The sequence below is a fragment of the Scardinius erythrophthalmus genome, assembly GCF_964197995.2.
Source record: "Scardinius erythrophthalmus genome assembly, chromosome: 10".
Taxonomy (NCBI): domain Eukaryota; kingdom Metazoa; phylum Chordata; class Actinopteri; order Cypriniformes; family Leuciscidae; genus Scardinius; species Scardinius erythrophthalmus.
In genome coordinates this window covers 41357937-41430025 of record NC_138230.1, presented here as the reverse complement: position 1 = coordinate 41430025, position 72089 = coordinate 41357937, and the positions used below count along the sequence as shown (strand labels likewise).

The 72089-nt window shown below is 40.4% G+C and overlaps 2 protein-coding genes across 4 annotated transcripts in view; both read right to left on the bottom strand.

Moving 5' to 3' along the window:
- tinagl1 (tubulointerstitial nephritis antigen-like 1) overlaps positions 1-589 on the bottom strand; it is a 52029-nt gene extending 51440 nt beyond the window's left edge. The window contains exon 1 of one of the 2 annotated variants that reach the window (XM_081377120.1): positions 442-589. The gene's annotated coding sequence lies outside the window, so the exon portion shown is untranslated. The remainder of the gene's footprint in view (positions 1-441) is intronic. The other variant, XM_081377121.1, reaches the window with a different exon arrangement.
- A 27352-nt stretch (positions 590-27941) lies between these two features.
- Positions 27942-68352, bottom strand: gatad2b (GATA zinc finger domain containing 2B). 2 transcript variants are annotated; one of them, XM_081375953.1, is made up of 11 exons: positions 68176-68352; positions 41455-41805; positions 39876-40005; positions 39633-39764; positions 36250-36378; positions 35722-35892; positions 34108-34462; positions 32972-33174; positions 31739-31849; positions 31334-31535; positions 27942-30696 (listed from the first exon to the last, which is right to left on the bottom strand). In XM_081375953.1, exons 2-11 carry the CDS (start codon positions 41802-41804, stop codon positions 30560-30562), a joined length of 1920 nt encoding a protein of 639 aa, XP_081232079.1. In that variant the 5' UTR covers position 41805; positions 68176-68352; the 3' UTR covers positions 27942-30559. The 2 variants fall into 2 exon arrangements, with proteins under 2 accessions (XP_081232079.1, XP_081232078.1); XM_081375952.1 differs by having other exon boundaries at positions 28182-30696; positions 36244-36378.
- Positions 68353-72089: the final 3737 nt, after the last annotated feature.

The window sequence follows — 72089 nt, the reverse complement described above, 5'->3', positions numbered from 1 at the left end:
CCATCGAAATAAATTGTTAGCATTATTAAGCAAAAATATATGGTTTTGTACATCAAAAATTATTATTTTGTGGCTTTGCAATGTAAAGATCATATTAAAGTAATAAAGGATATAAACATTCAACATATATTTTTTATAATTATAGGTTAGGCTTTCAATGCAACACTTAATTGGCTTAAAAAAGGTTCAAGACTGATGTAGAATATTCTAGATTCAATAGCAGTAGAAGTAAAATGAGTAAAAATGCTTCACATTTCATAACTTGAACTTCTTTTACTTTAAGAAACGACATCACTGGAACACGTAAAGAGAATAATGAGTGTCGTACTGTAATCGTACTGTAACTACGCACCTGTCTGACACATCAGAAAGGGAGGGAGGAGGTTACACAGAAAAGCACAGGATTTAAATAGCTGGAGAAACAAAACAAAAATCCCCCACCTTGTTTAGTGAAATAAAATCCTTCTTCTGGTTGTATCCAGTGAACAAAATGTGAGCAGGTCTGTTTCAGCTACAGGTCAAAGTAGTGAACACAGTCGCACACACACTCTCTTCAGCCTCCAGTCTGGCCTCTATTCACTCTCTATATAGAGGCAGGACAAGCCCTCCGACCCAACCCTCCTGCTTTTCCCTCCTTCTTTTACTTTCTGTCCCTCTTTCTCCCTCCCACACACCCAGACACAACACACACATACACACACACACACACACACTGAGCTACTTCAGGTTAAACCCCTTTCCTGGAGGTTTTTGACTGCTTGTGTCACTTATCTTTCCATGCCACACTTTTCCTGTTGGTTAATACGTCACAGATCATTGTGTTATTCGTCTAACACAATACAACCTCTCTTTCTTTATTTCTGTAGCTATACACAAAGCTCATTCATGTCTGAGGTACTTATTTCAATCACCACCTGCTGGTCAGTCGGACAACTACATTTACGATTCAAGCTACTAATTGATGGATTACCTCAAATAAAGTTTTCAGGAGTAAAAATAAAAAAATTACAAAGTGAAAAAAATTATTAACATTAAAAAATATTAACATTGCTCAGAACTGAGGGAGTATCTGTGTTTATAATACTCAATATCAGCAGTTGTGAGGCACATGTACATGCTGATGTATCCTGGCAACTAATCTTGATTACACAATTTGACACTCATTTATGCAAATGTTGCAATTCACTTTACAACATGCCCTTTACAGCTTTGACAAGAGGATACATTACAGTACATGGCCTCGCTGGTCCAGATATATAAACAGCTGAAAACTTTTTTTTTCCTGTATAGTGTTCTTGCAATGTGTGTCTTTCCAAAAATAGACATAAAATGAATATACAGTAGAAGCCAAAAGTGATGTCTGGAAGGGATATTTCTTTTAATTACCCTACACGTTTGATGAAACCAAAATACTATATAAGGAAAATGTGTTATATTTTTTAAATATTTTAAAAAACACTAAACTTGGTTAAGGTATTTACCTGACCAAATTATTTGGCAAATAAAAGCAAAAAGTACAGCTACAGGTTTTATTATACAATGCAAAAAGTGCATAGACAAACAAAAAACACAGGAAAAAGCACTGACTACAGCATAATCAGTTATTAATATTTCGTTGGTTCTCTCTTGTTTTTGCATGTGTTTATTATTTATTTGTATGACAGCCTGGCCAAAAATTCATTGCTTTACCACAAAAAAAAAAAAAAAAAAAAAAACACTATTATAATTAATATGTTAGATAAACTATAACATCAGAATGAACCTAGCTTAGAACATAACTTGTTTTAAACGCATCAAACATCAGTACCTCGAATCCACAACACCCCACCCATCAAAAATGATGTCTTTGTCATGTCCTACCTCAGAGGTCGTGACCTTTTTGACTGAACTGAACAATTAAAATCATACAATGTCATAATTTCGAATTGAACTCTATTCAATTCAAAAATCTACTGAACTGACGGTCAACTCACTGAATTTTTAAATATAACTCAATTTAATTTTGAAAAAAAGTTGCAGATTTTGCATGCAAGATTTCTCCCCAATTTTAATAATAAAAAAATTCTTACTTTTTTTAAATTTGGCTTATTAAATTTGTGCTACCCCTAAAACAAAATATTTATTTTCAAAACTAAATATGGTTATATAAATATAGTTTTTAAATAGGCGGTCATAGGGGTGACATACATATACATACATATATAGTTTATCAGTATAATGTTTAAGATGAAACTGAAAATCAAACAGCTCAAATAAAGTTTGTTTGACCTTTTGAGGATGACGAACAACATCAGCACCCTCTTTCACTGACTACTGGCAAAAAAACATATTAATAGAAGTTTAAACACCATTTTAACAACAGATTAAAAGAAAAACTTCCACATCACAAATTTGAATGCATGCTCCCTCTTGTGACTACTTGCATTGACCTAAACTGGTGGTATTGTTTGACTTGTTCATGTGAGTCATATACAGTAACCTCCTACATATTTCTGTAACATTACATTAAAGCTGATTGAGTGGATGAGTCAGTTTGGGAGCCCACCACATATTTACGTTTAGCCACAGATGTGAGCAACGAAGCATGTGTCCGCCCGTGCCGAGATAACCCTGAGGGTCACCACTGCTACCCTTTCATTAGCCTTATGAGCTCCATGGATGTGTGATTCAGAGACTATGCATGATGATTCACATAATACACATGACAAGTGTGTGTGGGCATGCAAGACCTGTGTGTCGGTTTTCCATCAAGACTGAAAAATCAGTTCCCAAAAACTGTGCTGATAGTGCATGTGTCAAAGAAAGTTGGTGAAGTGTCGAACATGTGGCCCATCGTAAAGTCATTCTGGGACAATATGTCTCCTTCAGAAGAAGAAACCCACATTAGCCCCTCAGAACAGATGCGATGTGTCAGCATGACAACAGGCTCTCAATGCTCCCCTTTAACAACTGCTGGTGTGTGTGTTTGTTGGCATGTGTAAGTGTTCGGAAGCCTATGAGAGCCGTAAATGAGTCAGAAATGACAGAAGCTCGTGACACGGTTTCAACTAACTCAATCTCGGATGCTTCAAAGTGTCCTGAAACTTTCTCGTGGAAATATCCAAAGGAATTTGGCTTTATTTCATGTGTCCCTATGAACACTGTACCCATAATTTAAGATCTTCATGTTCTAGATTTAAATAGAAAAGAAAATAACACAATATGCTGTTTGTTCTCAGAGCCCGATCTTCAAAATAATACTTTCTCTAATCCCAGCTCAATGTAAGCCATCTAATAATAGGGTGAACGTGATACATGTTCCAGGATCAACATCAACAACATTCCAATCATCCGATGAGATTGAAGTTTATGTCAAGTTTAGGCTAACAACTAGGGTTCGGTTCTTCTACAACTGCGTTATTCACCTAGGATTTCCCTTTGACTTTAGGGATAAGTTATGGTTGGGTTAGGTTTAGGGGTAGGGATAGGGTCAGGACTAAATTTTCGGATAGGAATGTTGTTACAGGATCAAACAAATATGTTGATATTTGACCCATAAGTACACAGTTTTTTGGTTGTTTTCCTTTGAAAGACTAAGGCTCTGGGTCGCTATCAAATCATTTCTCTCTTTGTCAGTCGATCAATCCAAAATAACAATATTAGCCCGGTTTCCGGACCATTACCCTTCAAATCGCGCAAATTGAAAAATTGGCGAATTGGAAATACGCTCAATGGAAACACGTCAATTTCGCAAAAACTCCCATTTATCGCAAAAAAGTTTGCACGCTCACATGAGGTGGTTTTTCAAGCAATTCGAAAAAGGAATATTTAGCAAAACTGCAATGGAAACAGTTTTTGCGCATTTACAGGTCACCTGACGTAGAGTTTGGACAGAATACGAGACAAAGTTCTTTATTAAATTCATAAAAGACAAAAGAATTACAGAAATACTGGATTCTAAACCTCATAGAGGTGCCACAATCAAGACCTTGAAGCAGAAATTAGTGAGAAACATCCAGAAACACCTCACAGTAAGGGTCTTTCCTTGCCATTAATGCTTGGGAAACAAGCCTACGTTTCCTTCCATTAATAATAATAATTTCTAGTGCGGTACGTGGCTGTGATATATATAAACCTACCAACGTCCGTTGTCATGATTTTTGGAATGACTTATCGCGAGAGGAGAAAATTACGCTGTAGTCGCATAAAATCGGTAAATGGAAACGCCGTCATTTCGCAATAGTTTTTTTAGCGATATTTAAAAAAACTCGCAAAAGTTTTGCGCAAATCTGTAATGGAAACGCGCCTACTGACTCAACCAATAATGTGAGTTTGGGGACAAGAGTATTCATTTGCCTGACCATTTATAGGAGTTTTTAGGGAAACCTGTTTGAAAACAGTCATTACAATCCCTAATGGCACAGACCTCCCCTTTAACTATGACAAAATCACCAGAATATGCATTAGCCGAGGTTCTGCTATCACAGCTATGCTAACAACTTAATAAAAAAGCTAAACTGCACAAAGTGCACACCTATCTCAGAGCGTCCTTTGTTCGGAGAGACATACTATTTGTGGCTTACTCATGATGTGTGGCTTTTATTACTTCAGAGTCACGACTAAGATAAGAGATTACGTATGACTCTCAGTTTCTATTTAGCTTACTACTATTCTGGGTTTTGACATTTACAGCTGCTTCCTGAACACCCGGCCTAAAGACTTTTTGTTCCTAAAAAAGTATTAAACTAAACGACTGGTTTTAACATTCAGGGATTTTTTAAAACTCCTCGGAAAAAAATACCCCTTGCCAAAAAACACAAACAAAATACTTTAGAGATGCTGCTGGAATTACATCACAATTTGGAACCAATCCTAATGGATCATACAAATGAGTCCTTTTAGAATGAAATAAGATCAGACCTAAATTAATAAATAAGTGAATGAACAAAATGTTACTGATTATAATCTTTTTTGGTTATTGTTTGATTCTTAAATAGTTCAATGTTCCTTTTGGATACTTTGTGGACAATGTGAATTTGGGTTTGAACTCCACAATTGAGCATTTCATGATTCTGGATTGATTGAGAAATCTTTTTATTAAAGAGCTGACAACGTGCAAAAGATTTCCAGGAATATCTGTTCCATTTCAGCAGAAAAAAAGTGTCACATGACCTACTCTGAGTAATTTTCTCCTTAGCCCATCATTCAGCAGGTCAGTCTTTCTTTTTATTTAACTGTCTGACTAGTTAATGTTAAGCTTTTTTACACTCTTAACTGCACTTCTTCGTTTTTCCCTTTGTTTATAATGGTATGATTATATTTTTACACACTTTCAACAGGCCTGTACCTGCTTTCATCCCACTAGTTTGTTTTCTCAAGCTGGTTCATCGAGGGCTCTGCACTCTTGTACCCTCACTTGTCATCTTTGTTGATGGTTACTCAACATTCAAGCACACCTTCTATTGCACAACAAGAAAACAGCAAGTTGTTTTCATTTTTATGCATTGCTTCAACAAGGCTGATGATCAAAGTATGATAGTCCTGTAATTAACACATGCTGAGACATGCTGCCCTTTTCCAGCATCAACTGTATGTGTGCAAACTCTTGCTTTATCTCGTTATTTCTGTCAGAATAACCATCCTCTCTTTCTCATTTAAAGGGATAGTTCAGCCAAAAATTTAGTTTACTCACCCATATGACATTTATGAAACTCTAAGCTGCTTTGCTGGTCGTATGACCAGTTTCACAGACAAGGCTTAAGCATAGTCCCAGACTAAAATGCATGTTTGAGATGTTTTAACTGAAAGCAAATTGCACTGACACATCTTAAAATATGTAAGTGCCACTGTTTTGTCTCAAGATGCAAACCAGTAATGTTTTTTTCTTCTAAGGCCCGTGTATAAAAGCTACTTACATATTCTAATTTAACTAAGGCCTAATCCTGGCTTAATCTAAGCCCTGTCTGTGAAACCGGGCCTTAGTCACATAGCCTGGTCAGAATAGGCCTAGCCCACTGGCTGGTTTAAGAGGGGTTTCGGCAGTCTTCACCAGCTTGGCATCTTAAGTAACTTTGGTTGGTTTAAAAAGGTTGTTTTCAAAAGAGCTAGTGGCAAACCAGCAAACTTCCTCATAACAGGAAATCTAATTGTGAACATTCTCCCTGCGGCTGATCCCCAAAAAATAAAAAAATAAAAAAATTCACAAAATTCGAATGCACTATAGGTGGAAACAATTCCTTTTAAGTCAACTGAAATGAGGGATGCAATCCGGAAAGCAGATCTCCCTCTGAGGGCCAAATGTCTCCCGAGGAGACCAAAGCAGAATCTCACTGACCACAATAACAAATCCTCCACTTTTCAGCCAAAGCAAGCAAAGCGCAGGCCCCCGAACGACTTCTCATCTCCCTCAATGCTGCTGCTTTTACAGTCCAATCATATTAGTAATATATTTGGAGAGTTGGGGTCTCAGGTGGTCAGAGAGGTCCACAGGGACTGTCCCAACTCCTGTTGTCCATCAGCGTGTGATCAATGTCTGTCACCCCAGTCCAAACATCCCCCCCACCCTGCCCGATACACACTGTTCAGATGCTCTGACTGTGCCTGATCACTAATTCATGTGCTCCGAAGTGCAAACACTAGATAAATGAGACACAAGATCAGAGAAAGTACTGTATGCTGGCCTAGAGGTAATCATTAAAGGAAAATACTGGGTTTAATTCAAGTTAAGCTTAACTGCTGACTGCCACACACACACACACACACACACACACACACACACACACACAAAACTGCAACTAGTCTGTTCTCTTACGAGAGTCCTCTCGTACTGCGTTTTATTCAAAACGCTACGGGAAAAGTCTCTTTTCACGAAACACTGAAGCAAAAAATTATCCTTTAATTTTCATATATGTAAAACGCGTTGCGGCAGCAGCAGACAGCTATGGCGAGACGGCTTGCTCGCTCATTGGCTGCTCTGCGGCAACTGCTTAAGCCAATCGAGCGAGGCCTGGGATGACATCAGGCCAATGAGGGCGCTTCACGCCCTCCTCGCCACTTCCCGCCGAAACGGGCGTGGCTTACCTCTATAAAAGGAGCTCGAGAAGGCTGACTCACTTGATTTTAATCTCTTCAGCGAAGCGCACGCATCGCTGGATCACGGAAGCAGCGTCGTTGAGGCAAGCACATCAGCGGGACGAGCCCTCGAAGCCGCTGGCCAACGCCGCCTTCTACAGCCGTACCTGCTGCGCTTTCCGACGCCTATATCCTTTTCATATTATTGCTTTTCTGTGTGTGTGTGTGTGTGTGTTCTTCGCAACACTCACCCCTAAGAGAGCTGCGTCTTTTTCAAGATGCCTTCCTGCGGCTCGTGCCGAGCCCCACTCACCGAGGGAGACAAGCACGTCATCTGTGTTTCCTGCCTGGGTGAGGACCATGCAGCGCTCGCGCTCGCTGACGGCGGATGCCCTCACTGCGAGCTTTTGCCGATGGTGACTCTGAGGACTCGCCTGGCATCCTTTTCCAGGCCTGCATTCACCGCCGCGATGCCGCGCCGTAAAAAGCGCCGCTCGCAGCGGGTCCCGGAACCCGCTCCAGCCCGACCCAGCTCGCCGGTTCGCCCGCCAGCTTCACCGGCCTCTCTCGAATCACTTCCTGATGCTCAGCGCCCGCAGTCTGCCGCCGCTTCATCAGAGGAAGTCGGTTCAGAGGCCGCGTCGGGGGAGAAGGATTCCTGCTCTCTGCTAGCTTCAGGCAGCGAGGATTGGGCGAGCTTTGAGGATCTCGCGCCCCCTGCCCGCAAGCCCTCAACGAGAGCCAACATTGAGACGGAGCTCATGCGGGTACTCGCACTGGCCGCGGCGAGCCTCGGCCTCGAGTGGTCTGCACCGGAGCCCCCCTCTCGAACCCGGCTGGATGGTAGTTTCCTCCCTGGTGAGCGCACTTCTCCGGAATCTAAGCCCGCTCCTTTTCTTCCTGAGTTACACGAAGAAGTTGCGAAGGCTTGGAACGCGCCCTACTCTGCGCGGACGCGCTCATCTGTGTCACCCGCGTTTTCCTCTCTGGATAATGCCGGTGACCGAGGCTACCTCTCTCTTCCGCCGGTGGAACAGGCGATAGCGACCCACCTTTGCCCGCCCTCTGCTGGACGGCGGACTAAACCGGTGTTGCCTTCCAAAGCCTGCCGCATGACGTCGACGCTGCTCGCGCGAATCTTCTCCGCCGCTGGGCAGGCCGCGTCATCGCTACACACCATGGCTACGCTGCAGATTTACCAGGGTGATCTCCTCCGTAAGCTGGACGAGATGGGACCTGACGCTATCTGCATCGCGGATCTAAGGAGCGCTTCAGATCTCACGCTCCGAGCTACTAAAGCCGCCGCACAAGCCATGGGACGGTGTATGGCTTCCGCCACTGTCGCTGAGAGGCACTTATGGCTGACGCTCACGGAGATGGCCGATTCCGAGCGCACTGCGTTTCTCGATGCCCCGCTGTCTTCCACCGGCCTTTTTGGTTCTTCTCTCTCCGAGTTCGTGGAGAGATTTACCGAGGCCCAGAAAGCGTCTCAAGCCTTCAAGCACTTCCTACCGAAGCGCTCCGGTTCTGCAGCGGTTCGTGACAAACGGACCCCGCGGAGCTCTCAGCCTCAGCCCCCGCCTTCGGCCGCCTCTTCGCAGCAGCCACAACAGCGCAGCTCGAGGCCCCGCTCTCGGTCCAGCGCCCGGCGCCCCTCTTCGCGCGGGCCGCGATCGAGGGTTGTGGTAAAACCAGAAGTGCCGAAGAAGTCCTAGCAAGCCTGGGAAAGCGCAGGTGTGTGAGTCCCGTTGCGGCCGGCCTCCCACCCAAGCGCCCCGCTGTTTCAGTCCCAAGGTTTGCGACTGTTCCAGTGTTTTCTGCAGAGAGCAAGCCTGCACTGCCGCCCGCTTGCCTGCACGCAAAAGCCGTTCTCACGGCTACCCAGATAAATCTCGAAAAGAGTGTGTTTTCTGGTGTCCCGGCCACGGCCGATGGTGCTATAAATGTAGTCTCGATGCCCGCTCCTCAGTGCCCATCACTACACATAAGCACAGCCCTACACGTAGGGCTCGCGCACATAAAATCGACTCAGGTCGGTTGCGCTTCCAGCATAGTGAGAGTGCCCACTTCCCAGTGCCCACGAACACTATGTCTAACACATCACAGGCTCTCTGTAAAAACGAGAACTGTGAGCGCGCGCTCTGCTCAGGCAGACGCCGCGCCCAAAGCAGTAAATGTGCCCGCTCCCAGCCCACATCTACTCGCTCACATGGGTCCTATGAGACTTTCTCAGTCCTCCCTCACTCAGCCAAGCACTGTAGTAAGGTCGAGGACGAGCGTCTCGCCCGCTGTATTAAGCGCGCGCCCCGCCTCAAATGCCACAGGCATAACGCCTATGTTTGTATCCCCCGAAGCACCTCTGTCGCACGGCGATCAGAGCGCGCTCCGTATCCAGCCCCTAGCCAGCCATGCAGAAGCATGGGCAGCGCTCCCAGGGGTTTCGGACTGGGTGCTAGGCATTATAAAGAGAGGCTTCTCGCTACAGTTTTGTCGACGCCCTCCCCGCTTCATAGCGCGCGTCGAAACTACGGTCTCGTTGGAAGTAGCTCACCTACTTCGAGCCGAAATATCAAAACTGATAAGCAAAGGGGCGATAGAGCGCGTTCCCCCAGCTCTAAGCGAAGGAGGGCTATACAGCAGATACTTTCTAGTCCCCAAAAAGGACGGCGGTATCAGACCCATACTGGATCTAAGACGGTTGAACAGAGTGTTGGTGAAACGCAGTTTCAAAATGCTCACAACCAGCAAAATTCTCGCGCATGTTCGCCGAGAAGACTGGTTCATGTCAATAGATCTGAAGGACGCGTATTTTCAAATACAAATAGCGTCACACCACAGGCGATACTTGAGATTCGCCTTCGAGGGTCAGACATACCAGTATACAGTCCTGCCATTCGGCTTGTCCCTAGCACCCCGTACATTTACGAAATGCATGGACGCAGCGCTCGCTCCTCTCAGACTCAGAGGCATGCGAGTGCTGAACTATTTGGACGACTGGTTGATCCTAGCTCAATCACGATCACAGCTCGTGGAGCACAGAACCATTTTACTCGATCACCTCGAGAATCTTGGTATCACAGTCAACTGGACAAAGAGTTCATTGAACCCCAGTCAATCGATTTTGTTCCTGGGCGTCGTTCTGGACTCACAGTCTATGACAGCGCGGCTGTCACCACAGCGCGTGTTGATCATTCAGCGCGCGGCGAGGTCTTTCCGCCGCGGCGCTGTCACCCCGCTCAGGAAGTTTCAAAAGATGCTGGGTCTCATGGCTTCAGCATCGTCAGTTCTCCGGCTGGGCTTGCTCCGCATGCGCCCGCTGCAGTTCTGGTTGAAAACGCGGGTACCGCGCGGAGCGTGGGCGTCCGGTCGATTACGCCTCAAGGTCGATCAGAGCTGTGTTTCAGCCCTGGTGCCTTGGACGGCGGACGACTGGTACCAATCAGGTGTAAGCCTGGGGACTTCCTCGAGAGTGAGGATGGTGTCGACAGACGCATCCACCTCGGGATGGGGGGCTCTGCTCGAGGGCAGACCGTTCTTCGGCCTGTGGTCGGAACGAGAAAAGCTCCTACACATAAACTGCCTAGAAATGCTGGCAGTGCACAACGCGATGACGCGTTTTTGTCCCCGCATCAAGGACGAACACGTCATAGTCCGTTCGGACAACATGGCTGTGGTGTCCTACATAAATCGCCAGGGCGGTCTGAAATCCATATCCCTGTACAGGCTGGCGAAACGCCTCCTACTATGGGCTCAGCACAACTTACGCTCGCTGAGAGCAGTGCATGTACCTGGGCTTCAGAATGTGGGCCCAGACAGACTGTCCAGGAACAATGTTCCCCCGGGCGAATGGTCTCTACACCCACAAACAGTCCGGCTGTTGTGGGAGAGATTCGGCAGAGCGGAGGTGGACCTTTTCGCATCCCGCGAAAACGCGCACTGCCCCGCGTTCTTTTCAAAGACCGACAGCGCGCTGTCCCGAAGGTGGCCGCGCTGCCCGTTATACGCTTTTCCCCCCGTCTCCCTCCTGCCACAGGTGCTGGAACGGGTCAGGGAAACGAAATACCCAGTCCTGCTTGTAGCTCCGTTCTGGGAGAACCAAACATGGTTCCCAGTTCTGATGCAGTTGGCAGATATCGCTCCATGGCCGCTGCCGTTGAGGAGAGATCTCCTCTCGCAGGCCGGGGGCTCGATTTGGCACCCACACCCGGAACTGTGGTCCCTTCATGTGTGGGTGCTCAACGGATACCCGTTGGTCTCACAGAGGGAGTCGTGAATACCATCACTCAGGCTAGAGCACCGTCGACACGACGGCTTTATGCTTCGAAGTGGTCGGTTTTCTCCGGCTGGTGTGCAGCTCGGAGCATTTCACCCCTCGAATGTGAGGTAACGGAGGTTCTCTCCTTCCTACAAGAGCTGTTGGATAAGGGCAGATCCCCTTCCACGCTCAAAGTGTATGTGGCGGCTATTTCAGCGTTCTCTGGTTCAACGCTGGGTCAGTCGCTGGGAAGGAATGATTTAGTCATCCGCTTCCTCAGGGGAGCTAGGAGACTGAATCCACCCAGACCTCCTTCAGTTCCTTTGTGGGACCTTTCTACGGTCCTAGCGGCCATGAAAGGTGCCCCTTTCGAGCCTATCCAGTCTATTAGCCTCAAACATTTGTCTTTCAAAACAGTGTTTTTGATGGCTCTCGCTTCAGTGAAGCGCATAGGCGACCTGCACGCGCTCTCTGTGAGCCCGGCGTGCTTGGAGTTTGGTCCTAATGACTCTAAAGTCATACTCAAACCTAAGCATGGCTATGTGCCGAAATCCCTCAACACGCCTTTTCGGGCTCAGGTTATATCCCTGGCTGCCCTGCCGGCATCGAGTGAGGAAGGGGACTCGAGTTTTCTTTGCCCTGTTAGGGCTTTAAGAGCTTATATGTCCCGCTCTGCTGTCTTCAGACAGACAGAGCAACTCTTTGTCTCGTTCAGCGGACGTTCTAAAGGAATGGCTGTTTCGAAACAAAGTCTATCCAGATGGATAGTTGACGCCATAGCGCTGGCTTATACTGCCAAGGGCATTCCATGCCCGTTGGGAGTCAGAGCGCATTCTACGAGAAGCGTTGCTTCTTCGTGGGCTTGGTCCAGCGGGATTTCCCTACAGGATATATGTACGGCGGCAGGTTGGGCCTCGCCGTCTACATTTATCAGGTTTTATAACCTAGAGGTTCCCGCCTTGCAGGCTAAGCTTTTGTCGGTGTAATCTGTTCAGCCGTCTAATCAGACCGCTGAAACTCATGCGCTATGCGCTACCGACTATCTTGGGCAGAACTGTGTAAGACCCACACTTTCCACATTAGTTCAGGTTCCCTACCCTGTCTATGTGATGATTATACTTGCGTCTGTGGACATGTTTTTCTACGACGCTAAAATATAGGGATTTAAGGCTCTCACCCTTATTCCCTGACTCTGTGTGAGTCAATCTGGTGATTATGCACTGTATGCCTGAAAAAGCTTCCGGTGATCAGTGTTTTTTATCCCAGCACGCACGGCGTTTTGCAAGGGGTTCCCGTAGCGTTTTGAATAAAACGCAGTACGAGAGGACTCTCGTAAGAGAACGTACTCGGTTACTAACGTAACCTCGGTTCTCTCTAGAAGAGGGAACGAGTACTGCGTTCTCTGCCGTGCGTACGGTTCACTCTGGTTCGCTTCGGCGATCAAAATCAAGTGAGTCAGCCTTCTCGAGCTCCTTTTATAGAGGTAAGCCACGCCCGTTTCGGCGGGAAGTGGCGAGGAGGGCGCGAAGCGCCCTCATTGGCCTGATGTCATCCCAGGCCTCGCTCGATTGGCTTAAGCAGTTGCCGCAGAGCAGCCAATGAGCGAGCAAGCCGTCTCGCCATAGCTGTCTGCTGCTGCCGCAACGCGTTTTACATATATGAAAATTAAAGGATAATTTTTTGCTTCAGTGTTTCGTGAAAAGAGACTTTTCCCGTAGCGTTTTGAATAAAACGCAGTACTCGTTCCCTCTTCTAGAGAGAACCGAGGTTACGTTAGTAACCGAGTACGTTTTCTTATAATGAGGCACTTTTTGAAGGATTTACATTGCATTTTATATTTATATTTATTCATTTAGCAGACGTTTTTATCGAGTTGAGGAACACAAGCGATTCATCTTAAGAAGTTAATGAACACGAGAAGTGCAAGTAATACAAAGTTTCAGTCATTGTTCAAGTTTCAGATTTAAACGCAGAAATGCAAAGCTTACCATTTTAAAAAAGCACAATTATGAAGACTTGCATTTAAAAACTGAGCTGTAAAGTTTTTCTTGTAATATTTATGGTCTTTTAGGCGTTCCGTTGCCATGGATCGGATATAATTTTACACAGAAAAGGTTAGTCCAGCTTGTTTACATCTTGTGTTTGAAACAGTGTGAATTTTAACATTTACTTCCATTGTAAGCGTAGCTAATATTGTTTTAAGCTGAATTAATTGCTTACGTTTTATCAAAAAGTCATGCTTTTTAATCATATTCGTATCGTATCGTTTCTCCATATTTTTTAAAACTGCTTTTGGACACTCAGTGACCTGTTTAAGTACTGAGAATCACTAAGAGGAATCAAAAGAACAAAAACAGAGAACTTTTATAAGGCCAAGATGACCCTGTGGGGGCGGATGGAACAGTTTACAGTTCTCAAATGTCAACCAATCTCACTGTTAGGGTTAATACCTATAAGGAATCATTCTATTTATATCAGGACTGCTGAAATAATAGCCGATTATAAAGAAAGAGGCAATAAATGTAACATCCAAAGCACGCTTCTGTAGAGCTCCGATGTCTCTGGCCTCATATCAGCACGTTTATCCATGTGTTCTTTTGGTTTTTCTGTTGTGTTTGTGTTTCTACACAGAGGGGAATCTTTTGATACTGGTGGATGACAGGAAGTGATGTGAAAATCTCTGTGTTCTGGACTAGTGGGTGGCTTATTGAGTTTTGTCTCAGAGCCAGAGCCGTTACAGAGAGGGAATTGTCAGTTAGGCCTATAGTTATATCTGGGACTACATTCTCCTGTGGAATAAACAGCATCAATGCTCCCTGTTTATTGTCACCATGGAGATGGAATGAAAAGTTCCAGAGAGAAAATTCCTATAAGAACAAGTTACAGAGTCATTTCAACTAAGTTAACCCCAGCCAAGTCAAAGTTCCTTTAAGGAAAGTTAGTTATTGGAGGCCATCTTGGTAACACCCACAGGCAGCTCTTTTCTGTGTATAAATCGTTTATCTTCTTGCACTGGGAAAGGCCAAAATCTCCCAAAACTGTTTGTATTACATTTTATTGTCTTTTTGTTTAAATCGGCAAAAAATATAACAATGGTATCATAGATTTTTTTTTTTTTTTTTTTTTTTAGCTCAGCTAATATACAGTACCATTCAAAGTTTGGGCTCAGAAATACTGTAGGTATTAAGCAAAGATTTAAAATGATCAAAAGTGAGAGTCAAACAACTTATATTTCAAGTCAATTTTCTTTTTTACTTTTTATTCATCAAAGAATCCTAGAAAAAATGTATCACAGTGTCTACAAAAATATTAAGCAGCACAGCAATGATTGATAAGACATGTTTATTATGCAGCAAATCATCATATTAGAATGATTTCTGAAGGATCATGTGACACTGAAGACTGGAGTAATGATGCTGAAAATTTAGAAACAGTAGAAGCCTTTAGTCATGATGAAATCACTGACACTATTTACTGTAAAAAGAAGGCCTATAGTTGTAAAGCAGCTCTATGACATACATGAGAGATGACAAACTGGATAAAATACCAATGAGAACTCTATACAATTTGCACAAACACTGGTGTGGTTATGTAATTACTCTAGTCTCTTGACATTAACTTGTTCAGAGTAAAGTATGACAGTGTGCTGTATATCACTGTCAATGCAAACATGATTAAACATGTGCTTGAAATAACGAATGAATAGACACAAAGTTAATACTATTATAAAGCACAGGAAACATCTGAGATAAGTAGGAACACAGAAAAGAGTCTCGAATAGCAGACCATCCCAGGAAAAACGGGGCGTCTGGTCAGTCTAATCCTGACCTGCAGTTTGACAGCTGCACTAAAAGCAAGTCCAGATTTCCGCTGACAAGAAGCTCTTCATCATCAGATGATGAAGTCAAACCCATCTCAATGACCATTTCTTCCCTTGTATTTTGAAAGTGGTGGTAAAGTCACATAAGCAGTTCATTCAGAAACAGTTTAATCTCTGCTGATGACAGTCCACTCTCACTCTTAGAAGAAAAGGTTCTCTCATGGCATCATTTTATGAATTTATTTTTAAATAATTTCAATTTTATGAATTAAACAGCTCATAAACATACTTAATCACTAGAAAAAATGGAAACAACTTGTTAAACATGAAAGTATTATGCAGTAATTTAGAACATTTCTCCTTAAGGGTTCTTGGTAACACATTCTCACTATTACTAGGATTTTGGCTGTTTAATAGTACTTTTAAAGCACATATTAATGTGTTCTTCTGCATGACCACACTCTACATCCCTTAAACGTACCCAATACCTAAACTGAACAACTATGAATAAGCAGTAATAAGGAGTTCATTGAGGCCAAAGTTGTAGTTAAGTTAGTTAATAGTGAGAATTGGACACTTATCTAAAGTGTGACCGTGTTCTTTAAAATTCTATTTAAGAACCCTAAAGTTCTATGTAGAACCCCAATATTAACTTCGACCTTGTGTAGCCACGCCCCTTTTCAGCGCTGCGCTCGTTGTCTTTTGTCTTACGGTTTGTATTTCCACAGCGATCTTACGTATTTATGAATGAACTGCCCGTTTTAAACTCTTCCCGGTCTATTTACTTTTAAGACATCTGCTTTAAACATTACAATGCACGTGATAACTTTCGTTTACTCTACAATAAGTAAATCCACTTCACCAGCTAATTAGTCTTCGACAGCGATGCCATAGAAATATACAGAGCGACCGCTAAACCGGAAGTTCAAAGAAATATTCTAAAGATGCTGCGCGCTTGTTTCTCTGGCGCATAAGGTCTATACAACTCCCATAAATCTTCACTATTGACCTTTGACCGTTTCCATGTACTTCAGTACCACTGCATGCACTTTCACTGCAACCAAGACATGTTCTTGCTGCTTTATTGCAACATCTAATTTACATACATTTACACATACATTTGGGAAATACAGCCTCAATATATTATACACTTAGTGTTGTAGTTTGGTTCTCTTGGTTCTTTTGGTCCAGACCAAAAAAAGAACTTACTGAACATCCAAAGCAATTATGTGTGTTGGACTAAATAAGCTTGTTGTATGTGCGTACATATGATGGTATTTTAACCAGCTGAGAATTCACAAAGAGCTTATAAAATGTGTAAAGGAGTCAAAACATCACCAGGAATTCCTCCCACGCCAGTGTCGAACAGTAATGGACAACATCGTGATTGTGACGAGAAGAACCAGGTATGCTGCATTCTGTCCTTTTTAGGGTGACATCATGTCCTGTTTTTGGTTTGTTTAGATGTCACTGGTCCGTGTTGTCTTCGGACCGAGACCCCTTGTTTGGTGGCACCAGGGTTCAGATGGCAACGTTCACACTTATTCCAATGAATAGCACTAACAGAGCAATCACACCATCATACTTCGTTTTAATCTAACCAAACCTGCCAAGTGTGAACACACCCTAATTCTGAATATAATACAGTGAAATTAAATTAAGGTCTACGTCAGCATGACCAATGTTGAGAACATCAACTACAGTACAAGCGCTCACCATCCACAGCCACAGACCCACCAGGACAAGTTTTCACATGACCTTCCCAGCTCAAACCTTCAGAATTCCTCAGATGTGTTATCATCAGGCTCAATGAAAAATAAAGCAACAAGGGAAAACAATAGAAAGCAGGGAGCCAAGACAAAGACACAACAATGTCAGAGTTGTGAGGTGGGAGGCAACAATTTAGTTTGATACAATCCTGGATCCCTCGTGAGAGCTTCACCACACAAGAGAGCTTATTCAGGAAAAAAATTAAAGCAGATGTTAAACAGGCATAAAAAAAGCCAATCCTAAATATAAGACTTTGGTAGCAACATTATAACAAATTTAGACGAACTATTTTTTAGATACAGGGCCCTATCTCGCACCCAGCGCAATTGACTTTGTACACCAACGCATGTATCATTCCTATTTTGCACCCGACGCACAGCGGATTTTTCCCTCCACAGACGCACGTCGGTAAATTCAGGAATGCATTTGCGTTGCCGGGAGCGGTTCAGTGCAAAGAGGAGGCGTGTTCCGGCGTAAACGTTCCCTGGTGCTATTTTGCAGGTTTAGAAAACAATTCCGCCACTGACCAGGATAAACCTAGTCTAAAGTCAGTGGCACGTTGCGCATGTTATGCATGTGCTATTTTAAGGGCGCATGCTGGCCATAATCAATGTAGCAAGTGCACAACGCGCATACACTTTGCTTCTCTCATCTACACACAGACGCAGCAGTTCTCATTTTTAGAAAACCATACATTATTACAAGGAAAAATATTAACACACGAGGGAAATCATTGTTGTGTCCATGAAGAAATCTAGCTTACACATTTACCCAAATTATTATACGCCTGTTTAACCGAAGTTCATTCGGGTGGGTTTCTCCATCCCAATGTCACTTCTCTGTGTTTTACGGCCCTGACGAGAACGTCGGCCTCCTCGGCTGTGAACCGCTCCTGGCGCGCGCCTGGCAAATCCGCCGTTATAATAGCAATCTGCCATGGAACAAGCACGCCTGCTCTTAAAGGGAATGTGAGATGTCGCTCTGATTGGTTTATTTCACGTTACGCCCAAACCACACCTATGAATAATGAAGCTACTTCAGACCAACCCATTTTAGATATGCGTCGGGCGCAAGAGCCATTTATCCCGCCGGTATAACAGCAAAAACGCCCAAGACCCGCCCACAAAGTTACTTGCGTTTTGCGCTTGATACTTGCGTTTCAGATCGTTAAAATAGGGCCCACAGTGTTAATAATAAATCAGCTTTGAGGATGACTTCTTATCAGAATGGTGTTAAAGGGGTGGCATAATGCCCCTTTTTGCAAGATGTAAAATAAGTCTCTGATGTCCCCAGATTGTGTATGTGAAGTTTTAGCTTAAAGTACCCCACAAATATTTTTATATAGCATGTTAAAATTGTCCCTTTTTGAGGTTGAGCAAAAACGTGTCGTTTTGTGTGTGTCCCTTTAACTGCAAATGAGCTGCTGCTCCCGGCACAGGGGGCGGAGCTTCAACAGCTTGTGTGTTAGCAAATCCTATCACCTCTTCTCAACATGGACTCACCCCCTCATGTTGCGCGTTCTGGGGGCGGGGTTTATGTAAATTCTAGGGTTGGTGATGTCACTAACCCGATAGGAAGCTCATGTAGTCCCTACCAGCCGTTTGTTGTCCTTAAAAATCTATTTCTTTAAAAGCAAAAATCTCCCTTTGCTTTGAACTTTGAGCGTTGTAACTTTGCAGATGTTGTTCATGCTCAAACAGCAACATTACACACTAACTAAAGTTAAAAAAGTGAAATCATAATCAACCATCCCTTTAAGTAGACAAAAGGTTGATGGTCTAGGATAGGGAATGGACAGAGAGAGAGTTCAGAGATGTCCTGTGGGCACATACCTTCAGAAGGGGTGTCAGGGTCATGTTATTTCTCCAAGGGACCATCATCACAGCATACCTGGACCTGAGACAGCTTGACTTAGCAGGACATGTCCTAATCGTTCACTGCAACAAAAAAAAATTCTTACTCAGTATGTTTTTATATTTCACATTCTTAAATCAAGAAACATTTAATTGAGAAGCAAGGTGACATGTTAAGTTTGTGCTTAAACCAAGAAAAGAAAAAATATGTCAGTGGGCTAAGAAAATAAGTTTATTTTTCTGACCTGACAGATACATTCAATTTTAATTTGGTGTAATTTTTTTATTACTTTACAAGTAATGAACAATCAATTGTTCATTTGTTTAATATGTCCATTACAGTTTAGAATCATGGTCAGATATGCAGCCTATAAAATAGAAATATCAATTTAATACACCACATCTAAAGATCCTTAAAAGTTATTCTTAGTAAATAGTAATACAGTAAATAGTTGTGTACTGTTTTAAGTTTAACAATATTTAATGATGTTTACATGGAAGCCCATTTGCAAATTAGAAAAAAAAAATATATATACAGTGTGTTTTGTAAATCATAATTATGACATTCTAAGACATTTATGAGATGAAAAGATGAAATTATGACATACTAAGTCTGATTTATGAGATGACAAGTTGAAATTATGACATACTAAGTCTCATTTATGAGATGAAAAGTTCAATTACTCAGATACTGCATGCAGTTGGGAAACATTGATGAAATTAATGCAAACTGCAAGCAACATTAACTATTGCAATACTGTGCATACGAGTCACCTGATGATGAATTGACAAGGTATATAAATAAAAAGAAGAAAAGAAACTGACATTTTGGCATGACCGTTTTGCTTATGAGGTGGAAAAAAAAGTTTTCACAAAATGTTTGCTATGACTGTGTAAAACAATCAGCGTAGAGCTTCATACCCATGTGGAGATAAGACTCAAGGCTAAGAGTTCACATTCTCCAATCTCCACTAAATAAATCTTCATTGGAAATGTAGTTGAGTTTCAGAGCATCTGACTGACAGATCAGTTCTAGTGGAAAGTTCTAGTGATCTGTGAGTACATTACAGTATATATTTGCATATTTTTTCCTTCAGAAGTTTGAAACTCCTTTGATTTAAATAGCAGTAGATTCTAAACAAAGAACTAAATTTCATTTTAGGAAATATACACCATGAAGAAAAGCTCCTGATTTGATCAACTGTCTGCCTTATGAAAATGTAATGCTAAAACGAAGTGATGAATGTACATTTTGATTTGGCCATCTTCGAAGAGGATCTAACTAAGGGAACCCAAATGGACTGCACGTGGACATTGTGTACAAGCTCTATTGCACTATACAAAGTGTCCTGTTAATTGGAGTGAAAGGAAATCAATAGAGAGGCTCTTTAAAGTCTCCTGAGCAGATGCTCAGGCCCTCAAACCCTCAGACAACAATCAAAACTGTCATTACACACTGAGCTCCACCTGAACCCCACAGATGCAAAGCACTCAGCCTTAAATGTGATTCTTTAGTGATTTCATCTGAATCAGGGCAGAAAAAGGTTCTGTTTACACCTGGAATTAAGATGCGTTTTGGTTGATCGGATCACAAGTGGACGACGCTAAATAAAGGTGTAAACAGGGTCTAAAACGTTTTGAGCTTGTCCACTTTTCACACTCTTCCAGATGTAGTCAAAAACACATTTGAGTGGATTGCTTTCGTAGTGTAAACGCTCATGAATGCGTTAAAACAGACACAAAAGGCCGTCTTCTCTCCGTCTACTGACCTAATGCGTAAACATTATAGGTAGCGCGCTAGCCAGACGGGATTGAAACTTCGTCAGCTGGAGACCAAAGTTTGGTTTGAAGACGAATAACGTACCAAGCACAATATTCTCACCATTCCTGATTTCTAACACTCAGTGTTCGGCTGGTCTTGCGGCTGTCAGAGCAGAAACGAAAGCTGATGGTCGCTGTGTGTTTTTCCGTCGTCTTCAGGCGCGTTTATTTGTAAATTGCCTGAGCTTATTTCGTCCATTAGATCGAAAGATCTGAAAAAACACATACATTTACCAGCCCATATTCCCTCCCCTCGAAGAAATCAGGACAGAAGGGTTTGAAAGTGGACAAAAGAGACGGATTAAAACACCTGGGGCCGGTTGCATAAACTGCTAAGACTAGTCCTACAAGTTAGGGTTAGTCAAAGGCTAAATTTTTTTCTTTAAGACTGGTCATGTCTTTTTCAAGTCAGTTACATAAAAACGTAGACTGGTCTAATTTCGAAAAGTAAGACTGATTACCCCTAACTAACTGCTAGTTCTAACCCACTAGTTCTTAAAGCAACACTAAGGAACATTTTTTACCTTAAAATAATGTTTCCAAAATCGTATCAGTGGTTCATCAAGTCGTAACAGGGTGAAAGGCACTTCTGGATTCGCTTTGCAGCCCTATATCTGCTATAACCACACTATGCAAATTTGCCAAACCGGGTCGCGTTTCTGTAGTTCGAATGAGACATAAGAAAACTAAAAATTTGACTTGCTTTACGTCAAGCGTTACAATAGTCATTATTTAGTTTTTCTTCGTTTCTGATGTCGCAATACATCATACTTTCATGAAATCATGCAACATACTCTACCTTGTCTGTGGACATCGTTTATTCCAAAGCCGGTGATAGACAGCTGTAATGGGCAATTCCACTTCCAACCTGTAGGGCGACCGAAGAGGAAAAGTTCCTTAGTGTTGCTTTAAGTACTCTTACCATAATGGCTATGTTTATGCAACTGGCCCCAGGTGTAAACGGGTATGTGTCTCCCTCGTCTCCTAGTCGTGATCCGATCGACCAAACGCATCTTAATACCAGGTGTAAACACAGGGCCTAAGATCTGCAAAACATAGATGTGGCTAAAATATCATAATCATGATTATGAGTGGTCTATATCAATAAAATAGTGGTCTATTTTGACTTGGGGCGGTGAGCAACCCTCTAGCAACCACCCAAAACCCCTGGCAACTGCATAGCAACCCCTTGGCAACACCCCAAACAGCCTAGCAACTGCACAGGAATGTGCTAAAACCACTTGTACCTCTTTAGCAACCACTCACAACAACCTAGCATCATTGTAGTGACCTTTGCATGGAGACAAATCTTCAGAAAATGTAAATCTGGTGTTAAATACAGATAATTTCTCTTTCATTAACAGCAATGTTTCTAAGCTAATGACAACAGCACGTGATGGTTCACCTTGGCAAAACCTTCATGCGTTTGCCCTGACATTCACAGCAAGCTGCATTGAAGATGTAACTGAGGATGATGGGCTGTTTGTTTAATAACACATCATTCTCTTCATTCCCAGCCTCTCGCTTTGAGGAATGTGAGGGTTGTAAGAGAAAAAGACTCACACCAGATGTATGTTGACACCAGGAGGAGAGCTGGAAGTGAGAATGCTGACAGTAAAGAGACCGGTCTGTGCTACAGCTGGCACCTGTGAGCTCACTAATGTCTCATAAACCTCTCAAGGCCAGAGGATAAGAGCCGAATGAAGACCTCATCCACCCCCTGGACTGAAGTCGGAGACTCTTTTCACTATTATCTCAGCTGAAGCTGTTCTGTCTACTGAGAAATAGTGAATTATTTTCATAGGTCCTTTAATGTGTCATGCATGTCACATTACTGATTTAAATTGCTACATTTTATAAAATTACTGTAAATTATACATATTTAGTGAGTGGATGAGTCTGGTGAGAATCTTGCACAGAGTCGGTTATGTTTTGGAGGATGGGTCATTAGCTAGACAACATGATCACTTTACATTAGTGTTGATGTCACAGTGTAATTGCAAAATAATAACATGTAATTATATGTACAACATCTTATTAGATTATTTAAACCCCTGACCATAAAATGTGAGCTGCAGACATGAATAATACCTCAAAATTGGTTTGCTTTTAGTTTTATTAGTCTTTTTTCATATAATTTTCACTTTGATGATAATAAAACATACAAAAAAAATATTAGAGTTATATTGAAGGAGGAACCTGAGAGACTTGTGAGTGGACTCTTTTGACTTGGACACGTTTGTAAAAACCTAGCAAACTCTAAGATCACCATAGCAACCACATAGCAGGCTAATGCATTAATAACCACTCGCACCTAAACTGCATAGTAACACCCTGGCAACCACCCGCAAGCTGTGGACCCGCAAACATTTAACATTACTTCATATATTTCAGTTTCTTCACAGTTAATATTACTATTTTAAAGGGATAGTTCACCCCTATAATTGACTAACCCTAGTGTTCTTTTATGGACAACAAAAGGAGAAGTTTTGTGTGTTCTGGGGGTATACGAAAGGGTTTGGTGGAAAACAAACTGAAATTTAATGTAATATTTAACAAAATTCTTGACCTTGGCCGGTGGTCTTTTTTGGCCGATGTGCGCGTTCATGACAATTAGCGCCGCCGCTGCGCAGTTCTCTCCGTTTTGCCCAGAAAAAAGCACATGAAAAACAAGACATGAAATACAACACATAGAAATTCCCAAAAAAGTGTAGGCCTACTTTCTTCACTGAGTTAAATATCACTCACCGGACCAGAAGTCTGATGACAGTCAGTCAGAGTGACCGTTGACAGATGTGGATGTGAACGCGATAACTTCTTGTACAACGAACATATTCACCTCAGAGAAGAAGGTAGCCTACTTGGGTTTTATTTCATATCGCGTTTTTGTTCATCTTTATTTCTCACAACTTGTGTGCTATTTCTGGGCGAGATGGAGTAAACTGGGTGGTGCTAAGTCTCACGCACTATAAGTGGCTCTAAAAAGTATTTGCACACAGGCTATATTAAACCAAATGATAGCAAAGAAATATGGCACAAATAGGTTTCCCAAACCTTTTCGTAAAAAGATGTTTGTTAGGTATTAAATGATAAAACAATAGATATACTGTGCAAAATAGAGACAAAAAGTACTTGGACACTGTCTATAATGTGATGAACATTTTAGACACCTGTGTGAACTTGAGGAGAACTAGGCTACGTCTAATAAAAAGTTAGCAAAAATGGTGTCCAAACACTAAATAAAAACATAGTTGAAATTAAATCAAGGCATTTGCAGATGGATGGGTCAGTAAAGAATAACTCACTTGAAGAGAATTTCCACAGATGCATTTCAGACAGCACTGTTCAACACTGCCCTCTATTGCTGGCAAGATACTGAAAAGTAGAGAATCTGGCTAAATGATCCAGCCAGAGTAGAATGCCAGTGAAGAAATAATCAGTAATCCATTAATATAAAAAAGGGGAAATAGGATGACTAGAAAGTGGTGAGAAGACTGACTTACAGAGGAACAGGCCTTACCTTGCCCAAGCCCTGCAGCTGCTCCGGTGACACAGGGATCATTCCCAACTTAACTTCATTCCAAAGTTGACACCCACTATAACCTGCAGCCTCTCCAGACACGCTTCCTGATGACTAATGAGACGTAATCGGGACAAGCTGTCACTAAACAATGTGTATGCGGGTGGAAATGACATGGAAATTACACTAATGACTAATAGTTTTGAGTTTGTAGTCACTGAATGTTTTTGCAGTGGCCTGAGGGAAACATTCTTGGAAAGACAGAAAACGAATCACTCCAGATATCCAGTGGGATGCATTTCTGGTGGATTTTGAATCTTTTCAACAAGAGCTCTTACTCTACCTTTGATTACATAACCCGTGAATAGAACTACACACACTAACATGTTGGTGTGACAAAGGCGTGACACACACGCTGCGACCCTGGCCGACACAGATGTGCAGTTGTGACCCGTTACACACTCAAGGTCAGAGAACAGAATGGTCAGCGATGATCATATCGTCACCTCTGACCCCAGCACTCCCTCTCATTCATGCATCTGCTCTACGGCCCAGGAACAGAGGTTGAGAAACACAGACATCAGAGCAGGTGAGCGCATGTCGAGCACTGAAACACACCACAGATATTTAGCCAAAAAGCAAGAGCACAGGAAATATGTTTGTGGGTTGATTCCAAGAAAAACAAAACTGTGTGGGCTACAATTTTATATGTGGATATTGCTTAATACAAGCATGTCATGTCTATGAACACAACGATTATAAGCGTACGGTAAATGATGATGAATAAAAAAAAAAAAAAAAAAAAGAGATTACTCACCTATTCAATTTACAAAATGACCTTTTTTTTAAGCATTAAAGGCGTTAATAGATAAAGGAATTCGTTCAATACGATGTTCACAATTCTTGCATATTGATATTCAGAGCCCAGGACAAAACTTATCACTATACAGCCTACTTGATATTAAAGGAATAGTTCACCCAAAAATGTAAATTCTGTCATTTACTCACCCTCACCAGTTTCTTTCTTCTATTGAACGATAAAGAAGATATTTCAAAGAATGTTGGCAACCAGACAGTTGACAGTCGCCATTGGCTTCCATAGTAGGAAAAAATACTATGGAAGTCAAACGCCACAGTCTGGTTAAAGTTGCATGATTCCCATATAGCATCTGAAGCATTTGTATACAGGGAGGGTTGGATTGCTGAAAGAAAGGCCCAGTCAATATCTATTCACCAGATAGATTCATTGAGAGAATATGATGGAATATGTTGGTTTCTGTCCGTATCACTGACTCAGATACCTGTTTTACAACTGCTTGTTCAAACACAAATGTTTTCTAAACACAATAATCCGTATTACTGACTATCTTTGGATCCATTTGTGAAAATAAATGACTAGAAGAATTGTGATTGCATCAGGACTGCAAATTACATTTAAAAAGAAAATGACCACTAAAATAAAAAATGCTTGCCCATTGCAGTAATAATGCATGTCAAGAATGAATTGAAATAACCCACTGTCCACTTTCAGATGATCACACATGCACCTGTGTCAATTAACACTGGTTTAGTATGACCATAATAACAGCTATCATCCCTTAAAAGAGAACAACCTTGAATCTGCTGGCAGGAGACAGAAGAACAGTGATGCTGTGGAAAATAGCTATAATTGTTGTGACCGGATAAAGTCAAAGCTTTTAATGAAGCCAATTAGTCTGTAAATGAATGACCAAGGCTCAGGAGACCGTGTGTGTGTGCGCTGGAAGAGTGTGAGAACTCTGATCGTGGCGGCATTACTGTAGGCTAAATGACCTGACAACATTGTTAATCTGATCGTTTTAAAGGGATAGTTCACTCAAAAATGAAAATTCTGCCATCATTTACTCACCCTCACGTCGTTCCGAACCCATAAGACTTTCTTTCATCTTCGAAACACAAATTAAGATATTTGAATGAAATCTGAGAAATGGGTCTCTCCAAGTTAGCGCTATGCAGCCATGATTTTAACGATTCAAAAAGTTCAGAGATCGTAAAACTAATCCATATGAATTGAGTGGTTTAGTCCAAAATTTCTGAAGAGACTCGATTGCTATATATGATGAACAGATTGAATTTAGTCAAATTGAATTTAACATTAAAAAATTGATCAGCGAACATAAACGGAAGCTTAAGCTTGACACGGGAGAACAACCTCATTGGTTCTTGCGGAAGCTTGGGTCTAGCTAGGTGAAAATGTCTTGATGTAAGTAATCAACTCAGTAATTTTCATGGTGATATCTAAAGGTTAAAATGTTTACCCTATTCACATAAGAAAAAGAATGAATAGGCTTATTCTTTAGATTCTTAATATATTTGGGTCTTTTTCGAAACTTTACCCTAATGTGATTCTTCAGGACTTTTTTTTTCCTTACTCAGGACATATTGAGTATACAAAATCAGTTGAGTTTGCTTCTGTTGCAATTTGTTCAAGGTTGACCCCCATTTTGGCTTAAAATGACTGGACTATAAAGGACTTTTAAAAATGGCAAAATAGACAACTAAAAATTTAACAAATAACACTATAAATGAGCTGCGGACAAATGTGAACACACTCCGAGATAAACTGTTCCATCCTTTATTAAACATAGCTTGCAAGTGATAAATATTACAAAGTTATTTCCTCCAAAATTAGCTTATTTTTTTTTTTTTTCAGTCAATGCATAATTGTTGTTAATCAACCGGCAGTAATCAAACAGCATTTTTTCATCTCCATTTTAGACAGTTAAATATCAAGGATGTGCAAAAGGTCTGGATTAATGTTCTAAATTAAAATAAAAACTTGACAAAAAGCACTTATTTTCCTTGACTAAAATCAATAATCCTTTAAGCCAATCTCAGTACTTTTTTTTTTTTTTTTTTTTTTTTAACTGTACACAATTTAATTAATCATATTTTTCTTTTACAAACGGATTTCAACATATTGCCATTTGCTTTAAAATTCAAACTGGGTAAATTGCAGCTAAGTCTATTTAAAAATATATGAAAGTTCAGATGAAATTCAGAAAAGAAATGATGACCAAAAACCCTCTCTCCCACTTCAACAATAATAAAAAAAAAAGAAAAAAAAAAAAGACTTGCAACAAATAAAAATCAGGGAGAGGGGAAAAAAAATTGCAGAGAAAAGAAAAGAAATGGAGGAGAGAACTAAACCCCAGCGCTAGAACTCCAGAAAAGCTGATTGTCCAGTCAGAGAATTATGGACAGTGATTCCATGACATGAAACTTCAAAAAGTATATCTAAGTCACAAACCTTAGGATCAAAACTTGCATGTGTGCGAATTGTCCATTTTTTTTTGTCTTATGATTTAAAGGCTGAAGGCAAGAAGCATTGGAACAGTCAAAAACAAACAAGTTTTTTTTCTTCATCGTATACAATGTATACAATCTTCCATGAAAAAAAAAAATAAGAGCATTGTGATTTTTCCCTAGAAAAAAAAAAAAATTATATATTGAAGAAAGTTTGTACTGTAAGCAATAGAAAACAAATGTACACAATCTCCCCTGTAGGGTTTTCTGCACCCAGTAATTTAGCTAAAGCATTAGCGTGCTTTGATTTTACATTTATGATGATCGCTTTGGATTTGGTCAGGTGAGGGCTAATACTGTCAAATGTTTTATCCAGTCCATGTTCTGTAAGACCAACACTATGTGTGGGACATTAGAGAAAGGAACTTATTCACCGAACATCTACGTAACTTCAATGCTTGAAATCAATCGTGGAAACAAATAAAAGAGGTAACAAAAAAAAGTAACATACGAGACTGTCCCATCATGTCTCAGTCCAAAGACTACAGAAATGGATGGATCCACCAGAACAATGAACTTTTTTATCCTCTGCAAATACTACATACTACAAAAAACGTACAGCCGGGGAGAAAATGCATCTAAAGAGCTCATTCAAAAACAAGAGAAGTATAATCCCATACATTTTGCACATTTGTTACACAATAATACACAGTGATCACAAAACGAAATGACAAGCTTCACAATATTCATGGCTTTTTGTTTGCTTTTCTACACAATATACAACCATTTTAATTTCATTTCATTATTTTTAATTCAAGGGAGAAAAAAAGCATATGTACAATAAGTCATTATTACTTCTGACCTAGCAAATATCGTGTCATCATCTGTTCATACATTTTTTTTTTGCTTGATTAAATTTGATTTTTTTTCTCCTTTTTTCTTTCTTTTATTTTTTTTTAAGAAACAGCTGAAATTAAACAACCAAAAAAAAAAAAATGGAACTTAATCGAGGAGTCAAAAAGGAAGTTAAACTTCAAAATCCAACTTTCTCGTAAATACATGAACACAGGTATATGGATGCATCTAATATAGTCTACAAGAGAGAGCAGGAGAAAGAAATGAGTTATTATAAACACCCTACGTTCATTTCAAAATAACAAAACAAAAAAAAAAAAAAATACAGATCATAAAATTGGAGCAAAAATTATATCAAAGACTGAACAGAATGACTAAAAGGGACTTGAATTATTTTCATTGCCAGGAAAAAAAGAAAAAAATTAAGAAAAATGTAAACATCCTATCATCTAATATTGCACCTGAAAATTTAAATCCAAGGTAGCTTCAAAATTGTTTTGTTCAAAAGTTGCATCGTTCCACCACAAATCAGTGGCGTTATACAGGACACAGTTTAAAAAAAACTGCAAGGATCAGTGACTATTCACATGACAGAAAGACGCATGTGCACAGATTCATTTCCATTAATTCGCCACTTCATAGCTTCGAGTTTCCTCACGGCTATTAAACACGACAGACCTCAAAAGTCTGATTTCCAAAAGAACCAAACGTGTCATGGTAAATGCTTAGGATCAAAAAAAAAAAGTTAAGTGCTCAACTTCTAGTCAACAAGCAGATGTTAAACCCTTTGAAAGCCATTCGTGAAACACGGAGCACTGCCTCAACAACAGGCGCTGATGGGAGTCCCAAATCATCCTGCACGAAATCCCTAATACTGCATATCGACTAAACACTGCTTATATTGTCGCCGTCGCCTCCACAAACACACGTACCATATCTTGAAATGCATTCATTCAACGTGGGGTCGAAAAAAAAGCAGGTCTCTCTCGAAAAGATGAAATGCTCCACAAAATCTTTCTCCCGACTCTCTCCGAGACATCCGATGGCATCCATACCTTAAGCTGAAACATTCTTATCCTCTTTCGTTTAACCATTTTTTTTCCCACTTATTAAGAAGAAAAGTGCTCCTCCATAACGAGGCATCTCATGTGCATTGCTTTAACATGATGATTGATCCTTGTCAATGCCTTCTGTTAAAACTCACGTTAATCTACGCATAAACCGTTTTTTTTGTGTTTTTTTTTTACCAATAATTCCACCTATTTGACATATCAATGATTATCGTCTCCCGTGGCAAGTACCTTTAAGATACACGGCCATTTCAGATGGAGACGCCGCCCGACGAAAAAAATAAAATAAAGAGTACAAAAAAACACCCAAGCAGAAAGAAAAATCAAAAAGAGAAAGTTCATGGAGATGGAACTCTCTGGCTTCATTCTCTGCTGTGCAGTGAAACACGACGTCACCACGAAAGGAGATATACGACATCACTGCATCCTGTGAAAGTGAAGGCATCGAGAGACACGGGAGAGATCCTGCTCGGTAACAGGACTCGGATTCTACAGTTTCTCCGTACATTCGACAGCAGGAGACTCATCCGTGCCAGTCCTTTTTCAGTTCGTGTGGCCTTCTCAGATCAGCACTCTGCATAAGGATCAATCTGATCAATGTACATGAGTCTGTCTCAATCTCTCTGAACCGGAAGGTTCTCGGAGGACTTTGTAGTTTCCAAACGTGTAACGCTACAAAGATTCTGCTCTCTCTCTGCGGGTAAGAACGCTTTAACCATTCCAACTCTGAACATATACGACGTGAGAGAGAATGAGTCTAATTTTACAAGGGCGACTGAGGGAGGAAGATTTCAAATGAACCAAAAAAGCTTGGAGATTTTTAAGAGACCCTGCAATCTGGCGTCCTCCCTCAAAAAAGAAAAACATTAGGGTAAGAACATAAAAAGATGCAAAAACCACTAAACCTACTAATAAGTGTAATAAGAGTAACTGTAACAGAAGCAACAATAATACTAATAATAATAATAACTGTGATAATAATAGAAGTAGCAATAACAACAGCAATAATAAGTTGAGATAACAATAAAGAGCTTTGCTATAGTAGGAAACCGAAGTTTGAGATGCACAGTCTGGTGTTTATATAGTCTGACTGATTGAGCTGTTCTTATGGGTTAGTTGGGTAGGCACACGGACAGGCACTGCATGCGATGGGGTGATGGTGTGCGTGTGTATGTGTTGGGGGGTCGGGATGTTCTGATGTAGAACAGAGGGGTGGTGGGGCGTCCGAAAGGGGGCGGGGGTCTGCAGTCCCGTCGGGGCTCATTTCTGCCCGGTGATGGACTGGGATATGGAGCGCGGGGGAATCATGTCGAGCAGATACTCCCGCTGACGGTCCGCTAGGCTGGATGCCTTGTGGCCCCCAATGGCTCCCGGATTTAGATAGGCAATATTCAGACCTGCGATGGAGAAGAAAGACAAAAAGAGGGGCCGGGATAAGTAAAGTTCCTGACATACACTCCAAGGATAACAATTCTCCCCCCCCCCCCCAAAAAAAAAAAAGTAACTAACTTTTTCCTATCAAACCCCAACAATCATGCCAACAAAATAAAATAATAATTATAAAATAAGGGGTAAACGTGAATTTAAATAAAATTAAAATGCGCTGAAATAAAAAAAGTAAATTACATTAAATTGAATAATATTTTTTTTTGTGCTATTAATCGTTTAAAAAAATTTATTGCACATCTTTCTGTAATTAATCGCACCAAACATTACATTTTTTCGTATATTTTTATAGAATTTCCCAGTTTCATCGAAATTAGATCTATTTTGCATGTGCCTTGGGAGGGAATTATTTAAATGAGGAATATTGTGACTGGAATACAACTCAAGACTACAATGGAGGCGTTTCAGGGAGTTCAGAAACAGTGACACTGATATAGAGAATAACTCACTTTGAAGTGATTTTGTTCTTTGCAGAGCTTTTTCAAGCTCAAACAGCAAAATTACACACTTAAGAAAGGTGAAAATGTAAGAAAGCTTAATAGGTCCTCTTTACGGTGTACTGTTCTTAATTGAGAAGTATCATCTTACCAGGGATATTGTAGATCTGCCTGCGGCTGTCATGCTGGGCCCGACTGCCGCCACTGGAACTGCTGCTGCCGCCACAGCGCTTGCTTGTCATACCCAGCAGCCCACTGGCCACCGAGAGCTGGGAGGCCTGGGCGAAGTTAGAGAGGACTCCTCGTGCTGAGCTGGACAGGCTCCGCTGTAGAGCGGCCTGTGGCTGGGGAGTCTGAGAGCAAATCACACAGAATCAGTGTTAAATTTCACGACACCTTTTGGTACCATTAAATCTGCCATTTGGACACTGGCATTCAGAATCATCAGTCATTAAAATCTGTGATTAGCTGAAAGGCCAGAGTAAAACATCCATTTCAAAATCCATAAAAATGCTCTCATGAGATCCCATTATTAGTCCACATTGAGAGGGTTTACCTGTCGGAGGGCATGGTGTCGGATCATGGTTTCCGCTTTGCTCACGCTGGGCACAGTCTGGGCGGAGCTGGGAGACAGAGCGGCCTGTTGCTGCAACCTCTGCTCGATTTCCTGAAGCCAGCGGACAGTTACACAAACCACAGTTACCACACAAACCACCAGCTAGGAACGTCGGTATTAAATCAATAATAATAATAATGAATGAGTCTATATGAATAAATATAATATTAATCAATATAAATAATAAAGACAAATAAACAAGTAAAATGAAGAACAAAAACTATTAACTTGAAGAAAATGTTACTTAATAAAGAAATAAATGTAGGCTGTATGTCATTGTTTTTAATTAATTTGTTACCATTTCACTTCTGCAATTCTGCAGCACATAAGTATTATTTTAATATTATTTATATACTACTTTTAGAACTAGAATTTAGTTTTTATTTTATTTTTGTAATTTTTATTAGTTTTTTTATGTATAGCTTTCATTTATTTTTATTTCAACTTGAATACTTAAACTTGCAATTAAGTTAGTTGCCAAAACAACATTTTTTTATTTTTTTATTTAAATCAAACATTTCTCAGGGTTCCCACACCATGGTTAACTTCAAATTTAATGACCTTTTCAATGACTTTCCAGGTCCAATACCCTCAAATTCAAGGACTTAATATGTGTCAAACAACAAACGTTGAGGTACCATCGAGTAGTTTCGTGAACGTCATGGCAACGTACAACAAAGTACCTCACGCGGGAAACACTTAACGTAACGTGTAAATGCGCGTAACTAACGATAATCAAGCAAGCTAGTGTGCATAGGCCACGAAGAGTTGGCGAAATAACACATTAGCAGACCGAAGCGAAAAGTTTTGGAAAATAAACACACATAGATACAGGTCCTTGAAAGTGATTTTTTTTCCAGAAAACTTCTTGCACAAAATAAATTCAAGCACTTTCAAGGACCTGTATCTATGTGTGTTTATTTTCAAAAACTTTCCAGGGCCTTGAATTATTTTTTTTTTTTTTCAGATTCACAAACTTTCAAGGATTTCAAGGACCCGTGGGAACCAGTTAGCTTTTTTTCTAGTTTGTAGTGCGGTATTGAAACTTTTATTGAGAATCATCAAATTTCACTGTTACTGACTGCAGAAATGTTGACATCATGACAACTCTACTTGTCATGATACTTGTCTACTTGTTTCTGCTGTGAAATGAAACCTCAGATACCGACTGACCTGTTCTTGCTGCAGAGCTTTAACGAAAGCGTTCTTCAGCCTATTGGTGTGCTCGGCCTTCAAGGCCTTCTTCTGATTGGACGTCATGCACTGCTCACAGAGGATGCGGCCGCTCTTCTCCTGCTTCCAGTGTGGGGTGAAGTCGGTCCTGCACTGGGCACAGAAGAACGGCTCCACGTGTGGCAGTGACCCCCGCATTTTACCTGATCAGTTACAAACACACAAAAGAGGAGTTTAGCAAAGAGAAGAATTAGACATGCATGCAAATTGAATTGAGTGAATGTGGTTTAATAAATCACAGGTATTGTTTTATTTTTGGGTCAAGTGTGATCGCCAAATGATTCTACTTGCACAATTTTTTTTAACCCTTTTGAACATTAGATCTGTGGATTCAACCATTTTGTTCTTTTAGGGTGTGTTCACACTTTTAGTTTGGCTCTCTTGGTCCGTACCAAACAAATAAAATGATACATTTAGTCCTGGTTCGCTTAGTGTTCACAGTGCCATTTTAAAGGCCGAGCCTAAAAAATGGTTGCGACGAAACTTACTGAACATCCAAAAATAATGCTGCTAAATGTGCTAGTTGTATGTGCGTACATATGATGGTATTTTTACCAACATATAAAATGTGTAAAGGAATCAAAACAGCGCCAGAACAAAACATCGGCTGCAAGGAGACGCGTTTCCGGCGCCTGTACTGAACTGTAATGGGCAACATTTTGACTATGGCGAGAACAACCTGGTATGCTTGAGCAACCTGTCCTTCGTAGGATCGCATCTTGTGACATCATGTCCTGTTTTTGGTTTGTTTAGATGTGTTTGGTCCGTGTTGCGTTTGTATTTTAGTCAAACCGTACCATAGTTCGATTGGAAGCCCTGAAAAGTTTAGTCTCGGTCTGTTTGTTTGATGCACACCAGGGTTCAGAAGGCACGTTTATTCAAATGAACCGCACTAACAGAGCCATTAAATTCACTTTAATCGAACCAAACATGCAAAGCATGAACACACCCTGCAATATGACTTAATGTGTATCATACTGCAGTTCAAATTATATTGCGTTTCCATATTGTGCAAGGTTCAGAATCCTCCCCTATCCAACAGTTTTTGCGGTGTGGTTTCTTCCTCTCGCTCTCACCCTGACTATCAATGACGCTCTGCACCACTTCTTCCAACCCCACCATGTAGATGAACTCAGAGTTGGCAGCAGAGGGCAGAAAGTGCAGCAGGGGCGCTGGGGGTTTAGGTGGAGGGATCTCCAGCAGGGTCTTCTCCAGCTGTTTGCGCAGGGCCAGTTTAGCGGCTGCTTGGCTGCTGGCCTGGTCGTTCAGAGAAGCGACGCTGGAGGCGCTGGAAAGGGTGGACGGGCTGACGGCACCGACCCCGCTGACACCCACCCCGACGCCAGCTCCCGCTGCCTGCATGTGGGCCAGGTTCATGTAGATCGCAGAGGAGCCCGAGCGCTGCGAGACCCCCACCTGCTGGCTGGCAGCCTGCATCACACAGAGCAAAAGGGCAAATCATCAGCGACTGACACGATCCATTTTTATCAATGGTTCATGCTGCGATTTGTCTGCGATCTGTTAAATATACAACATGTTCAATATGATTTTGTTGGCGATATAAAACTAAACAACACTGTGAATACTGCTGTGATTTAATGCACAGTTTTTATTTGGCTATTAAGTCAAGGGCCGTTCCAGTTGGCTTGTTTTATGCACCATCCAGAGGAGGAGAAATTTTAAAAGCAAAATTTAAATCCAAGGGGCAAAAGAAAAAATTGAGCACTTGCATTGTAGCAAATATAGCACATAGTAAAAATATTAATTAGTGTACACACACACACACACACACAAAAAAACTGTTTGTTTCTGTTCATAATGAAAACATGATTATTTTGTATTTAATTTTGTTAACCATTAACAAAAAAACTCCCATCATTTTAAGGCAATTCATAAATGTATAAATACTGAGATATAGTACCATTCATATTTTTTAAAGATGCTCATCAAGGCTGCATTTAATAAATAAAAATACGGTAATATTGTGAAATTGCATTATAGCTTACACCAACTGTTTTCGATAGATAGATAGATAGATAGATAGATAGATAAACCAAACAACCGACTGACAGATAGACGACAGATATATATATATATATATATATATATATATATATATATATATATATATATATATATATATATATATATAGATAGATAGATGTATAGATGTATAGATAGATAGATAGATATTATAAAATCTAATTTATTCCTGTGATGCAAAGCTGAATTTCATCATTTAAATTATATAAATTTTGAGAACAGTCCTGCTGCTTCAAATTTTTTGTGGAAACAGTGATGCATTATTCAGGAATCTCTGAATAGGAAGTTCAAAAGAATTTCTTTACTGTCACTTTTGATCAATTTAATGCATTCTTGCTAAATAAACATTACGTAAAAAATTACACCCACAACTTTTGAACATTAGTGTGTATTTTGTCAAAAGCCTGAAAATACTTTTTTGCTTTATCGCAAAGCCTTAGTTTATAAATTCAGTCTTATAGTTTATAAATGATATTTAACAAAGTACAAATGTGACGCAGCAACTCCCAGAACAGATTATGACCAGATAAAATCTGACCTGTTCACATTGTATAATTGTTTAAAAGTTCAATGTCAATAAATTGCAGGGAGAAAAACCACAAAACGAATTAGGACTAATGTGTTTGAGCTTAACGGTGCGACCGTACCTGCTGATAGCTCACTGTATTACCCAAACCGCCCGTGGAGGAGCGGCCCATGCCAGGCTTGGAGGGCATTCTCTGACCCTGAAGCTGGGCAGGATTGGGTGCAATAACCCGCTGTGACATCATCATGGGGGGCAAAGATGCATTGGCAGCAGACCTGATTACTGTGTGGCCCTAAGGGGGGAAAAAACACATACAGAGCTATTAATAAATATGCAATGCACTGTATGTCCACTAGATGTCAACAGACACTGTCAGTCACACTGTTGACATCAAATGCTTTGTTTGTACTCAACAGATGGACTGTTATTAAAAATGGTTACTGGTACCAATCTATACAGTAATGCTGATCTTAAGGTGCTGCTCCCATGGCAACCAACAGCAGGCTTTAACATGTTCAGTCTAATATATATAACATAATGAGGTGTATTTAGTGCTTGCTTTAGAAACAATCATTAATGCATGTAGAAAAAGCTCATATTTAGAAAAGGAATATTCTGCTGCGCATATCTCCTTTGCACGTACATGTACCTGTGCAGTGCGCAGGTTCTGAGGCTCGGACGAGTGCATGCCGGGCCGCACGGGTAGTTTCCCGAGCCCCTGAGAGCCGTGCATGGGTGACGGCTGCACTGACGACGGGGCATTCTGGACCACCGGCACCTGAAAGACATTAAGAGGTCAAAATCCATCTAGTACAAAGAGTGCCAATATAACTTACAACAACAAAATCTCAATGTATTACAACAGTGGTTCTCAACAGGGGGCCGGGAGCCACTAGGGGCCTCGACAAACTTCCAAGGGTTGTTATATATATATATGTATCTCTTTCTCGTTCTGCCTAGCTCTAAAATATTTGATCAGGTAGAAATTGTGAGTGGGGGGGGGGGGGGGGGCTTAAAATATTGTCGTGGACAATGTGGGAACCTTGAAGTCCAAAAAGTTGAGCAAATCCACTGTATTAGAGGAACTCAAGCAACATTTTTCAGTTAAGGCTACTGTGCGATTTCCACCAATTGGAAGTAGAAAAATAGGTATTGTTCGGGATTTTACTGAACGTTTAGGATTGTTAGGATTTGTTTAAAAAACAAACACTTTCCCGTAATTCCATTGTTCAACAATTGTGCTGTTCCTAACTCACTGGTTGAGGCCACAGATTTTTTTTTACAGTCTAGGGATATCACACAGATAAATATGACTTTATGGATGTCTGACAGGTAACAGGGACATTTTACACACTGAAAGAATGATTAGCATATTCATCTATCATGGTATTTAATGAATTTCAAAGAATATAATACATAACCCATATAAATGCATACGTGTGTGTACACAGTATGTATATGTGTATGCATATGTAATACATAATATGCATATGTATATATGTGTGTGTCTGTGTGTGTGTGTGTGTGTGTGTGTGTGTGTGTGTGTGTGTGTATATATATATGTGTGTGTGTGTGTGTGTGTGTGTTATGTATATGTATATGTATGTGTAAGTGTAAGTGTGTCCACTGTATTTGGACATGCACAATAATAATAAAAAAAAGATATACCCATTTAAATGCATATGTGTACACTGTATGTATGTATATATGTATATATGTATATATGCATATATATGTATGCATATATATGTATATATGCATATATATGTATATATGCATGCATATATATATATATATATACACACACACACACACACACATAAGTATGCATTTAAATGGGTAGATACACACATCTTATTTTTTATTATTGTATATGTCCAAATACAGTGGATTAACACATACATAACACACACACACACACACACATATATATATATACATACATACATGTTTATACACATATATACATACATATATAAATATATAAAATAACTAAACCTTGCATCTCATCATCACAAATCAAAATCAATTTAGCAAATCCAAACTGCATCCTCCAGTTCAAGAGCAAACAAACATTGTGAATGAAGAGTGTGTTGTGGCACTTGAACGTCAGGCGCGAGAGAGTGTTTATGGCCATTCCTATATCTAGACAGACACGGAGTTGAGTAGTACAGACAAAACATCTCAATGACACGTACATGGACAAACATCACACAGAGCTGTGATATGGTATCTGTGAGGTTATGGCTACCTGTCTCACTCCGTTACCTTATTTCACCCTCGCTAGTGACTAACGTCCTTTCAACTATAGAACGATTTACCTCGGCAGATTTTCCTGGCATTAATATAACACTCAGCTGGACACAAGGGGAGGTTATTTTGCTTAGTGTTTTAACAGTGAAGGTGAACATGCTGTACAGAGGATCTGCAGTGTACATGTGGAGTACAAATACAGGCAGATTTACAGCAGACAACACTGCGACATTCATTTCAGACACTGCTGATTTTTTGTTGTTGTTGATGCTAAAGTTATTTCTCCAATTACAGTTTAATATGAAGAGACAACTATAAGACAGACATTTGCAGGCTGATTTCACAGAAATCACACACATTCAGCTGTAAAGTGGAAGTGTACAGAAAAAAAACGGGATGTGAAAAGTAACAATACTTCACTCTTTATCAACATAAAAGAAAAAAGAAACGAGTTATAATACTCGGTATATACACGGTAACACTAGTACATGGGTGGCAAAATTATTATTCGTAATTAAGGCCATTGCACATTGAGTCCGAAATTTCCGTATGCGTTTTTTCGTATTCGTGACTCGGTGGCTCTGAATGGTCAAAACACCATTCAAAATGCTTGTTACGGATGCAAAAAAACCCACCGAAAATCAAACCCGATCCGAATTTTTTTATGACGGACGAAAGTTTCGGAGGCAGTGTGCAAGCGTGATTGACATAACGTGAGGTCGTAATTTTTTAACGTGCTTCCCCTTTCTATTTTTTCCATGCTACAGCTACTCCAGCCACTTTATTTAGCAGGACCATCTGAAATAATATGATCTTATTTACAAACATCAAGTGTGTGACTTCATTACCATTTATTTTAATACTTTAACTTCTGACAGTGACATAAAGGTCTTAAAGGCCCACTGAAGTGCCTTGAAACACGCAGCATTATTCAATGCGTTGACAATTTCCACTGAAACAGGAAGACAGGGTGGGACAAATCAAACAGCTCCTCCCCTTTTTTTAAATAGCCAAGTGTAGTTTAGTTTATCACCGCTCATGCGAGAGCCGTTGAGCTCGGTAAAGCCGCAGTTTCCTCCTAATCTATAACCGTTTCTCCTCCTAATCTTCTCCATATCACTTTAAAATAAAGCATTCAGTGCAGAACTCGTGCATATGATCCTCTCTGTGCTGTCGTGTCTCTGGACCGGAGACTGTGAGACACTAATGTGAATCCAGACTTCATTCGCCCCAATGGAAAGCATATTTACACTCAATCTGACTCGCTCCCTATATAGTGCAGCACGTGCCATTCACCATGTAGACAATAGGAAATGTGTGAAAAGTGACAGATTTTAGCCACAGCTTTAGTGTCTATTTATAATGTAGGGACCGGGGATGCTTTAGATTCTAGAGAGCATTTAATTGGACAGAAAATCTGATGAGAAACTGAAGTGCAGAGTCATCAAAATCATTGATCCGTATTGGTGGTTTGAATGCTTATTTCTTCTAAATGCAAATTTCGACATTGTTTTGGAGCACACTAGCTTATAGATCACCTTAAGGCTAACATATTCATACTAAAAGCCAAAACATTTTGATTTCATAGGGACTTTAAAGGTCAGATCTGCATGGAGAAATCTGCATACTACACTAAACCGACACAGCAGTGTGTGTGTTAGCTATGAGGCTGAAATGTTTTCTTAACTCTGAAACGGTCTCTAATCAGCCCGCCCATCTACTTAACAGTTCAAATTCACAGTTGATGATGATGATGAGGACATTGAGAACGGTTCTGACCTTTTGCACCACGTTCTCCTTCTGCATCTGACTCTGTCTCAGCTTCTTCAGGAGCACCAGCTTGGCCTCCTCCAGCCTGAGCTCCTCTCGGAGAGCTTTGATCATCTGCTGCCGCTCCTCGCCAGTCTTCCCCTGCAGAACAAACACACACATAAGTGCTCAGCAAACATCTTCACGAGACTCACGCAAAGCTTTAATGGTGGGTAACACCCTAAAGACCTGATTCCTGCATGGATATTGTACCTTAAACAGCTCCAGGTTGGCCTGATGCTGTTTCTCCTCAGGGTGAGGCGTGCTCCGTGGGCTGGACGCCTCGTTGTCTGATAAAATGATAACGTCTGGTGACGGAGTGCGTCGCTCTCGAACCATTTCACTGGATGTCAAAAGAGATCACAGAAACAAAATCAACCATTATTTTTTTTTTTTTTTAAAAAGGTACACTATGTAACTTTTGGCACTCTTGCAGTTAATAAACCAAACTGCATGAGTCTTGCAGAAGAACATTGTAGAGGAGTCACGCACGTACTGGGATACTCCACAGAGGTCGTTGTTCAATCAAAATAACTTTATTACTATTACAATAGTAAAAAAATAACTCTGTGTTTACTGGCATGAGGGTGGGACAACCTGTCACTCACATGAGATTGACCAATAGCATATACAGTAGTGGCCAAAAGTGATGGCTGGAGTGGATATCTGTTTTTAATGACTCTACAAGTTCGATTAAAGTTATTCTCTATATTGGTGCGCATTGTTTCTGAATGCACAATATTCCCGGACGAGGCCTGGTTAAGTTAGTTAGTAGAAACTGTTATGGTAAGGGTGTGACATTTCCTAAACACGCTTAAAACAGTTGACCAATCACAACACACTGATCCAGCTGACCAATCAGAGCTCATTGTGCTTTTTGGAAGGAGGGGCTTCATAGAGACAGGAAGTAAACAAAGCGTTAATGACAGACTGGGAAAAGAGGAGCTACAACAATGTCAAATAAATGAAAAATAAGGTGTTTTTTGAACATTCAGGCATAAAAACCTATTCCAATATACCCTGGTAATCCAGAGTTCTCACGAGAGCACAAGTTGAATTTGCTCAGCGAGTTACTCTGGTGTCGAGTAATGATGTTCATTAAATATGCCCCTCGATCCGAGCTGCACCAATCACATCGGGTTATCTGATATAGGCGGGCCAGAGGCGAGATGACGACAGCGCTGTGACGTCGAAGTCATTAGTAAACATTGCAAGATAGCTATGGATGAACACCAGATGTTTGAAACTGCTTTGGCCGCTACAATGAACGAGTTAGACTTGGCTTTTTATCTAAAAGAGGAACAGAAGACGGAGCTCGAATCCTTCCTTTGCAAGAAGGACGTTTTTGCTGTTTTGCCGTAAGAGTATGGGGTTTATTGTTGTCATTGGTCGTAGTGTTATCCAATTGCGTGCAGTGAGATTTTCAAATGCATGCTTGGTGCCGCCCCTCGAGCTGGGCTATTTTCATTAGTCGACGCCAGACCATTAATCTTTCAGATTTGTCTGGATTTCCAGGCTAATTCTAATAGGCCGCAAAAACAAAATCCGATTGAAATATTGCATAATAGGTCTTCTTTAAAGGATTTGCTGTGGTAAAAGGGTAACTAAAATACATGTTAATAGAGTTTAGATTGCTTGTAAATGTTTAGTTTTATTTACTGGTATTTTAACATTATTTCTGAATGTAATAATAAAATATGACTCCTGTGCAGATGCAAATTTTTCCTCTCAACGATGCAACTCGTTGAGAGTTATGTGCAAATTAATGTGGAACACTTTCCCAAAACCTCACCTCCTTCTTGCACTCATGTCCACTGGTTCATCTACTATGTTTTCCTTCCCATTCTTGCTGGGACCTCCATGGCCCCCGACTCTCAAACTTCCGTTCATCTTTTCCTCGTAGGGCACAGCTCCCATCAGCCCCTGGCTGCCCCCGGGACCTTTGCCCTCTGCCATGGCTGCTGCAACCGCCGCCCCCTCTAAAGCAGCCAGATCCTTGCGTTTGAGGAGGGCAAGCATCTTCAGCCTCTCCATGGCCTCGTGACCCTCCATCTTCAGGCGCTTGGCCTCCCGCTCATCCGGCGCCTCCAGACCCCGCTTAAGCAGGTTCAACCTCAACGCCTCCTCAGACATCCGCTCCATCCTGTCAGAGACACAGAGAGAGAGTATCTGTGAACACACTTGTTAAGCTTTTAATCATCCACATCCTGGTGCAAAGTTCATAATACGACCGCCCGCTAATAGTCGTCGAGAAAAGGCTTACTAAGGAGTCGGGCAGGAAATCCAAAACATTCGCTTGTCATCTACTGACCTCAAATATGGCTTATAATTTGAAACATGTAAGTAACTTGGCTACTCGCTCTAACGTTTACCTGGATTAATTAGGCGCATATTTAAGTGTTTGTACGAGAGTGGAAGCTAACGTATTAGCACGCTTATGCATGACATCGAGGGGTCGGTGCAATCACTTGCATTTTTTCCCTGATAACAGCGGAAATGACTTGAACTACCACGTCATTTTGGTAAGAGTAATACATCATTCAAAACTGTAAAGGGTCTCACAATAACAAATTGTCGTGCTTTTGTAAAATAATGAAAACAAACAGAACGTAACTAAAGTGCGTCACAAACATTTACTGAAACTCAGCGTATAGGCTACTTGCCTCACAGACATGAGAAATATATCTATAGAAAGCTTGAAATGTTTGAAAAACATGCTTGAAACTTAAATTAATTCAAATCTAAAAGAAATACTCTCTGCTTATGTAATAAATCCATATGAAAGATACATTTCTCTCTAAATTTGGGTCTACTAAACTGTAGAGAAGGTGAGTCACGAGTCAGCATCGTCAACTTCATTCTTGATTCTTCATAATAAATAATAAATATGTCTCCTTGTTATTTTTTCCAACACATTCACAATCATTACTTTTTTGACATTGCTTTGCTGCAAGCTTTATGCGTGACCTTGAGTGCTGGAATAGGTTATATATTATCTCTATATCTCTATACCTGCATCCATCCATCCATCTATCTATCATATATATATATATATACCTTCCCCACTTTATACTTTATATATATATATAAAGTTCATTATGTTTTTAATATTCTTCCTAGTATATAAATAATATAAAGGTGCAATAAGTCAACTAATGGCTTAAATGAACAACTACAAGTCGAAAATTCCTTAGTTGGGGCATCCCTAGTTGATAAAATAATTGAATTTTAAATAACTTGAGGCACTATTTACCAAGAAATATAAATATTAACAAGTTACCTTTTAAATAAAAAGGAATGTATTTGGTTCAAGCATATATTCATTCTCGCAGCCGTATCAAGATCTGTTACTGGTTATGCTAACGGACGGTTACTGAAATTTTGGTATCGTGACAGCCCTGATCTAATCTGTATGTACAAATTCCCCTGCTAAAGACCAATGCAAATCACTTAATTATTCTTTAACAGTGAAAGAGCTGAGAGCAAGAGAGAAAGTGAGAGAGATCGACTATGACTCCTCAACACGCCCACAGACTTTACAGAGCCATTAGTCTCGTGCTGAGGCTGTGGACTACAGTGCTTGAGAACCAAGGCCTCTCCAGGCTTAATTGATAAATTACATGATCATTACATACAAATCAGTGTAACTTTCATGGTTTGACTGAGGAAATTTGCTTGGGCTGCTAGTAGAGAGGGTCTCCCTACCTCACTTTAGGAGTAATATCTGAGTTCAGACTCGCAGCTGAGCGGAGCTTTCCAAAACTCCTGCTGACAACGTCACAAAGCGGTCACTGAGAGGGGACCGACCTTCCCCACTTGTGGGATCGTATTTCTGGCACCAAATTACTGTGACGGAAGATTCAAGCCTTACCCAAGAACTATAATTAGAGACTTTTTCTCTGATGAAGGAGAGTTCTGTTTCCATTTTATACATTTTTAAAATAATTTTAAGTGCCCCCATTATGCTATTTTAAAGGTTCCTAATTTTGTTTTGGAGGTCTCCTACAATATGTTTACATGCATCCAAGGTCAAAAACACTTTAATTTTCTCACAATATACATTACACATCACCTCATTTCCCAGAGTCTGAAAAAGGTTAGTTTGAAGGTTCAGTCTCTCTAAAACGATTGCTAACTCATTGTTACACAGGTTTGTAACGGGAAGCGAGACTGGAATTGCTCATTTCGGCAGTTCGAAATCAATTCTTTCTTTAAGGAGACAATAACTTTATTTGTCATGCACTTTGATCTTTAAAACTTTGCAGACCTTTTACTATACCTGAGCCTAAATTTAATCTGTTCATCATATAAAGCGACTAAGTCTCTTTAGAAAATTTGGACTAAACTGCTTAATTCAAATGGATTAGTTTTATGATCTCTTTATGGACTTTTTGAAGTTGCGTAGTCAACAATGTCTCAATGTCTTACGGGTTTGGAACGACATGACGAATGACAGAATTTTCATTTTTGGGTGAACTAACCCTTTAAAACTTGCAGTGGTTTCAGAAACTATTTTTAATTCACAGAACGTGGATAAGCTACAACAGGTAAACATGTCAGCAGTGTGGATGCACTTCACAGTAACCAAAAATGATGCTAGACTAGCAAAAGGTGAAATTTGTTCGGCAGGAATAACAAGAGGTGGCTGGTTACCGAAGAGCTTTACTACAACTGGTTTAATTTAGGACCTGAGAACATTAACAGAATACAGATTTTAAATTTCCCAATTACCTAAACTGAACTACGCTAACCGCTACGCAACAGCTCTGTTGTCGGATAAGACAGCGAGTCTGTTTTGTGAGACCAAGAGAGAAAACTGTGGTGCAGTAGATTGATAAAATGCACAGTCTTGCTAAAGAGACAGTAAAGCCTGGGAGACATCCTCGTTGTCTCCAAAAGCGTAATTTCTGGTATGATGAGACAGATCAGGACCAGAAATTCTTAAGTATACAGGTAAAACTCCAAAATTATATCCTATATAAAATAGTATAATATGTGTAACGAAGGATTAACCCAATAAACCGTGTAAATCAGCATTGACACTCGTTTACTGAAGCACAAGATGAGCCAATCTCTACTGCTGCATTCTTACAGTCAGCCATTAACTTCCTGTTCTCCCCTCCGGACAAAAGCACAACACACCACACGGGAGCCCAACAGCCAGTCTATGACGTGACTGAATCACTTTGCGTGTGTGTGTGAGAGTGTGTACGCTCCCATGCGACGCGCACGCATGCACCGCGGGGTCATGCATGCTCAAGTGCAGATTTGATTGTGTGTACACATAAGGCTCTGTCGCGCTCTGGACATGTGTCACGCACTGCAGATCTAAATGATCATGTGTGTGTTTGCTCGTCTTTATTAGTTAGGCACGCTTGGGCGGACCCTTCATGGCCAGAGGGCAGAGAGAGGCTCTCCCCCCTCCCACACACGCACACACACGCACACACACACACACACACACACACACACACACACACACACACACACACACACACACACACACACACACACACACACACACACACACACGGGGAGTGTCTGGACAGTGAATGTGCAGGACTCTATGCAGGCTATTGTTTGTGCTGGAACCTCTTTATCTGTCTGATACATTTGTATTCTGCTCGTAGCTCCAGTCTAAAGGTAGAACATTATCAGGTGCTGCCGCTCGTCGAGTATTAATTCTTTGGACCCTGTATATTAATAAGTGAGTACAACTTTACATAAAGAACGACATACATTAGGGCTGTGCGATTAATCAAAATTGAGTTTCGATTTTGGCTTCCAACGATTGTGAAAATACGATAATCGAGATAAAACGATCATTGTGCCACATTCCATCCCTTTCCAGCATAAACGCCCAAACTTAACGTGCAAAGCAGCAAAATCATGTAACGAGACTTTCACAAAATGGGACGTACTTGATATTAAAAAGAGTTATTAAAAATATGAAAGAGAACTGGTGGTGTTCGAGCAGTCCTAATAAACATGTACATTTGCAGTTGAATGGGGCTGGGTAAAAATAAAAAAATAAAACTTTTAATTTTAACGACCCTGAAGTAAAAAAAAAACAAACAAAAAAACTGATACTCTATGCCTATTTTCAGCTGCACATTTATTTTGAGCATCGCTGTACAAATACATTACTCTGAGTCGCTTCTTTATAGTAAATGAAAAACACAGTGTGAATCAGATTCCTGAAACAAATTAATCTTATGAACCAGTTCTCTTCATTAAAAGTAAAAAAAAATAGATTATCACTATTAAACTATTAAACACCGCCCCGTAAAATTTAAAGCAATTTCTTCTAAACACAAGACAGACATAATGACTGACTCTACCCAAATGACCTGGAATTAAATGAAAACTAATTTAATCAAGAGCTTGTGAATGAATCAAACTGAATTCTTAATCTAATTTGGGAATCAGAATCAAATCATGGCTTAGGAATTTGAATCGAGACAAAATTGGAATCTAATGAAATCGAGAGCTTGTAAATAAGAATCAAATTGAACTTGAAAAGAAAAAAAAAGGAAATTAATAACGACAGCTTGTAAATAAATTAAAATCGAATTGAGAACTTGAGAATCAGAATCAAATCAAAAGTCTATAAGCCTATAAGTCAGAATCAAATAAAATCAAATTTAAAATCTAATTGAGAGCTTATGAATCAGTATTGAATCTGGATATCTGTATATGTCATACTCGTATTGCTAAAGTATGTAAGGGCAGCAACATATAGACCTTTAATTTGACGTTTATGAATGAAAGGATACAGCGTGCACATAGGCCAAGTCAACATTGTTTTATAGTGTGAAGCAGACAAAATAAAAACAGAATCTCTTCACTTCTGGAAGAAAGCACATTGTGAATGCTCATAGTTCATCTCTGACCACCCCGCTCTGTTTGAGGTCATACAGAATTCAAACATTTTCCCCAGGACTCCTTAACTTTGATTTCAGAGCATCTGCAAGCAAGGGAGTGTGTTTAATATGATGTGCCGGATCGAGGCTGGGATCAAAGGTGCATAGAGACACACACATCGGTCAGGAGAAAAGCAGCATGGTGCCACCCTGCCGCACTTATAGACCACATACACACACAGAGAAGGAGAGGTTCTCATCTGCGGCTTGACAAATGATGCTCTTTGTGACGTGAGTGTCACACAGGCCCTGATACAAACACAAATCAGCATTTACATCACCTAAATGCTTTTGTTTGGCTCTAATTATTATTAGTTAACATCCAGCTCCTGGAAAGATCAGTCTTACTACCCATCCATTCCTATAAGTGACCAATTGACAATGGAAATACTACCCATCCAGTTCTATAAGTGACCAATTGACAATGGAAATAATTTGTCGTTTTTATCCTATTGGTTACTTTATTTAATTGCTTGGTCAGTGTCGTTGAGGGTTTTGGTTCTTTTGCTGATGTAAGGACCTTTGAAATAACTGAAATCATTTGGCGAAGTGATATGGACATGTAATGCGGTCAAGACTTGCCTGGATCTACTTTAGCCGTGTAGAAATAATAGAAACCTTAGAACGTTCATCAACCAATCAGATTTAAGCATTCAACAGCCTTGTAGTATAAGCTAAATACAACATTTGCATGTTGGTTTAATATATTCACAATATTCATAATATTTTTTAACTACAGCAAGACAGATAACTGTTTTTTTTTCCAGACGAATCTCACAACTGTCCCAAGCTAAACCAGTTCATTTATCCACTCTGAAATGTCACTTAGAGCAATATATCACACCATTGAGAGGTACAAGGGTAAAAACTGAATTTTACCATGTTTTCCAAGTCTCCAATCTATGATTAGTTTTTAAATGTAAGGGATAACATGCAGATGGTCATTATCAAAAATAAAACGTTCAAATGTTTGGGGTTGGTGAGAATGTTTTTTTTATAGCTATCTCTTATGCTCACCAAGGCTATATTTACTACGATCTCAAATAACTTTTCTCCAGTCATGAGTGTCACATGGTCCTTCAGAAATCATTCTAATATGCTGAAAACTGTGATACATTTTTTCAGGATTTCATCAATTTTTTTTTTCTTTTATGAATAGAGCACACTTGGGCAGAATAAAAATCTTTTGCAGCTATATAAATGTATTTACGCTCACTTTTGTTTAATTTAATGCAATTTCTTTTAAAAAAAAATTAAAAAACACTACTGACCCCAAACACACACTGATATTCCTTATGAGGATATTCCATAGGCATAATGGTTTTACTGAGCTAAAGGACATTTTCTATCGCCTAACCCTAACCATCACTGCATTTTTACATTTAAAAAATACATAAAAATAATAATAATTTAATATGATTTAGAAGTCATTGGGGACCAGTGTCAAAAATTACTGGTATTTGGACATCAGAAGAACAAAGGGTAAACCAGGGACACACACACACCTCTCAACCTGAAATAAGTTTGACATCCCTGACTGACAAATTACAGGTGTTGCCTCACAAACCTCAGCACCAAACGCTAAAGCTGCGCACAAGTGACCGAACAGTCACGTTCAGCTGTAGATTATATGAAACACACAGTACTGTAGTTATTCCTAAACCCAATTAAGCTCCCGAGACCCACAAGCGACCGGTCTTAAAATGCCTTATTGTAGGGACATCCCCAATTACAAATTAAATTGAGCTGTAATTGGTCCCTTGATGACTTCATCATCTCTCCATCATCCCATTATTTTACGTGTCATCATTCGCTCTCATTATTCTTCTTGCATGATCGCAAATCCTAATTCTTGACATTGGCTTTATGAACACACAAATACAAACGGTTATCGCTCTTAAAAAAGTGCTAGGCTACAGTTTTGAGTGGAGGCCTTAGAGACATTGAGAAGCGAGCACATAAAACCCTGATATATAATGTCGTACCTTCACAACAAGCCACCCACTTTGCACGAATGAGTGCGTGAGAGGGAAAAAAGGGGGGAAAGAGGGTAAAGAGCGAGAAGAAAAAAAATGCAAGTGACTGAGACAGTAGAACGGAAGAGCGAGGGAGTGCGTGAGCAATAAACGCACAAGCATATACATAACCAACAATAGCACCAGCCAGCCAATCAGAAGGTCCGTGCAGTGCACGTCAGCATGACCCCCCCCCCCCCCTTTACATAATATAATGACTGTTTCAGTCAGCTGCTACAAAAACCAGACTCTCTTTACTCTGCCCACTCCTCCTTTATCCACCCCCCTTTTTGCATATCGACGCACACACACCCCAGCCACCCTCCTCCTCCTCCCCCTCCTCCTCCCCAGAAACCTGCACACGCGCACTCCACGACAGACTCACTGCTTTGGGCACTACGCCAGCCAACGCAGCAGCAGCAGCTCGGAGATGAAAAGAAAGAGAGCGAGAAAAAGAAAAAGACAGAGAGCGAAATGGTGTGCGAGTACACAGAGACACGGAGAAGCTCCACTCCGAATTAGATTATCCGGCGATCTCGCCCAACGACCCTCGCAACACCCTAAACCACAACTTTCAAATCTCCATTTTATTTAAATCAACCTTTTGTCCCGCTGTACAATCCCACTGATCCTTTACAAACGGTCCCTGGATAGTTACTTGCTCGGGAGTTCCTGGCTAGGTAGGGAGCGGGCCTGAAAACGAGGAACAATTTGTGTGTGTGTGTGTGGTTTCACGGCCCATTCCGACACAAGACGCACTTTGTGCCCTTCAGACCCACCATTCTAATACAGCTGTGCCACACACCACAAAGCACAGCAAAAACTGACCCCTCCCTTCTCACTCTTCACCCCCCTCCCCCCCCCTTTCCAAAAAAAGTATTTCTTTTTTTTCCTCCCTGCGTTGTAAAAATAAACACACACGCTCACTTTTCTGGGGGCCCCTTAAAGGTACGGACGACCACAAACTACTTTTCGGTTCTTTCTCTCTTTTTGTTGTAAATAGATTGTAATGTACACAGTGCACAAGATCTTCGTCGGTTCAGATGGGGGGCAGAGTCGGAGGGTTAGGGAGGACGGAGGATGAAGAGGACGCGATTGAGACGAAAAAATGAAATGGAAGAAAAAAACAAGACAGCAGCAGCACTCTCCTGACACGCTACCCTGTCATAATGCCAACCCTTAATTCCCCTCTGCCCATCCCCCACCGGCACACCATTTTCTTTATGCACACGCCACTGCTGCCTGTCGATCAGATCACTGCAAGCACAAAAATGTCCTCCTCCTTCTGCCCCACACTGCAAACACCATCACCCCCTGAACCGGTACACATGCAAACACACACACGCAAAGAGACCCTTGCCCCCCTACATAAGAGAACTGATTCAGAAAGTGCGTTAAAAATCGCCAGCTAAAAGAAGTGATGGTAGTAATATGGCCGGTTGCAAGTGCACGATGGAATCCGCAGCTCATTTCACGCATGATCTGCATCATGACAATTCATTTGGCTGACGTAACCCGCTGCCCCACCTCCCAAACCAAAGCGCTGGTGGCATCGCATCCCTCACCCACAGAGGTACAAGGTGCCTTGTCTTAAACAGCACACTAGCACTCCCCCAGGACCAGGTTGATATCTGAATGCTCAGATTCCTTCACGCAAGAGTAGCGATGCATTCTCTTAATTTCCCAAGTTTCATCCTAAGGCGCAGTACTTATCGTGGAAGACCAGGGGTTTGCACCCATCTTCGCTCCCCACTCCCATCCCCCACCCTCAGAGCCTGGCTCATCTCCCAAATCTGCCTGTTCGCATGCAGCCCCTCTGATCACCCACCCGCTCAATTGGCTAGATTAAGCCTTTACTGTTTGCAGCATCTGATGCCGAGCACGGAGACCTCAAAATGGCTGCTTTCACTAAAGGTGTGCATGCCCACCCAGATGAATAAAAAAAACAAAACAAGATGTGCCGGGCAGGACGCTCGTTCCGTTCTCGGAAATATCCGTTTGGATGGAATCGCAGTTCTTTGGGGTTTAAATGTAAGGAGAGTGATTTATAGTGAAGGGCAGGCATTGACGCAGTAACCTAGTTAAAGCTGGAGCGAACGGGCTTGGCATAGGGTCATACAGGGTGAGCGCCATGAACACTTGGGAAATGGCGGCAATGGCTCATGTCTGGATGCAAACTTCATGATAACGTTGTCCGCTTTTGTCAGGGAAGCACTTGGGTGGCTTTTTGGCAGGAGTTAATTGATTTTTATGTGTCTGCAAGAGGTGAAACATGAATGTACTTTATGGATACATAGGGAAGGGAAAGTTAACCCAAAAATGAAGGAGAGTAAATAAAAGATGCACCAAACCTGTATGACTGACTGACTTTCTCAGTCAAAAGATGATATGAAGAGTTCAGATGCAAAAGCCTCTAAGTGCCATCTGAAATTTTCTTCTAGAATGATCATTTTTATAAAGCTTATATATTTCGTATAAATGACAATCAATATGCAATTTGCATTGCCATTTAAGTGAAATTATTGAACTTAAATATACGAGCTTGATAAAAATGATCATTCAAAAGAAAATTTCAGATAGCACTTAAGAGGCTTTTGCAGCTGAACTCTTCATATTTTGAAGAAGGTTTTGTCCATAAAATGAAAGTCACTGGATTGCAAAACCCCACTGGACCCCAATAACATTTACTGTAAAAATTTGAATATTTTTTCCAAGTTTTGTGTTTCACAGAAGTTATACAGGTGTGGAACAACATGATGGTGAGTAAAGGATGAGCTAACAAATTTTTTTAGGTGTACTGCCTCTTTAAGCAGACTTCTGTTGACTTCGGTGTAGAGGAGGATGAAAATATATTTTTTGTTGTTTATATTATTTGTGAAGAAGGGTTCAGATTTGACATTTATCATGTCAGAACTCTCGGCCCTGGATAAACATTTCATAAAGTGAATAAACATTCTCCTTACTTTCCACAGCAACAGATAGAGAGTGTAGACGTCCAACGAAAAATACAACCATAACAAAAGCCGACTTAAATATTTAAGCTAATGTGCTCGGAAAATATAATGCTGTAAATTAAAGGCAAGGGATATGAGAATAACAAAAATCTGGCACCTTTAATCTACTATAACTCATACACTGATAACCATGATGGGAAATGATGGACGACTTGGCCTTGTTTGCTGCCAAGCCTGCAAAGTGTCAAATAACTACAAACAACTTTATACGACTAAAGGCTGGATTACACACTATATGACTTAAAATCTGAACAGATTTTAAAACTCTAGGCGTCATACACTTAGCGACTTTATTAATCGTTTGCTGAGAAAAACTGGGGCCAGTTGCATAAACATAGCTATTATGTGTCTTAAGTACTAGTAACCAGTGATTGGTCAAGGGATAATACTTTTTGGGATCAAATTAGACCAGTTAAACAAGTTTTTATGTAAACTACTTAAAATCGTTATGGTCTTAAAGAACGTCTTAAATTTGATGTCTAACTTGTAAGACTAGTCTTAAGGGTCCGATATACTTCAAACGAAATCAGAGAACGAACTGATGTGACATCATTTTGAACAAAATCAGGCCAAAAAGAAGTTCGTTTGGAGTTCGAAACACCTGCTAAACACCTCTGTACTACCATTGGTCCGTGACGATTACGTAATAGGTAGGGGTGCGCTGAGGCTCCGCCTTCTTTCACGTCAAAATCTTTTCCGGTTCATTTGGCCCGTTCACTCGGTCGAGGTCAGGCGTCCGAGAGAACACACTGGACGTGTTTTATAGTAGAAAATGAAGTAGCACTTCTGATGAAACGAGAGTGACAATGTTTAATATGGTAAAACTGCTTGATTTTAAGCTATCTTTTGTATAAATTGATATGTAAATAAACATGACGTGACTTTACTGGAGTGCTGTAGAGTTCGTGCAAACATTCACATTGCTATGATCAGATGCTTTTCTCATGCTTTATAAAAAATTTTTTTTTTTTTTATTGAGAGGAAAGCACGCAGTACATATTTACATATTCATCTAAACGCTGCTCTCAGAAGTGTGGGCGGCGTCAGATAACAGTAGGCTATATCATCGGTCACTTTTTTCGAACTTCGTTTTACCCTTAAGCGAAGAAGGAAAAAGAACTTTGCTGTGAGTATATCAGGGACTTTAGCAGTAGTGTTGTCAAAAGTTCCGATTCGGTAACAAGATACACACAGGAGCGTTTGAAAGCAGGCGTCTATCAGCGGATCGGTCCGCTGGCACTGATATACACCTGCTTGTCCTTTCAAACACTCTGCTTTCAAAATAATTTCAAACACTTCCGTGTGCTCTCAAACACTCCCGTGCGTTGATCATTGTAGACAATGACAGACATATCCGATGAGCTCATGAACACAATGGCCAATCAGAGGTGTTTATGATTCCGCTCAACAGCGCTCAAAGCGTCACATTTTTTCAATTTCGATACCGACTTGGTACCGAAGTCGGTACTTTTGACAACACTATTTAGCAGTTTATTCAACCGGCCCCTGAGCATCATATACTAAACCACTGACGATCACACACACCCAGACTTCAACATCGTTCCAAACACAAACTCGAGCAGAAACGGGTCAACTGCGATGCCCAAAACCTGCAGACTGGCTCTGACTTTCGGCAACCAGCATCAGCGCATTCAGACTGCAAATCGGGGCAAAAACCTGAGCACAATCATGTAGTATATATACACCAAACTTAAATTTGGACAGTGTGGATTCCCAATTTTATAACTGCCGTACACCCAGGCCCTTCTGGCATGTTGCAGACCGAAATGTCAACAAGGTGACGACCCTCCATTTGCCATTAGGAGGTTTATCTTCAGCTCCTCAGCAGCTGGCTGCCACTCCGTGAACTTGCTTTCACAAGCGACAAAGCACCAGCGAGAGTGTGACCTCCCCCAGGGCACGTAAAGCAGAAATATGACTTGAGCAGCAGACCCGGGCCTCATGATCTCATGCCGCAGCCATTTCTGCAACCATGACTCCAGAGGACACGCAAAAGCAGGTGACAGCACCTGTTTGGTCAAGACCTGCCCGATTTCTCTCATTCTGCTGTCACTCTCGCTGCTCCTTGCACCGGTATCCACCACCTGAGGATCCGAGAATAAGTTCAACAGAATAAAAACAGCTGAACAAGGTGGTGAGAAATGTGAAAAAGATGAAAATGAACAAACACAGCACACCAGACCACAAAACATGCACTCTGGACCATGGAGATGCTTTAGGGTCTAACTAGCTCACAACAGTTACTTGTCACCTTTCAAATTAGACTTCCGAGTGAGTAGGCCCTCTGATCAATATGGACTGGCAGAACACTTGGGCTTAAATGTGAGAAAGATGTCAACAGAGCAGCTCCCTAAAGCCCTCAAGAACATGAATCAAATGACTTCACAGAACACGGCCTTAGATTAGAGAAGCTTTTTTGACTTTACTGAAAGCTAGGCCGGGTTTAAGAGGGACTAACGTGATTTTTTTTTAGGTACTTCTGGACAAAACTGATCATGTGCTCATGTCCAGCCCAGATGTTCCTCTTTTGTCACTATCAAAACAAAGCTCTGTTTGTTGGAGCATCCTGACCACCACAACACAACAACATTGGCTTAGCCAAAGGCAGACTTTGGGACAGGACTATCGGACTCTCTGACCAATAGTAGATGGGGAGAATGTTGGGGAAGACCATTTAGAAGATCTCAAAAAATAAATAAAACTGTCTGCACACTTGAATCCTTTCAGCAAATTTAATAGCCAAGCTTTCGGTCAAACGACCATCCTCAGGGAAGACCATTTAAAAATGTGTTAAATTATCTATTTAATCACGCAAACGCTCAAATAAAGTGTATTTGAAGCACATAAGTGAACCAGATCAACAAAAGGAGTATAGCTACCTTAAACTTTGCAGATTTCCAAATGTTGACTGGTGGTGATTGTAACAACAACAGAGTGTGATATACACAGGTTACCATGATCCGATCAAAAATGCTACAGATGCTAATATTTTGGACTAGTTGATGCATGCTCCGTTTCTTATAGCTGGATGGGTGCAGTTTTCAGGCTCTGCAATTCCACATGCGGCAAATCTGATAGACTGTAATATCAACATTAATTATTATTAGAACTGAAGCTTAGGGAAATTAAAGTACAGCACAGCAATAAAGTGATAAGAACTTAGAGGGCAGTATGCTATGGACTGATACAAGTACCAATGAGCATTTGAGATTAGTATCAGTGCATCTCTAAAAATCATAACCGATGACGATGTGTCCCAGAGATATAATGTTAGGCATCAATGCTCAATCAAAACATCTTCACAGTTGTACAATGATGATTCTGTTGATAAAGACTACTTTTAGTAAAAGACTGGCAAAGCATTTCACTCATCATTAATCTGACAAAAAGGAATTACTATTAAAGTCACTAGGAAAATAATCTTAAAATGAGAATACAATCTACATTCATATCAGATTGTTGGTGTTACAGCCTCAGTACTAAATTGAGTTATTTTTCGCTGCTTATCGCGCTTAAAACAGTCAAATACACAAAATATTCAAGGCAATACTTGGGAAGAATTCACGTAAACACAGTCAGTTATGTTTTAAGTGAAAGTAAACAGTTGAGAATGAAAACAGTCAGTATATGTGTAACAGTATAATGGATCCATGTGTCAGGCGTTAAACCTGCTGCCAAATTATGAAATAATATTAAAAATATCTATATGGCAGTTTTTCCCATGGTACCGATGTCAAAATTGTGGCCAGTAAAAATGCTGAGTGGAAAAACCAACTTTGAAAAACCACTTGCCACAGTGCGCAAAAAAGTATACACACACACACACACACACACACACACACACACACACACACACACACACACACACAGATTTCTTCCAAGGACAGTATCTAAGCTTAGTGTTTAATTGGACCATTTTCCTCACAAAAAAAAAATTGCTGTAATCTTAATATGAATTTAGACATTTTCCAGATAATATTTAAAGGATTAGCTTTAGTACAATGAATTAAAGCAAATTAACGATTAATAAAAAATATAAATAAAAGTAAAAAATAAATTAAAACCAATCTGATTTACAATATATTTTAGGAAGGGGATCCCTTCCAAAGGGATCATAAAATTCTGGGATCCTTGGCACTGAAAACACCTGGCATAAAGACCTTGTTAAACTACCATTTCAAATCATATTCAAGGAATCTCACTAGAGCTCTACAGCAATTGTATTCATAAGATGCTAATGAAAATCCAAGTAAAAAAAAAAAGCTTGTTGACATATTTATCAGTATAAATCATTTCTCGCATCACACGCAATCCAGCTGCAACGTGATGCAAGCGTAATTGAGATGTTGTAAGTCAGCTGTGCAGTGATGTCACAAAAGTAGGTTGCAGTGGGGGAATTTCAGGACAGGCGTATTAGCATACCGTCACCAAACGGCACGTTCCTACACTGACAGGAATTTCAAAAACACTTCTGGGAGGTTGAGTCGAGTACAGTATCTAAGCTTAATGGTTAATTCGCTAATTGGACCGTTGTCCTCACCAGCGACCTACACAATGGCTAACTATTACTGTATATTACTCAGAGAAGAGATCTGCTGGGAATATGACCAAAATTTGCATACGGCCAGTTTCTGACACTAATGAGGCCAATTAGGCGCATGGCGCCCATGGCAACAGGGTTGTAATTGGTTGGCTTGATGCATACGGGACGTATGGGTAACAGGATGTGGGTTGAGTCAATAGTGTGTTTTGGAGCTGCCAGCGTATGATGCATTTGATGCGTTACCTTAATGCACCTCTGCAGATTCAGCAAGTACCTGAGGGTAAAGCAACCAGGATGAGACTGCGACAAAGCAGATTGGTAGTCGTTACCTGCAAAGCCACACAACACACCCACAGGAGGAAGACCATCCTGCACGCGCACAAAAACCATTCACGACCATCTGCATCTCGCACGACGCACACTTTTACCAGAAGGGACGAGACCACAGCTGATATCTCCGTCCCGGCATTTGTGCACACCTAGCCAGAAATGGCGTCTCCCGCTCACTGTACTGTTCAGCCACAACACTTAAAATCTCGGTCTTCATTAAACAAGACAACAGCTCATTGTGGCCGTTGCCATGACAACAGGCCCTTCTATTTTTAAGCCGTGCCACTAATCAATTCCTGTTCTGCTGTCGCCCGAGGGAGGGAGGGGCGGTTCAGGAGGAGGGTGGGGGCAGTAGCAGGGGGCAAAGGGGAGGAAGTGTGTGGGGGAGTGAGGCTGAAGACAAAGAGACCAAATAAAGACAGCAACAAGATCTTTAAGATACCAAAAGAAGGTGGTAGACGCAACAGCGGTTAAAACAGGCCAACAGTGAGGAAATGTGCCTCGAACGCAAAGCGGGTTTCCTCCTCGAATAAACCTGTGAGGAACAGTGCTAACCAGAGGCCCGAGATAGTACGCAGGTACAGAAACCACACAGATCTGCAAACACGTGCAGGAAATACAGAACGAAACTGAACTTCAACTCTCGGTCGAACCTTGAGACTCTGATCCAGACCGCATTGACCAGTAGGGATCGTTCTCTTGGACGAGACCGGCCCAGTTCCCTTTCTGCTGCTCCTCTTCCTCAGAAATCCCCACACACTCAAACTTCAGCTCAAATACGTGGAGAGTGAGGAAAAACCCTCAACAGGAGGTTTTCTAACAGAGGCGGCGACTGTAGAGAAACGTCTGAATAAAGCTACAGGCCTATTTATACAAGATACAGACAGACTTCAAGGTTAAGGAGGAACACAATCTAATACTCATGCCAGAAGACAGAAAATACACAAAGAGAAGAAACGTGGATGGATATTTCTATCCAAAAAGAAAAAAAAAAAAAAGAAAAAGAAAAAAGCACTAAAGGAGATGAATCGCTCTGATATTACTAAGAGGCTGAACAGAGTATTTGAAAGATGGTCACAATATAATAACGCAAGACCATTATGAGAAAGAAACACATTACCCTTGTTTTTATGCCAGTTCAGGAAGATAATTTAATTTATACGGGAGAACAGGGCAAGTTGTCACACTTTTTGAATATTTCTCGAGGTATGCTCATTTTTAAAAGCCAATCTCTATATAGATTCTTGGCTATGAATATTCCTATCGTTACTGCCCAGGATTAAAAAAATATAATAATAATACTTTTTTCATATAATACACACTGACTCTGTGACAACATGCCCCAACATGCCCCTTTTGTCAAAGTGGAACATGCCATTAAACAGCCTATTAAAGGCCTATTAAACTAAACTTAAACAGTAAAAGATTCATGGAAAAAACTAATTAAATGAATTCAAAATACATAAAATTTAATACATTCAAATGTAAAAAGCAACCTATTAAAATATCAAACCATTGTTTTGGAATTTGATATTGATATTTAGATGAGAATGATAATTAATCATTTGTTTACATTCATAACATTCAAAATATGACAAATTATTGTACCTTTGTCCTGACAACACAAATCTGCCGTCATTATATAGTTGGCCCTTGTATGTCAGTCTGCTTTTATTATCTTCACCTACACGTTTGAAACAATTTGCATACATAACTACAGCTAAAAAAAATAAAAACACACATTTGTGTAACAACCACAACCTCTTGCAACTGGAGAACAAATGAGCAAAAGTGTAGCCTAATTCTGAAGCTTGCATTATTGTGATTAAGGTAGATAATTATGCAAAAAAAAAAAAATCATCTTTCCAATAATCATATTTCAGAACAGACGTCGTGCAGCTTGGTTTGCCTGGTTGTGCTTTTATGGGTATGAGCAATCCTTGTAGCATGCATAAATGCATAACATGTTTGTTTTAAGCATTGCCGACTGAACTGATGTCATTCTCGGTGAGAATTAGTTTCCTGCTTCTTTAAAAAGAAAAAAAAAAAGAAAGAAAAAAAAACAGGGAGTTACAATATCTTTTTTTTTCACCCAGGGTACCCAGTGGAGTCAAAATGCGAGAGAGCCAGTCTAAGCCGGTTTGTAACCTCAGGGTATGGAATTATCTCTTAATATGTAGCCGTTAGTGGTCAGGACGTCACACGAACACAGAGAGAGAGAGAAAGAAAGAGAAAGACAGAACGAAAAAAGACAAAAAAGGAGGGGGCCAAAGGGGGCAGTAAGAGGAAAATGTACTTCTTATGAGACGCTGAATCTAAAACCTGGCACCTTGTCAAGACGGCTCATTGCGGAACTTCAGACCACAGGGTGGGGCATACGTTGTTTAAACAAAAAGAAAAAAAAAAGGGAAAATGCTGGAACGTGAGCCATCTGGAGAAAGCGAGGTAGCAAAAAGATTTTAAAATGGGGTTGAATTGGGAAGGAGGCAGAGAGGACAGTCGGACGATTAAAAAAAACCTGCCTTATTCAAATCAATCACATGCAAAACACTAACAAAAAAAGAAAAATACACCAATATCCCCTAATGCACAATCCCTGCACACTACCTTTACACACGCCGACATGACCAGTGCTTTATCAAGTCGAGATAAAATCTGCGGAGGCTCCCTTCTGACGCTCAAAGTAATGGGCTCACAGACATACACTCGGGGAAAACACGATTTCCACCAAGGAACCGGCCCTCTGGAAAGGTAGATAGGCCTGGAGAGATGGAGTGTGTGCGCACAGGACCAAAACTTCAAGAAAACCCAGATTCGCACAAGCTCCATCCTCTATACCGGCTGAAGAGAGACCAGGCTCTCAAGAATGACCCGAGAAACAAAGACCTGTGGCTGAATGGAGGGATATGGAGAAGATGCTTAAATGTGCTAAGGTTCAATTTGTTAATCTGCTAAACACAGTAATAAGACAAAGAGGCATTTGTGGAGGGATTATGGGAATTGAATCTTGCGGTTGCGCATGTACAGAGAATCAGCTATAAATCTTAACAAGGTTAAACCACCACAGGTACAGCAGCTTTCACAGATTTCCTCAAAGGTGCTGGCTGTGATGTTATATTTATACATTTTAGTAAACCGTAATAGTCAGCCTATTGATGCAACAATTTCATACTAAAAGTAAACTTTAACCCAGTAAAGGGGTCTTAGATTGCTACCACTGTGATCAGGGATATTTAACTTTAACTAGTCTTCCCTTTTACCAGGACAGATCAGTTAAGTAATTAGCCTACATATTGCAATATTTATTAAACATTAATTAGTTTTTATTTTAGTTACAGTTAATATTTTGGTTATGTATATAATTAATTTGTATTACTGTTTGTTTTTGTAATATTTCTATTTAGCTTTAATTTTGCTCATATTACAGTTCTTTAACGTATTCATTTCAGTTACTTATCAAGGAAACGTTTCCTATTTTTAAAGTATTTCCATCTAATATACCTTTATTTCAGCCTTAATTTTAATGAACAAAAACTCCTTTTTAATAGTTTTTAGTTGAGAATAACAACACTGGGACAGATACCTGAAACCAGAAGCCACAAACCCCTTAAGTCTGAAAAACATTTATGATAATGCACTTCAAGGGGTTTTCCTGACTTAAAGGAACACTCCGCTTTTTTCCCCTAGAGTTAAACAGTTGAGTTTTACTGTTTTTGAGTCCATTAAGCCGATCTCCGGGTCTGGCGGTAGCACTTTTAGCATAGCTTAGCATAGATCATTGAATCTGATTAGACCGTTAGCATCTCTCTCAAAAAAATGACCAAAGACTTTCGATATTTTTCCTGTTTAAAACTTGACTCTTTTGTAGTTACATCGTGTACTAAGACCAACGGAAAATGAAAAGTTGCGATTTTCTAGGCCGATATGGCTAGTAACTATACTCTCATTCCTGCGTATTAATCAAGGAACTTTGCTGTCGTACCATGGGTGCAGCGGGCGCAATGATATTACGCAAACTTAGTGCCGGTGTTGTGCCGAATTTCGACCCCCGCCAAATTATTACCCCCCTAGTATTTTTAAGTTTAGGATTAGTTGTGGAGGTGGGGTTAGGATTAGGCAATCAGGTACTGACTTCAACGAGCGGGGTAATAATTTGGCAGGGGGTCGAAAATTGGCACAACACCGGTCACGTTGGATGTTACCTAGCTGGGGACTATTTTCAGGCACTTAGTAAACCGCCAGACTGGGAGATCTGCTGAATGGATTTCTAAAATAGTCAAATTCAACTGTTTAACTCTAGGGGAGTTGGAAAATGAGCCTATTTCCAAAAAAAGTGGAGTGTTCCTTTAAAAGGACAGTACACACAAAAATTAAATGAAAAATTAATGACTCTCTTTCAGTGGAACACAGAATGTTTTAACTGCTCATCCATACAATGAAAGTCAATGGGGTCCAATAATGCTTTCTGGACCCCATTGACTTTCATTGTATCCATGGACAACAAAAACCATGGGGTTTTTTTGTGTTCTGCAGAAGAAAGTCATACGTGTTTAGATAAATATGATGGTGAGTTCAAATAATGATGTTTGTCCCATTAAGGGCTATGTTGCAACTGGACACAGGTGATGGCTGACGTCAAAATAATAAAAGAAAAAAGTTTACGACTGCATAAGTCAAAATAAAAACAACATTTCTAAGTTTACTTTAGCTTAAATAAATGATGCAACGCCATGCACAATGTCAGGTCCATCAACTTTAATAGATAAACTAGCCCCCAGGCCACGAAAACTAAGATGGTTCCACAGAGAAATGCTTCGGATGGGTTCCGCTTGCTCTTTCATCTTGCACTGAATTAATTGTTCCAGCAGTCCTTCGATCAGCTCAACCCATCACACAGCTCTCTCGCTCCTGAAACGAGTGCAGCCGGAGAACCTCGCGCTGCAAGGGCCACCTGTCTAGGGACTCTCCATCTATACCTCCCTCTGTAATCACAAAACGGGTCCATGCGCTTCATATTCACTCACAGCTTCCGTCTCGCTACAATGTAATACGTTGCGAAATGATGAAAACAGCTTGGCCTGAATCAATACTTTTAAATTTTTCAACCAGAGCCAATACCTGGACCCACTGCAATTAATGCAGTCCACACCTCATCTTCAGAGAAATCCCACTTGACAGACGTCGAGCAAATTAACAACAATCCGGAGCTCTCGTGACGGCCGAGACTCGTGAAGCTTGAAAAACTCATCTATTTCACGATTGGGATGGTCAGACACCCTCCACGAGGGAAAAGGAGAGGAAAAAAAGAACAAAAACGACAACATTCTGAATCCTAAACTTAGAAACATCTTCGTCTTCTCTCCAGTCGGACTCGTGCTCGCTCCTCACACACACAAATTCTTCAAGAATCAACGCAAGAGGCCCGTCATGTCATTTCTTGCTGCTGTTTATCCAGCTAAAGCATCAGGGAGGCCCTCTAATTAAACTTCACAGGAAGCCATTCATCTGGGCTGATTGTTTCTGCGTGGGGTTTAATAAGCCTTGCATGAGGCCCGCAGAACGCAGCCTCCCCATTCAGGTGTTAACAAGACCGGCGCACCAACATACATTACAGTCGACTGAAACATTCCCTCTCTGTACCTTCTCGCTGTGCCCACCTAAGATCTCACAACTAAAATGGTGGAGAATAATTAATCAGCAACTGACAGAGCAGAGCGGAAAAAGCTCAGGAGTCAAAGGTCCCTTGCTGCGCAACCGTCGACCACCAAAGGGTTTCAGATACCTCTAAAACATAGACAGGATCATTCGGAAAACAAACAGCCATTCTTAAATGAAACGGAGACTGACATCATGCCCAGACTGGTTTACAAATCAGCTATTTTAGCTTAGCCATACAGACCTCTTCAACTTTATGAGGAAAAATCATGACAATCTGATCAACAAACCTGGCTGCAAGTGGATCTAATTTAAAATGGACCTTCTAAAGATTTAAAGGGATCGTTCATCATAAAAATAAAAAATTAAAATCTATTTACCCTCCAAAGTTCAACCCATTGTTATTTTAGTATTGTAGCGTATACAAAAAATCTATATAATTCAAGGCAACATTTCTAATTTTGTTACGTTTTTTTCATCTATTATTATATTTTATTTCAGCTTTATTTACTGATTTTAATAGTTTTGAATAACAACAACACTATTCATTCCAAACCCTGTATGACTTTCTTTCTTATGCAGAACATAAAAGATAGCTTGAACAATGTTTCAGTGTTTTTGTTTTTTGTTTGAAAGTCAATGGTGTCTAATGTTGTTTTGGACCCCATTGACTTTCATTGTGTGGAAATTAAAACAGTTGAAACCATCTCTAAATATCTTCTTTTGTTTTCGGCAGAAACAAAAAAAAAAAAGTCAAAGAGGTTTGGAACGACATGAGGGTGAGTAAATAATGACAATTTTAATTTCTGGGTGAACTTATCCCTTAACCCTTCACCTTGGTAAAAAATACATAAAAATCGACTGTATACTACCGAACATTGACACAGATTGGCATCACGTCCCAAACCAGTTTGACATGCTTTTCTTTTTGTTTGACTTCTTTCACTGATCTAGATTTATCAAATTTATTAACATCCATATCAATTAGTAGCATTTACAAGCAAACCGAACAGACTTCTCACCCTCAAAGGATTTTCACTTGGGAAGATTTTTAAATAAACTTAATGTTTCTGATTAAGGGGTAATTATGCTGATTTGTTTCTTTTCAAAACATTCATGTCTCAATTTTACATAACTATGGATCATGAAATGAGCGCTGATTTTGAGTAGGGATCAATCAGACCTGCTTAAGTCAATAAAAAGGAAAGACTGACTTTTTATCAAAGACAAATAACAAGTATGAACATCACTTGCTACAAATTTAACCATAAGGAAACCATTTAGTTCAAATACTGAATGACCAGTGAATATGGATAAATCATAAACCACATAATTATTATCGATTATTAGAATCGTATGGTGTGTTAAGATTTGTAACCTTGTAACTACACTTCAAACCGCAAATCAAGTACAATCAAAAACATTCCTGCGAGCATCTGATTCATTTCTCTATGACGTCAATGGGAAGGTCTGAGGTAATGATGTTGTTTATTACGATTTATCATCAAGCCAAAAGTCATGTGGTCATATTGTTTCTTAGACCCATAAGCCTTATCTGGGGAAAGGGCACGCAGCAGCCCCTAGCTTACCCAAGAGCAAATGAATCAAACCCTTTTGGACCTGACAGGTTGGTCCTGAGGGTCTTTTTTAAACCCACTAGCACACAAAACCAAAACTCATCCTCTTTTTTACCAGCTTTAAACCAACACTACAGACACTGAAGGTGCATTGAAGGGTAGGAGATCAATGGGAGGACATGTGAGTGTCAATGCCCCATTCTTGTCTCTCAGGACTGTCGCAGTGAGGGTTCGTTTTACAAAACTAGCACAACTTTGGTCCACATCATCATATTGCACAGCCGTAAATCTCATGGCGCATGTTTACAGTGCAAGTCGTTTTGTTGTGTCTACTCAAAGCGTTTGCCAAAGGGGCACTGCTAATTCTAAACACTACCTTTTCTGACCATTCAGCAGTCCTGAAACCCAGCCAAGTCAAGTACTCTTTCTGATCCAAGAGTCAATATGCAGTTCTAAATGTGATTTCCCAATCAAACGTCTTCAATGGCATGGTCTCTTCTTCTAGATGAACTCGTGATTGCACATCTAACACAGAGTTTCCTGAATATTGAGAGTCGTGAATTTAGGTTGTCAATAGTAATTCGGCACTTCAAAGTTTAAAGTTGGATCAGGCTCAAATATGAAATCATTATCTATCCTCATGTGACTCTTCTACAGAATACAAAAGAAGATATTTTGAAGAATGCTTAAATGCCCATACAATGAAAATCCCATTCAGCGTTGTTTTGGACCCCATTGACTTTCATTAAACAGACAAAAATTCTAAATATCTTTTTTAAGAAGAAAGTCAAACAGATGTTTGAATGACATAAGGGTGAGCAAAGCTAATTCTTGGGTGAACTAGCCTATCTCTTCAAGTATTTAGCCATGAATCATGAACCGCAAACAAATATGCATTAGCATAGGCTTATATTTATTGTGCAAATCCAAGCATTCAGCATGGAAATGCCAATGTTGTGTTGAAGCACCGGTACGAACATAAGATCTGGGGTGAAGCAGGTCTAAGCAGAACAGGTACTCAAACAGGTACCTCTAAACCGTGACAGATCTATGATGAAATCTACATTGATAACTTGAGCTTAGAGTCTTTGCTCAGCTCAGTGTATTCCATCTTATCATCTGGCACCGCACTTCACGGGTTTCCTTGGCTTAACAAAACCAGACAGTCACTAGCAATAAGGTGCCCATGCACCATGGAAATTAAAGAGAACAAACAGCATAAAATCCTTTCACAGGCGATGGCCATAAGCTCGGGTGCACCGACTACAGCGATGAATAGCGCAAAAAAGGTAGAAAAATAAATACCAAGCTGCCAAGTATCTTCCGCCTGAGGGGGAGGAGGGGGAACAGTCCACACAAAATGCCTTTGAGCAAAACAGTCAATAAGAACATTGTTTGGACCCCTCTTGAGGATGTAATACTAGTGGGGCGCCCCTCACAGTATGCAGCACAGCAGCCTTTAAAAAAAATAAATTAGCAGAAAACACTCCAAATGGCGCTCATTAGATGTGCTACTTGCTGAAAAAAATATTTCTCCTTCACATTTCTTTTGTTTACACAGATTACTTACATCAGACATTAGCATGATTTCACTACGGTAATTCTAAGAGAAGTGCATGTTCAGTGACTTCTGAGCAGAGCTTTCTCTCCGCACAATAAGTATAAATGGCTTTAATAACAGTGTGTGAGAGCTTTTTCTCTGTGACTTGTCAAAAGGGGAAACTTTTATGTGCTATAAAAATATCAAGGAGTACATAAGCCTTTGCGTTAGTTGCTTAAGAAATTCCTCGAACTTAAAAGGTGCACTCGGTACGTTTTGTTTACATTTTGCTGGCTCTCATTTAGTGGTTTTAAACTTTATGCGGACACTTATTTGTGTGGATGTATGACGCTTATACCCAAGCTGTCGATTTTATTTTGTGTCTTTCTCCATCATATACTATTTAGGACATACAATCCATAATGGTCATTCTTGAATTCAAACTCATTCGGTTATGTCACGTCTAATATTAGTAGTAGTAGTAACTTGGTCACCAGCCTTGGTTCCGAAAGTATTTTCCCATTCATATGGGGTTTTAAAGTCTTTGTTAAAAGGTTATAAGCCATGAACTAAAACCAACCCGCTACAAGGTAAATCACCACATTACAAACTTTGATTTGAAGCAAAAAAGTGTTTGAAAATTGGACAAAACGGCTTTAATCACTAATCCCACAAAGCATTGCGAATGACAAACAAAATAAGAGAGAAGGATAAATATAAAACTACTGATTTAAAGATGTTGATTTTATATATATATATATATATATATATATATATGGAACAACATATCCTAGGCTTATTGCAAAATATAAAAGTAATATTTAAGTAGTTTGAGAGTGCAGGCAAGGTGACTATTGCATCATTCACAGTGCTTCATGGGAGTGGGCGGGCGCTAAGGAGTTCTTTTGGTGTGATTTGCATGCAAAATATTAGTTAAGAAAATAAGTCGAAATCATGCAGACTGATTGCTGAAAGCAAATACCATTCATTAACAAACATATAACTCACAGGAGGTCTTTCTTTAAAGATGTATTGTTTAAGTTATCATTACAAATCAATTCCCCTATGGAGAAAATGAATGGGATTTTTACTTCTGGTGTGGTGACAAATCAGGCCCTCCTCGAAATCGGGTCTATGTTAGGACCCGAAGCAATCCCATTTGCTCAAATCCCATATGCACTCTTTAGCGCCAGATTACAATTCCTAAAAAAGTCATGTTATGTTCAATTCTGTTTGATACAATGACCATCAATATCTGTATTAGTTAGCTTATGTACTAGCATAGTATACAGATACCCGTTAGCCTGATAGCTTAGTTTATCCACATATTGCACTTGCCCTAAATGTATTCCCAATTATCTTCAATGTAATTACGTGTTAAATTAAGTGTTACATGTCCAATTATTTCAGTTATAAAAATAATAATGATGTTCATTTATTCACCCAACAGGCTATTATGATTTTATTTATTAACAGTTTATCAAGCGAAAGACACATTCAATTATGCACTGTAGAGTAACCCATACATGTCCTTAACCATTAACTTATAGAGCCCCGATTTTGCGGGAGGACCCGATTTGTCAGGACACCAGTATGGACTGTTGAACTTTATTGCATGACACAGCAGGTCATGTGATCTCAACATGGCAGCACCCATAATTGGGCGACCCTCTCCATGTAGTACACATTTCAAACTTTTTTTAGCAAAAGATTACTGAGTGCACGTTTAAAAGACTTTAGGGTGGTAGGAAAGATATGATTTGCCCAGGTAGTGGAATTATCTGTCAAGTGCATTTTTACTTAAAATGTAAAAAAAAAAAAAAATTGTAAAAAGTCTCCTCAAACAAACAACTGTCATGTAGATACTAAATGCATGCATATGAAAAAATTCTTGAGGGGCCAAACTCTGCCAAATCAGATTGCTAGAGTAAGCCTCTGACTATATAAAACCTATAAAGTAAACCCTGTCTCACTTTGGACTTGTCTGCAGAGAAACGAACAACAGAGCGCACATATATATATATCATTGATCAGAGTTTCTTTCTAAACGCCATCTCCCCCGATTATCAGTGACTCCCTGTTGGCTTCGATCAATACCTGCATTCACGCTGGAATTAGATTTCACTCTTCCGTCTGTCAAGTGTTGGGCAGCCATTTGCGTGCATATGGAGCAAGTTGAGAGAACGTCCTCACTTACGTAAATGGCTGATGCATTTTCGACATCTTTTTTTTCTAATTGTACAGGCTCACCGTACACTATCCGTGTGCCCTCGGCACAGTAGAGAGAACCCCCGCTCCACACAACAGCCCTAAAACACTCACTAAACAGCCCGTTTGGGGTGATATGGTTGGAATACGAGCGTTAGATAGATTTAGATGGTGCTGTGTGTGTGTATTGGGCTTTTTCATTGTGTCTGAGCTGCTACTGCACTACTGTAACGTTAGCCACAGCCGGGAGGACGCGAGGCTTTCTCCGCCAATCTGGGTTAACCCCTAGAGACACCAGATGAAACAATGAACGCCGTTTCACACATTTAAAATGCCGCTTTGGCTAATAAACTTGTCAAAGTTGCTTGCTAAATATGACGGGCTTTTCGCGGAATCGCTCTTGAAATCGCCGCTCGATGTGCGATACGCCGCGGCGCAATCCCGAGCTCATTTTAATAGTATTAGCCAGCTACTTTGAACTGCTGCGTGTTCCACGCAAAATCCGCTATGCTATTGTCTGGCTTGCTCAGCAGACTCCCTCAAAGGCATTTTTAAACCGTTAAGCCCATTCAATAACAGCATATGACGGTGGATTCGTGTGGCAGCTACGATTATAAACCATATCGCTCGCAAATTCCCCAATCCGATCGGATACCGGCTAGGCCGCGCGTGAATCCCCGGACTCACCTGACTCGCCTTTACCCTTCAGGTTCCTCTGGCTCCGGGTTCACTCTCCGATCCTGAAGCGCTGCTGTAGCTCTTCACGACCAGTCCCCGGCACCGGCAGGCAACACAAAAGCGCTGATTGGGCCTCGGCGAGCGCTCATCCCCTTGGTCTCTGCCCAGACAGACGGGTTATTGGTCGGCGGCTGTGTCGGAGACGCGCCCCTATTAAGGTGTATGTTGTTGTCTGTGTCTGGAGGGGAGGGGACAAGAAGCTCTGAAATGATGGGAACTAAATGGGTTGTTATGCGCGTCGTGTCGGCAGCACAAGGCGAGCTTACTACACTGACAGATAAATTGTGGACAGCCATATTAACTCCGTCTTCTTTCCGATCGACTGGAGCATTTTGAGGAACATTGTGGTGGGAAACCGCCGCGATTCCACACAACATTTGGACATTCTTCCAGCCGTTTCCCAAAAACTTACAGACCAACAAAACAAGACTGCACTTTTTCGCAATGACAGATATGTGCTTTTAGAGGCCGCATAGGTGGACTGGAGTGAATCCTACGAAATTTCATCCTGCCATTGTGTGAAGCACCAAGGGTTAGGAAATGATTTTTTAACAAATTAGGCTGTTGTTCAGATCTGGATTATGTTGCAGGGACTGATATGACTAGGCTATATCTAATGCAGCCATAAATGATAATCAATAAAAAAGCGATTTATGATTTTTTTTTTAAGTTTAAGCTATTTCGATGTCCATTGCAATACATATTGGTTCTGTTCATTAAGGATCATTGTAGACTGCGCTGTCTTGATAGTGCATATTTGTAAACAAATCAAATAACCTAGCCTATTTAATGTTGATTTTCATTGAAGATGTCCATTTCAGAACAGTGAGTGTAACATGGCAAACAAGTCCATTACATTACATGATGTTTCCGTTAATAATGCAATTATACATAATACATACAAGAAAAATAAATGCATTTATGCAAAAGAATTTCATTGAGGTTGTTTAACCAGGGCAAGCAAGTGCATTTTTACATAAAATTATGTGAAATTCATTTAACACGACATCCTGAAAATTAGCAAAAATCTTTTTTTTGGGGGGGGGGGGGGGGGGGGGGATAAGGGTCAAAAATATTGTAGACTGCTTTGTTTTGATGAGCGTATAATTGTAAAGAAATCAAATATGTATATTATATGGTGTTCAGTGTTGATTTTCATTGAATTTTAGAACAGTGAGTGTAACATGGCAAACAAAGAATGATATCTCTGCAGAAACAATTAAGCATGTACATTTACTACATGGACAGTCCTTTATGTGACCTTTTGGTGACCAGTACAGTGCCACTTCACCACAACACATCCAAAAAAAGACAAGTTAAATGTCCATGCAATGCAATAGCCTACTTGTGTTAATTTGATAGGCAAACATTTTTGCATACAAAACATCCATTTGAACAAATTTGTCAGGAGTGGAATGAAGATAATCTGACTCAGTTCTGGTGACGACTGTGGGATTTGCAGTAGTACACTGCCAATCACAATGAACATTATTAAAAATCTGTAAAATATTCAATAGGGTATATTACTTATCTTGCAAATGACACTTCTTAGATTCACTTTAAAACAGTCAAACTTGTATTGCTTTATAATAAATATAACAGGTACAATTAGCTATCTCATACCACATTTAAAATAAAATGTTTGTCAGCTAAGCAACAATATGTGGTATGACAGACTGATTTAGCAATATGTGCCACTAAAATGAAAAACATCCAAGAAAAGTGACATCCACTGGAGTCTCGAGCAGAAATCAGTAGCATCTGTCCAATGTTTTCTGCAGCAAGATGCACATATTTAATTTGCTGTGCGTGTGAAAAATCTTTTACCTTTCTTTTGCTTGCTCTCATTTATTCTTATATTCGACACACTGATGGGGCAGTAGCCCACACTGACTGAACAATACGATTCTCCTGACCTACTTACACATGCATGCATTGTTGCAGCCCAGAATACAGAGTGCAACAAAGGTGTGAAACTCTGAAACTAAATGTTTCACGGAGAAAAAAATAACGGTTGGTTATCGTTTGCACGTGCATATAGGGTAAAAACCATTCCCTGTGAAATCATTGTTACATGCAGCCTTTTTCTTCATCCGGGTATTGTTTACACTCAGTGTTTTGATACTGTATCTCGCTCGTCATATACAGTACGGACCGCAGCGTCTGACCCGTCAGTCGCGCGAGGAGCAGCTCTCTGCTTAACTGGAGCTGTCTTTGTGTTATAGGCAAGGAGGATTAGTGACAAATCGCAACATTTGTCCACCATAAACCAGCAAATCGTTTTAACCGATGCTGGGTATGTATTGATGTTCACATAGAACTCTTTTCGTGTTTGTCAACACTGAGGCTGAGACCTCTAGCGGCGGTTTGTGCTGTTTACGGCAGATTTACAACGCACGAGCCGAGTGAGTCACTGCAATATGGAGTGCATTAATAACTCACTACTGTCTACACCTACCACACGGGTCTGACTTACTCCAAGTAACATCTTAGCACTGACTCTAAATGTTTACTTCATTAAATACACGAAGAACTATGAGGAACTGGCCTACTTCATAAGAATGACAAACTTAAAGAGATAGCTCACCAAAAAAGAGCATTCTGTCCTCATTTACTCACCCTAATGACTTTTTCTTCTTCTGCAGAAACACAAAAGAAGATCTTTTCAATTTACTTTCATGTTTCTGTCCATATTCAGTTAAAGTCCAGTGTTAGGACACCTCTGACCTTCAGAAAGTCATACACGCTCTGAGAAAAAAATGGTACAAAAGCTGTCACTGGGACGGTACCCTTTAAAAAGTTTCTAATATTTTCACTTGTGTGTACACAGTGTGTTACTTTGAGCTACTAATATGCACTCTTTAGGTGAAAAGGTGTACCTTTTGAAAGGGTATACTGCCCCAGTGACAGCTTTTGTACCTTTTTTTTCCTGGGAGGTTTGAAACAACATGAGGGGGAGAATATGATAATATGATGAATTTTTTTTTGGGTGGGGGGGGGGGTGAACTATCCCTTTAAATTTAGAACGCATGGACATTCATCATTATGAACAATTAAGATTTTCCGGTTCTCCAAAAAAGGAAAGAAAAAAACATCAGTTTTCAATAGGAATTCTATGAGTCATAAGTTCAAAATAACGAAGAATCAAAGGAAGCTCCTTATCTGTGTCAACTACTTACCTCTTGTAGTCAAAAACACCAATATATGGATGCCTGTGTTTAGATATAAAACGGAACTGAAACAAAGCACAGATCGAGTGACTTTTGTAAAGTCTAAGAGGTGTAAACAGTGTATGCTGAAAACATTTTGTCAAGCACAACAGCATTATTTTTGGCAGTTATTTGGAGTCAGGCGATGGCTTAACTGTGATGACTTACTGTGTTTCTCAGAACAGGTTTTATGTGTAACTCATTTCAGTGAGGAGGGCCTGTTGGATTTAAGAGCACAGATTAGTGCTAAATATTCCATGCAGTGATTCTCTGAGCTAATCCAGCATTCCCTCCACGGATTGGCCATTTGCATCATCACCCGCTAGTCCAATGAACACTCACTTTATGAAATATCAACAAACCAGTTTTTTTAAGGTTCAGTGACTAAAGCCATATTCCATTCCAGTCTCTCTCTCTCTCTCTCTCTCTCTCTCTCTCTCTCTCTCTCTCTCTCTCTCTCTCTCTTTCTATTTGTATAGGGTATTGCAGTCACATGGTGTCATGTGGCAAGTGTATGAGTGCTAAGTCACATGTTAGGTACTGTAACTTCCGAACCAGATTCACATTTAAACCTGTCATCTTAAATGCTGTTTTGCTTAGAGTATAGTAGAAGAGTATTCTTTCAGATTTACTGTATGCGTTTATTTGATTGTG

What these genes read in the sequence shown, in the direction of transcription:
- gatad2b (XM_081375952.1), bottom strand. Translation starts at nt 41,804, where the DNA reads ATGGAGCGGATGTCTGAGGAGGCGTTGAGGTTGAACCTGCTTAAGCGG. An exon ending in ATACAGTGAGCTATCAGCAG is followed by an intron (nt 34,463 to 35,721) that starts GTACGGTCGCAC and finishes TGTGTGATGCAG; the next exon opens with GCTGCCAGCCAGCAGGTGGG. An exon ending in GACACCATGCCCTCCGACAG is followed by an intron (nt 31,536 to 31,738) that starts GTAAACCCTCTC and finishes ATTTGCTCTCAG; the next exon opens with ACTCCCCAGCCACAGGCCGC.